Source organism: Panicum virgatum, chromosome 7N (genome assembly GCF_016808335.1).
Source record: "Panicum virgatum strain AP13 chromosome 7N, P.virgatum_v5, whole genome shotgun sequence".
NCBI classification, from domain to species: Eukaryota; Viridiplantae; Streptophyta; class Magnoliopsida; order Poales; family Poaceae; genus Panicum; species Panicum virgatum.
Window position 1 is genome coordinate 34,060,780 of NC_053151.1, and position 69,422 is coordinate 34,130,201.

General features: G+C 47.2%; 6 protein-coding genes and 1 long non-coding RNA gene across 10 annotated transcripts in view; 6 read left to right on the plus strand and 1 right to left on the minus strand.

Annotated features, from left to right (window-relative positions):
- The first annotated feature begins 7,461 nt into the window (after positions 1 to 7,461).
- Positions 7,462 to 11,612, plus strand: LOC120681582 (telomere-binding protein 1-like). 2 transcript variants are annotated; one of them, XM_039963113.1, is made up of 10 exons: positions 7,462 to 7,855; positions 8,098 to 8,251; positions 8,335 to 9,205; positions 9,372 to 9,497; positions 9,615 to 9,671; positions 9,746 to 9,825; positions 10,149 to 10,393; positions 10,483 to 10,791; positions 10,883 to 10,946; positions 11,172 to 11,612. In XM_039963113.1, the coding sequence occupies exons 2-10, from the start codon at positions 8,171 to 8,173 to the stop codon at positions 11,352 to 11,354; spliced, it is 2,016 nt and encodes a 671-aa protein (XP_039819047.1). In that variant the 5' UTR covers positions 7,462 to 7,855; positions 8,098 to 8,170; the 3' UTR covers positions 11,355 to 11,612. The 2 variants fall into 2 exon arrangements, with proteins under 2 accessions (XP_039819047.1, XP_039819049.1); XM_039963115.1 differs by having other exon boundaries at positions 7,462 to 7,851.
- Positions 11,613 to 20,502: 8,890 nt separating this feature from the next.
- Positions 20,503 to 23,432, plus strand: LOC120683382 (F-box protein At1g70590-like). The gene is made up of 4 exons (XM_039965461.1): positions 20,503 to 21,132; positions 21,509 to 21,642; positions 22,110 to 22,292; positions 22,799 to 23,432. The coding sequence occupies exons 1-4, from the start codon at positions 20,559 to 20,561 to the stop codon at positions 22,970 to 22,972; spliced, it is 1,065 nt and encodes a 354-aa protein (XP_039821395.1). The 5' UTR covers positions 20,503 to 20,558; the 3' UTR covers positions 22,973 to 23,432.
- Positions 23,433 to 25,455: 2,023 nt separating this feature from the next.
- Positions 25,456 to 27,240, plus strand: LOC120683669 (pentatricopeptide repeat-containing protein At5g11310, mitochondrial-like). Its single transcript, XM_039965760.1, has one exon. It carries the CDS (start codon positions 25,508 to 25,510, stop codon positions 27,167 to 27,169), a length of 1,662 nt encoding a protein of 553 aa, XP_039821694.1. The 5' UTR covers positions 25,456 to 25,507; the 3' UTR covers positions 27,170 to 27,240.
- Positions 27,241 to 36,937: 9,697 nt separating this feature from the next.
- On the plus strand, positions 36,938 to 38,467 carry LOC120683804 (glucan endo-1,3-beta-D-glucosidase-like). Of its 2 annotated transcripts, none has more exons than XM_039965890.1 (4): positions 36,938 to 37,292; positions 37,723 to 37,751; positions 37,876 to 38,113; positions 38,198 to 38,467. In XM_039965890.1, exons 1-4 carry the CDS (start codon positions 37,217 to 37,219, stop codon positions 38,221 to 38,223), a joined length of 369 nt encoding a protein of 122 aa, XP_039821824.1. In that variant the 5' UTR covers positions 36,938 to 37,216; the 3' UTR covers positions 38,224 to 38,467. The 2 variants fall into 2 exon arrangements, with proteins under 2 accessions (XP_039821824.1, XP_039821825.1); XM_039965891.1 differs by having other exon boundaries at positions 36,955 to 37,292; positions 37,879 to 38,113.
- Positions 38,468 to 39,189: 722 nt separating this feature from the next.
- On the minus strand, positions 39,190 to 52,072 carry LOC120683872 (copper methylamine oxidase-like). Of its 2 annotated transcripts, none has more exons than XM_039965972.1 (12): positions 51,514 to 52,072; positions 43,832 to 43,941; positions 43,445 to 43,750; positions 43,011 to 43,123; positions 42,558 to 42,888; positions 42,259 to 42,474; positions 41,941 to 42,177; positions 41,503 to 41,688; positions 40,791 to 40,931; positions 40,136 to 40,404; positions 39,943 to 40,024; positions 39,190 to 39,641 (listed from the first exon to the last, which is right to left on the minus strand). In XM_039965972.1, exons 1-12 carry the CDS (start codon positions 51,746 to 51,748, stop codon positions 39,519 to 39,521), a joined length of 2,349 nt encoding a protein of 782 aa, XP_039821906.1. In that variant the 5' UTR covers positions 51,749 to 52,072; the 3' UTR covers positions 39,190 to 39,518. The 2 variants fall into 2 exon arrangements, with proteins under 2 accessions (XP_039821906.1, XP_039821907.1); XM_039965973.1 differs by lacking the exon at positions 51,514 to 52,072 and adding an exon at positions 44,086 to 44,189.
- LOC120683873 lies at positions 47,574 to 48,971 on the plus strand. Its single transcript, XR_005678965.1, has 2 exons — positions 47,574 to 47,896; positions 47,945 to 48,971. It is a non-coding gene; the product is annotated as an uncharacterized LOC120683873 (long non-coding RNA).
- A 12,350-nt stretch (positions 52,073 to 64,422) lies between the features above and the next one.
- The window catches only part of LOC120682103 (ribonuclease H2 subunit B-like), an 11,085-nt gene continuing 6,085 nt past the window's right edge, over positions 64,423 to 69,422 (plus strand). Inside the window, exons 1-7 of the mRNA XM_039963852.1 lie at positions 64,423 to 64,703; positions 65,072 to 65,128; positions 65,312 to 65,413; positions 65,788 to 65,864; positions 65,959 to 66,082; positions 66,339 to 66,403; positions 66,954 to 67,023. Coding sequence (XP_039819786.1) covers positions 64,649 to 64,703; positions 65,072 to 65,128; positions 65,312 to 65,413; positions 65,788 to 65,864; positions 65,959 to 66,082; positions 66,339 to 66,403; positions 66,954 to 67,023 — 550 coding nt within the window. The 5' untranslated portion in view covers positions 64,423 to 64,648. The remainder of the gene's footprint in view (positions 64,704 to 65,071; positions 65,129 to 65,311; positions 65,414 to 65,787; positions 65,865 to 65,958; positions 66,083 to 66,338; positions 66,404 to 66,953; positions 67,024 to 69,422) is intronic.

The window sequence follows — 69,422 nt, forward strand, 5'->3', positions numbered from 1 at the left end:
AAAGTCCTTTGTTCCAGAGAGCATGTTTGATGGACTCCAACTTCTCTTCAGCACCGGTTGAACCGATGGTTCAGAAACAAAGCACCGGTGCATTGGATTTACTTTGTTCCAGAACGCTTGTTTGAGTTGATTAGCGAACCTCTTCAGCACCGGTTGAACCGATGCCCCTACGGAGCATGCACCGGTGCAATGACGCAAGCGTGGATACTGTGTCAGAACTCCAACGGCTACTTCTTTGACACAGAGAGACCGGTTGAACCGATGCCCATATTTTCTATACCGTCGGTTCTTCCGGTGGTCACGGTTTTTCTGCAGAAAACCTCCAACGGCTATGTGACCTCCTCCACTCTATATAAGGGTACCCCCTGGTTCATTTCAGTTGCCTTTGACACCTTGAAAACCTGAGGCCACCCTTGAGAAGAAGAAATAGAGCTTTGAGCAAAAGAGAGAAGATCTAGTGCTTAGTTTGTGCTTCAACCTTGAAGAACTCATCCATTGCAAGTGTAGCAAGTGTGCTTGAGCTAGGGCCAACTGAGTGTAGGTCAAGTGAAGGCTTAGGAACTTGTTACTCTTGGTGTTTGGCAGCACCTAGACGATCTTGGTGATCGAAGTGTTTCTCGCGGAGCTTGCCAAGGATTGTGGGAGCCCGGAGAAGAAGATTGTACGTGGCTTGAGCTCCACCACGCCGGGATGGTGAACGGAGACTCTTAGTGAGCGCCCAAGTCTCGGTGACATGGGAGGTGACAAGACTCTTAGTGAGTGTCACAACGTGGATTAGGGGTCTGTGCCAACACATCGACACCACGGGAAAAATCCGGTTGTCTCTTGCACTCTCTTTCATTTCAAGCACTTACTTTCATGCTTTCTTTCATATGCTTGACCCTAGAGATCATAGCTTAGCTCTACCTTGCTTAGTTTCATATCTTTGTTAGCTTGTGTAGTTTGCTTTGTTTAGCCGGTTGGTGAATTGAGCCTTACTAGCCTTGCATAGGTTAAGGTTGTTTTATTGCTTTAGAATTTTGAAAAAGGCCCAATTCACCCCCCCTCTTGGTCCATCGATCCTTACACATGGCCTTCAACACATGATGTTCCTCCCCGTGTACATGAACGTAAATCCAGAAAAAAGAGAAAGAGAAAGGCAAGAGGTTCGTCGAGCCATACTACACCACCTGCAGCACCACCATCTGTCAACTGGGATGACGACCTAGATGATTTTCATGTCATGATCTATAACATATGATGTTCATCGGTATGACTGAGTGAAATCGAGCCTTTTCAAATCTTTGCTCCTTTGTGCCCATCGATATGACTGAGTGAAATCGAGCCTTTTCAATTTTTTCTCCATGTACTCATTGACCCTTCTGCAAAAATGCACTCCTGGATCATTAAGTAAGGGAGCGGCTGATGCGTATCGCTCCCGAAAATACCTTATACATCCATACATGATAAACTCAACAATGCCAACAAGAGGAAATCCACGAACACGACGCATTACCATATTGTAACATTCAGCATGGTTGGTCGTCTCGATCCCATAACGTCTCCCATCTATGTCATACAGAAGTGACCACTTCTCTTTAGGCGCACCATCAATCCACTGTGAAAATGGCTTAGCATGTCCAACTAATGAATCTGTAGAACGTCTCCTGCTGGATGTTGAGGTCTGGCTCTTAAGCAATTCAGCGCTCATGTCATCAATTATACCCCACAAAGCATCAAACTTCCTCTGCTGATTCTGAGTGCACAATCGCTTGAACAAATTCATCAGATCCTTATTCTTGAACCGCTCATAAAAGTTAGCAGCCATATGTCTCACACACCACCTATTGACAACATCTGGCCATATAGGAGGTGAAGATTGACTACCTTCTTGGAGCTGCCTTATAGCTGCAAGTAGATATGCATGCCTATCACTGATAAGGCAAACATTAGGCCTTCCAGCAACAACGTGAATCTTCAGACGTTCAAGAAACCAGTACCAGCTTTCTGTGTTCTCATTCTCAACAAAGGCAAAGGCGATGGGAACTATCTGCTTGTTGCAATCAATTCCGATTGCCGTCAATATTGTTCCCTTATATTTCCCTGTCAGGAAAGTGCCGTCAATACACAGAACAGGAAGGCAGTAAATGAATGCCCTCACACATGCTCCAATGCAGAAGAAAGCTCGTAGCAGAATGCTTGGCCCCCCTGACAAGTTCGGTACACTGTATGTATCAAAAGTACTTCCAGGATTTCTGTGCACAATAGCTTCAAGCATACGAGGTAGGTTGTCATATGATGCTTCATAAGTGCCAAACATCATCTTAAATACTTTTTGTTTAGCCCGCCAAGCCTTTGCATAGCTGATCACATACTGTAAATTCTGTTCAATGTCCCTAATTATCAATGCAGGCTCATAATCCATTTTGTCAAGAATCACCACATACATCTTCTTAGCCACGAAAGTTGATGTGATATTACGATGATGTCCCACAACACCTGTCAATCTACAAGTATGTGGTGTAACAATTGAACATTCCTAGTGTGTCTTGAACTTTTCCTTGTATGCATGCACTCGCCATGTACAGTCTCTATCTGCACACCTCACCTCGTATTCTTTGCTGCTAGACTTTAGTACTCTGAATTCCATCCTCAGAGATACAGCCCAGAGCTTCACAGCATCCTTCACATCCTCAATGGTACGATACTTTGCCCCTTGTATGACCCCATTCACTTTGTATTCAAACTCCGGACATCTAATATCTTGTACCACTGGATTACCAAAACTCTCTTTACGCCATTCACCTAACACTGGGAAGCGCTCATCGTCCTCATCGTCCGATGAGTCCCCACATTGCTCTATTATTTGTGCATCCTGGTCTTCTTTCTCCATATCCTCCACAATTTCAGGTATCCGCTCGCCTTCATCTGCTAAACCTTGTGGTTCTGGTTCTGGTTCTGGAGCTTGCATGTTCTCTTCTTCTTTATCCTCTTCCATCTCTTCATTGCAGTCAGATGTTGTGTGTGTTGACCCTTCATCTAAATTAGCGGTCTTCTGGTGAATCTGAATTACCATTGCGAGAGGCCACCCACTTTCAAGAGCTGCGTGCATGTAATGTTGCCATTCTTCCGTACTACTTGTATGCGTCAACTCCCAGAAATCCTCATTAGCTTCCCAAGAAGTCAAGGTATGAACCGTAAGCAAATGGGTCTTTGGATTCACATTGAACATCTTGTGAAGATATTTCTGTATGGACTCAAAACTCCTCTCTAGGGGTTTATCTAGACTGCACTGTCTTCTTTCCAATGCTGATAGATTTACTCCATAGGAATCATGAGTAATTCTATAGAAGTCACCGTAATGAACTTGAAATGCCACTTTGCTCGACATATCTGGCCATGCAAAGACTTCATTTTAATTAATCTAATATCTACAAATATACTATGCCTTCAATTATAACCACTAATCCGAACCCTAAGTGCTTACAATAATGAAAAATACTAATCATAAAATTAAACATACAAAAAAATCTGAAATGACAAAGTTGAGAAATATTGGTTACCTGCGGTTCGGATCCAAAATCCTGTAGGGCTTCGCTGGTTTTTTTACCTCCCTCACCCCTCCTCTCTCCCTCTCCCCTCTCTAGATCTCGTGGGCAGAAAATGAGGGCGCAGAGGGAAGGGGCGGAGTTTTATATTTGAGGAGGGAGCCTGCCGCCCGGCAGGGGGGCGGCAGGCTCCCTCTAAGGACCTCTGCGCAAAATAAATTTATTTTTATTTACATATAGGTCCCTACCGCCTCCCTGCCGGGCGGTAGGCCCCCTGCCGCCCCTCTACCGGGCGGTAGGGGTATAGAACTGTAAAACCTGAAACCAAAAATATATTTTTGTAATTTTTTTTTTGAAAAATACAAAAATAAAAAAAAAACGCCTCAAGCGGGGCAGGGCTCTGAAGCTCAATCCAAAGTATCTCGGCCCAAGTAGTCGAAAGCTGTTGATTTGGGCCTTGCGGGATAGGCCGATTGAGCCATTGTGAGGCCGCGAACGGCACTACAAATACATGCCGTGCTATAATCGCAAAAAGTTCAGGTACGCACGAATTAAAAGGAAAGGGAGTGCTCGAGTAACATGCAAATACGACTAAAAGCGCTGAGATCTAAAAAAAAAGAGTTTGGACTTCCTCCATACGTGGAACAACTCGAGTAGTACACAAAGCAGAACACTAGAGAAGTAGAGAAACACGTCCAACTCCCTCTTTATATACATACACGTGCGCCGCCGTATTTAGCACGCTCGCTCGCACGTACTATCCTTGGTTTGCGAATACGTATCTCGCGACGTCCGACTGATCGATGAGCGGCGTCGCCGTCGCCGTCGGCATGCCCGCCGGCGGCGCTCCCTTCCCGCCGTGGGCCGACCTCGAGCCCGGCCTCATCTCCGGCGTCGCCGACTGCTGCGCGCTCGGGGACTACGCGACCTGCCGCGCCGTCTGCGCCGCGTGGCGCTCCGTGCTCCCGCCGCCGCTCTCGCGCCCCCTCGCCGTGCTGCCCGCGGACGACGCCGCGGGCCACCCGGTCTCGCTCGCGGCCTGCGCCCTCCACGCCGGGCGCTGGGCCAGGCTCCCGCACGCAGGCGGCCCGGGCCGCCGGATCCTCGGCGCCGCGGCGCGCTGCCGCTGCGTCGACGCCTCGCGCGACGGGTGGCTCGCCCTCGTCGCGGGCGACGCCGCGGCGCCGGCGGGGCCCCTGCTGCTCAACCCCTTCACCGGCGAGGAGATCCCGCTGCACGAGTCGCTGTACCAGCCTGCGCACGAGCTCGCGCCCAAGATCGTCTTCTCGCCCAACACCACGCGCGGCGACTTCACCGCCGTGAGCCTCGTCCGGCCCGACATGGTCGCCGTGCAGAGGGTGTCCGACGGCCGGCCGCGCTGCGAGGACACGGGCCCGCTCCTCGACGGGGCCGTCCTGGTCAACGTGGCGTACGGCGACCACGGCAAGGTCTACTGCCTGGTGAGGGACGGTGAGGTGCACGTGCTCCACCTCACCCGCCGCCGCCGCCGCGTCTGCCGCCGGGCGCCACCTATAGAGGTCGGGCCGCTGCTACCCATCGGCGCCGACGCCTTCCCTCCACCGTACGACGTTATCTCTCAGCACACCGACGCCAAGAACCTGGTGCTCTGCGACAGCGACATGTACCAGATATGGAGGCGGCCGAGCGGCGCGGGCTCCGTCACCGTCGACGTGCCGCCCGGAGGACCCGCGCAGTGGATCCACATATACAGGGCGACGTCTTCGTGCTGCGGTACAACCCGGGGAACTGGCAGGTCAGCTGCTGGACCGTGGCCGAGGCGAAGGATCTGAGAGGCAACGCGGTGTTCGTCGGCATGAACGACGCCAACCGCGGAGCCGGGGGGGGGGGGGGGGGGGGGGGGGCAGCAGGGGCCACGGCACCCCCCAATAGCGCAAAAAAAAAATCAAGACCCCCTCATCCAGCAGGCAATGGCGCAAGGCAAAGCCCACCTTGGAAGCGTCCAACAGGCCCAATAGTCAATACAAGCCCCGGCCCCTGGGATCGCGGAGCTGCGGAGCGCAGCCACGGATGGCGATTCCGTGCGCCGCCTCCGTCCACCGGCCAGGCCATGGCTATCGGCAGCTCGCCTTCCCTGCCGACGAGCGGAATCGCGAGCCTCGACGACGCCGGACAGGAGCGACGCGTGGAGGCGGAAGGAACCAGCAGGCAGCCCCCACGCCCAACTTTTTTTTTCCAATTCTATTCTATTCTTTGGTGAGGAACGAGAATTCAGTGCTAGGCTGCTCGCTAGGAAGGTGATTCATTCGAGAATAGATTGTCAATTGATAGGTTGATTCGTCTTGTTCTGACACTGTCAGTCTTTACTACGACGACAGAGCGTGCATTTTCAGCCATGAAACTTCTCAAGACAAGGCTTTGAAATAAAATGGAAGATGATTTTCTGAGAGACTGCATGATAGTCTATATCGAGAGGGAGATTGCTATGAAGTTCATGACAGATTCAATCAATAAACACCATAAAAATTTGATGTGAAATACACTATGGCAATATTATCTATTATATACATATTGATCTTGATCTTCCCCGGCCCCCAATGGAATTGTTGCTGGCTCCGCCGCGTTACGACGCGGCGGTGGTCCGCGGCGAGGGCGTGAGCGCCAACAGCGTGTACTACTGGGACGGCCCCGTGTGGTACTTCTTGCCGGCGGGTGACGCGAGCGCCCGCGTCGTGGAGGCAGAAACAACCGGCGGAAGCGACTTCTCTCGAACAGGACGAGGAGGAGCACAGCGCGCATTGTCTCAAGAAACCCATGAGTTTGCTTGGTAGGTTAGATTATTCTATCGTTTATGATGGTAGTTCGTGTGAAGATGGTGAGAACTGATTTGCTCTTTGTTAGCTTTCGTCTCATGTGAACTAATTTTACTTTATCGTTCATGGTAGGTTAGATCTATTGTGAAGAGATCTGGCTCAATTGCATCTATTTCTATTCTATGTTCGTCAAATTTGGGGTTGTGTTGGTACAAAACCCAGGTATACGAACACTTGAACACCGAAGTTCGAAATAAAGTAAAATAATGCAAACAGCTGGAGTATTTTCTTTCTGCGGCGGTGTTCTTCATCTATGAGCTAAACCTACGCAAATTAAAACGGCTCCACGTCGTTTACCTTCCGTAATCAAAGAGTAAAAATACAAGGTTACCATAAATCCAACACGCGTTTCAATCCTTAAACTTGCTAAAATATGTAGTATACGTTCAAAACTTTTGCGTCCTTCTTAAACACCTATATACTTCCTCCATCTCAAATTATTAGTCATTTCATCTAGAAAAACTAAAACGACTAATAATTTGTGATGAAGGGATCGGAGTATGTCCCTCTCTTCACGTCAAAGGATATCCGATCCAATTATTGAGTGTAGCATTGAACTAGCTCATGAAAAACACTACGCATAACTATATCTTTCACCTATATTATATTTGATACTCCCTCTGTTCCAAATTATAATCGTTTTGACAAATAATCTATTATGGCCTGTTCTCAACTCCAACTATTCTTTTTCGTACCACTTATTATGACCTGTTTGGATGGTCTAATATTAAGTGCTAAACTTTAGCATCTATTAATACTTATACTTTTGCTAAAATTTTTAGATCTTGACTAAAGTTTATCTCATCCCGTTTGGCACTCCGGTTTGGATATTATGATGCTAAATTTAGCATTTTGAGGTATTAGTATTTGGATCCAAACATCATCTTAGAATCACCATATAAGTGCTCATGACATTTTGACATTTTCCAAATTCTAAAGCTGAATATCTCCATCCAAACAGTGTGTGAGCGTTTCTCATCAAAAGTCGAACGTGATTTCTCTCTCTTGGTCCATCCTACCACAGTGCAAAAGCAAAACTGTCCAGATCACACACACCTGGAATCTACCCTCCGTTAAACCTCTCTGGCTCTCTCCCCTCTCGTTCTCTCAATCCCCATTCCTCCCCCAACCCCCTTCCCTCCTTCGCCCTCGAGGCTTTGGGCTCGTCCATCTCCGGCCAAATCTGGAAGCAGCGACGGCACCCCGAGGCCGTCGCACCCTAGCGCTCCTTGTCCCGGCACCCGACGCTTTCCTCCCGCAGCCCGATCCGGAGCGGAGCGGCTACCGCTGTCCAAATCGAGCCACCTGCGCCCGTCGGGGGAGAAGCAGGGTGCGCATCCAGCCTCTCCGCTGAGCCGTTCAAAAGGATCCATTTTCTCTCCCGTCGGCGGCGTGGGAGGGAGCCGGTGAGGGGATTGCGAAGCTAGAAGCCCAAAACGCCGACTGCCGAGCCACCGCGCACGCTACTGCAGGCAGGTTACCCCCTTTCTCTTCGTCCTCGCCACTCTGATTCCTGTACCCGCCGGAGAGGGGAAGCTCGCCAGATAAGTACGGTGCTGACGGGGCTAGGATAGGAAGGAATTCGGCGGTATTTTGCAATCGCCAAAAGATTCATGGTACCGCTGCAAAATAGTGGTGCTAGATTGGTTGCCAGGGCTTGGGCCATCAGCAATAGCATAATGGGTGGATGCTTACTTATTGTGTCAGTTTTTGTGCAGATAAAGACGATGGATGTGGTGTTTGTCTCCCTTTGCCGTATGTGAAGACCCGCTGTGTAGGTGACATCAAGATATGGTGATGCGGAAGAGGTCGGATTATGGATCCCGTGGCCGCCGAGTCGCAACCATGCCACGTGTTCCAAATTCAGCTCGGGTACATGTTCTTTTGATTGATTGTGTTTTCCTCTTACCACAATTTACCAATTGAATCCTTATTAACGATCAATGATAATGCAGGGGAAACGCACCACCAGGAAAAAGAAAGATGAGATGTGCGCATTTGATTTGCTTGCCACTGTTGCAGGAACATTATTGGCAGATCAGGACAATTCAGCCAATGCTCCTAATACTAGTGGTGCAGCAAAAGCTAAAAACGAGAAAGCAGCTAAAGAAGAACCACATGATGAAATTCCGCCCCTAAAAAACACGGTTATGGAGAAAGATTGCTGCAGTGGATGTGTAGTGGGTTCTGGTGGTATCTGTTCCTTTCCTAGGCAAGCTAACAACTGCTTGGCAGAAAACTCGTCGACAAGAAACGAAGCTGGATCAATATTAGAGTCACTAACAGTGAAATCAAATATGTTAGTTAGGGATTCGTTGGTTAGTTGTACAAGACCATGTGAAACTAGCCGTGGTCTTGGCATAATTCCTGAGTTTGGAGCTCATGGAATATGCCATCCAGGATCCTCAGGTTCAGCAGAAGCTGAACAAGTGCACCAGGCTGAATCTAATGTGGTCAGGAGACAAGCAGATGGGCATGCTCCGGCTCTTCATAGTTTGTTTAACTCCGTGGATCTGGATGGTAGACCTCCTGCTTTGGTTAGCTCTGACAGTAGCTCGTGTGTTCCTCTGTGCAGCCATGACAAGGAACATCAAACCTCTTCCTTGTGTCGGGGTGAAGTGCAGTATACTGCAGACAAAGACGATGATGAAAATTCTTCTGGGTGCACGGATCCAAGCACCATAGGGGATAAGGGTTACAAGCCACAATATCTAGGTAACCATAGGATAAGGAAATTGCTTGCCTCGAAGGTAAGGAAGGCAGCACGTAATAAGATATGTGGAGGTATTCGATCAAAAAAGATTTGTGGAGGGATGTCCAACAAAGGTATGTCATCGCCCATGGTGGTAATATTTGCATCATCTACACTCCTAAATGCTCAATAGCTGCCATAGAGAGAACAATGTTTCCTTCACTTCTCTCTGCCTTCATGGCAACTAGCCAACACATGAATTTTACTAATCAAGGGCCACTGATTGTTTTACTCATATAGGTAGCAAGTTAAATTTATGCAGCAAAAAAATACCTGCCACACGTCAAAAGGGGCAAAGGACGATATTCAAGAAGAAAAAACTAGCGCATCGTGCAACGTCATTTGCTAAACAAATGCCAACTGAAGGTATTACTGTTAAATACATCTACCTGGTAATTTTGAAGTCTTCAGTTCTTTAGGATTGATGAACTCGATCCTTGTCTCAATTCACTTGCTAAAAGAAAATTGTGCTTGCCATTTCAGCCAGCGCGACATCTATGGAAGGTCGAAATAAATCATGCGGATCTGACGATTACCATGGTATTCTTGGATAATGTGTAGTGTTGTTTTCGTTGCTGTGATTTCCTTGGCTTATTATTCTTTACCCTTTTCAGTTAAGCTAAGAATAAAGTCATTCAACATCCCAGAATTGTTCATCAATGTCCCTGAAAATGCAACCATTGGTTCATTGAAGGTACTATATGGGCATCTACAAGTTACTGATTATCAATCTTGCATCCATTTGTGCAGTCTGATATTCTCTTTGGTGCTGCTGTTGCTAATCTACCATTACAGTATTGTTGATGAAATGTGTGATACTGCGAGATCCCATTTAACTTTCTGTTTGAATAACCAAACGATTTGTCACAATGTGAAATAATGAGTCTTCACAATAGTTTTAATTGTTACCCGATACAGAGCATTTTTCTAGCTGGAACATTCAACTTCAGTTTTTTTTTATATAAATATTACCTTCTTGCGAGTGTTTCCCAGTAACCATTTCCGATTTGTCTATAGAGAACTGTTATGGATGTCGTCAATAGTATAATGCAAGGAGGTCTACGCGTTGGTGTTCTTCTTCAAGGAAAGGATATCCAAGATGACAACAAGACACTTCGTCAAGCTGGGATATGCCATGATAAAAAACTAAATAACATAGACTTTACACTGGAATGTGAAAGTGGGCAAGATTCTCCCTCTCGAGTCTTAATACCTGAACAGATGGATTTACTCAGTGCAGATGTTGTGGAGCCATTAGCTAGGTAGGTGAATGCACAGCCATACAGTTGTCTCTTAGGTAATAATTGGAAAATGTTGACTGGATGCAGCATAAGTATTCCATGATTTTCAGGATGAAGTGCGAAGAGCATTTTCCTGAGACTGGTGGCGATGACACCCAGCAGCGAATACCTCCTTACCGAAGCCGCTCTCTCTCTGATCTGTATTCTGTTGTTCATCCTGTTGAGATGGCTTCACAAGATACATCAGCAAGTTCCCAAGCCATTGTCCCTGTTGCACCTTCAGAAGATGGTGCTCTAGCTATTGTGCCTCTTTGTAAGCCCAGGCCGTCTGACATCGGTCTAAGGCGCACTAGGAGGCCCTTCACTGTTGGCGAGGTTGAGGCGCTGGTGGAAGCTGTCGAACTGATTGGGACTGGAAGGTCTGTGTCCAATAAATTTGTTTCTGTCGATGCAAATTCACCGTAGATCACATGTTGCCTTATGTGTGCCTCTTAATCTTGTTTTGTTCAGGTGGAGAGCTGTGAAAATGCATGCATTTGACCATGTGGACCACAGGACATATGTTGATCTTAAGGTGATTTTCTTAGACAAAATCTCTCCTCTTGTACAATTGAGTTTGTGCTGTCAATCAGAAGATCCACAAAATCAGTGATTAGTACAATTTCCTTGTGTCGGATATCAATGCTGTGGTGATCATTTAATGCTCTGAATTAGCTACCTCTCATTTCTTTCTGTTTAGTAGATTACATGAGATCTGCAGTTCTCTAACATGTGAGTGAAATACTGATTGATGAACCAGGACAAGTGGAAGACCTTAGTTCACACTGCAAGTATATCCCCACAACAACGAAGAGGCGAGCCAGTCCCACAAGAACTCCTGGACCGCGTGCTCGCAGCGCAGGCCTACTGGTCCCAGCAGCAGGCAAAGCTCCAGGACAAGCCTCATGGCAAGGCTGCGCTTCCTGAGATCTGCCCTGCCTAGGAATGGAAGCGGTCGTTGTTGTAAATACTGTTCCTAATAGAAACAAGGTAGAAGGGATGTCCAAAGAAATCAGACTAATTTGCGTGCTATTGCAAACTTACAACATTGCTTTGCTTTTTCGTGCTCTGTTGTTTGGTCTCTGTTCAAGCCAGGGGTTGTATCTCCTGCTCTATGGGTAAATAAGGGAGAGAGCCTTGTTTGGCACTTGTAAATGCTGTCACAGACTGTTGCTATGTTTCATAAAGAAAACCTTTGACATGTCGCTGCTGTTCTTCAGTATGCCCGAGGGCCCATGGGCCATGGTTGGATTGATATATGAGTACTGGATGAGCTGATGAGTCTTTGAGTAGGTAGTAACATAATCTCTGTTTAGTTCTCAAAATTTTTCACGCGTTAGCTACTTCAAATGTTTGATCATTAATTAGGAGTATTAAATGTGGATATCTGACAAAACTAATTTCGTAAATTTAATGAACCTAATTATGCAATGATTAGATAATGTCGTGCTACAATAAATAACTTCTAATTGTAAGCAATATGAATTGCAGGGAATGATTGGATTGATTGATAGTGTACAACAATGTGTGTACATATAGGCAGGGAACCCTAGATGGTTTAAAGAAATGCCACCATCAAGGGACCCTGCCGCCATCTATCAACCAGAGGAGGGGGCGGTGACCCTAGCCAGGAGGGCCTGCTAACCATAACCCTAATAGCCTTGCTAACACGCCCCCGCAGTCTGATCGTCGAAGCCGCGAACGTTCAGACTGGACCTGAACTCCTGAAACAAAGAAATAGGTAACCCCTTGGTGAAGTTGTCGGCGTACTAAGCAGACATCGGGACGTGCATGACGCGGACGACACCAATAGCAACGCGCTCCTGAACAAAGTGGAGATCGATTTCGATGTGCTTGGTGCGCTGATGCTGAATGGGGTGACGGGTCGAGATGGCGGACTAGAGGGGGATGAATAGTCTTTTCTAAAACTATTTGTGCTGGCTAACCGAAACTTATACGGAATTGAAACTATTCGCTTAGCCAAGACTTCACCCCTCTAACTATGACTCTAAGGCACCTCCAAAAAGATCCTATACAAAGCAAATGGAGTGCCGAGCTAGCAAGAGCTCTCCTAACAATTCTAATGCCAAGCCACACAGGGCTAAGCACTAGTACTTCACAAACCAGGGAAGCTCCTACACAATTCTTATGAGCAAAAGCACAAAACCAAACCTAAGCTCACTAGATGCTCAAGGACAAGGATACACAATCCAAATCCAAGAGCTCAACTTGCTTAGCTACACAATCTAAGTAAGAGCAACTAATTAAGCTACACAAGCTAACTAGTTACACTATGATCTCTACTTCTAGCTACACAAGCAAGAAGATGATTAGCAAGCTACACAAGCTAACTAATCACTAGAGAGCAACTACACAAGCACAAGATATATATGAATGTAAATACAAGGCTTGTGATTTGGAGAATGCAAACCACCGAGAAGAGTAGACAAAATTGACACGGTGATTTTTATCCCGAGGTTCACTTGGTTGCCACCAAACTACTCCCCGTTGAGACAAGCTCCAAGGTTGTCGCCGATCCTCTTGCTAGTGGTGACTCTCAAGTCACACTCTCCCACGTGGAGTGCTCACACCGAGCTCTAGCACATGATCCAGCCGAACTACTTGTTGCTCTTCACGTCTCGCTCAACTAGAGTTGCTCTTCGCAGCTCCCGCGGGGTGAGCACAATACCCCTCACAATCTCTTCTCCGGAGCACCGCATAATTTTCTTGCGGGCTTCAACGGAGCCTCTTGCCACCAAGCCGTCTAGGAGGTGGCAACCTCCAAGAGTAACAAGCACACCGGCTTGCAACATGATCACCTAGTGCCACTCGATGCAATCTCTCAAAGCAATTGCACTAGAATAGCTCTCTCACTCGATCGGATGATTACTATCAAATAAGAGTGAGTAGAGGGCTCTCAAGCACTTTCACACATGGACACCAAGTCCCCAAGGTGCTCAGCAACCTCAAATGGCCGGCTTGCAACAGAGTTTTCGCGGACTGCCCACTTCACAAAAACCGGACTGTCCGCCATTCAAACCCAACGGCTAGATCTGCAATGATTATGTGTCAGAGTCGACCGTTAGAGCCCTTCGCGAACTGTCCGCGCCCTATTGGCAGACCGTCCGCCGTTCAGACACTCCGAACACTCAGAGAGACAGCGTCTCTGGACAAACTTAAAGTTTGATGGGCGGACCGTCCGTAGCCCTTGGGCGGACCGTCCGCCCTTCACATCGTGCAACCTTTCAGAAGCGAAAACATCTCTGCTCATTTTCTCAACTGACCGGCGGACCGTCCTCACCCCAGGGGCGGACCGTCCGTGGCGGTCCGCCCTTCACTCTTAAATCCCACCAGAGACCCAACACGTCTCTGGTCAAATTGTTAAGTGACCTGCGGACCGTCCGCGCCCTTGGGCCGGACCATCCGCAGTCCAACCTTTCAGCCCAAGCCAGAGAAACAACCTCTCTAGACGATTTCTTTAAAACACCTGCGGACTGTCTGCACCCCAGGGGCAGACCGTCCGCAGTACGGCCTTCAAGCCCAAACAGAGCTACAACCTGTCTGGACAAAAATAAATTATACTGGCGGACCGTCCGCCCAACAGGGCCGGACCGTCCGCCCGTCATTTCATTTTCCCATAAGTTGATCAACATCAACTCCAACACCTTCTCCTTTGTAAATGTGCCAACACTACCACGTGAATAACACCATGTGCATGTCTGTTAGCATTTCACAATCATTTTCAAAGGATTTTCACTTGATCTCTCCACGCCACTCGATCCTAGCAACATCGCAATATTAGATCGCTCAAGTGGCACTAGATGACCGATATGCAAACAAGTTTGCCCCTCTTGATAGTACGGCCATCTATCCAAAGTCCGGTCATGCATTTCTCTACACAACCTTTGACTGGTGAAATGAAATGCCCTACAATTCATACATTTGCCTTGCACATTCCATTTCATCTTCCCAAAAATTTGATGTCACACAAGCACCAAACTCCATCAAGCCTTTTGATCATCATCATGAGTCAACACTTGGCTTGATCTTTCTTAAATGATATGATCCACTCCATATCATCACATGACCTCTTTGGTCCATCGATCTTGACCTTGCTCGCTCTTCACCGTTACCTCGGTCCATCGGTACCAAGTCTTGCTCAAGCTTCACCGCCACGCGGTCTCTCGCTTCAAAGCCTTGACTTGCCCTTCACCATTGCAACCAATCCATCAAGCCAAGCCTTGTCTTGATCTTCTCCACTTTGGTCTCATGACTTCATGTCATGTCTCATATGCAATGAGTTCCTCCACCACACTATATGAGCATAGCATCAACCCTTAGCCATTTCTCCTCCATGGCACATGTTGCTCATACTAGTGTCTTTGTGTGGACTAATCACCTGTGTACCTCAAGATAAACACTTATTAGTCCACCTAAGTTGTCACTCAATTACCAAAACCAAACAAGGGCCTTTCATGGGGTTGGAGGACATGTAGACGGCGCTGATATTATCACAATATACCAGCGAGGCTCGGCGTGAAGGCACATGAAGTTCTTGCAGGAGCTGGCGCAACCAGGTGGCCTTGGCCACGCCGTTAGCCACAGCACGGTACTCAGCTTCGGCAATGGAGCGGGAGGCTGTGTTCTGCCACTTGGATGACCTAGACCCCAAGTTGTCGCCGAGGAAGACCGCATAGCCAGAGGTGGAACGCCTGGTGTCGGGGCAGCCGGCCCAATCAGCATCGGAGTACACCGTCAAGTCAGAACTCCGAGATGGTTGAAGCAGAAGACCCATGTGCAACGTGCCACGCACATAGCGCAGGATGCGCTTGAGGGCAGCAAGGTGCGGCTCCCGAGGATCATGCATGAAGAGGCAGACCTGCTGAACGGCATATGAGATATCCGGGCGGGTGAAGGTCAGCCACTGAAGAGCTCCTGCAAGACTGTGATAATCCGAAGGATTCTGGACGGGCGGCCTATCTGCAGGTAACTTCGGATTGATATCAACAGGAGTGGTGCACGGCTTGCACTCAGCCATACCTGCGCGCTCTAGAAGCTCCACCATATACTGACACTGGGAAAGGAACAGACCAGAGCCACGCCACTGAACATGCATCCCCAGAAAGTGATGGAGCTCACCGAGATCCTTCATAGTGAACTCAGACTGCAGTGAAGTGATGGTACGCTGAAGGAGTCCGATAAAAGAGGCTGTGAGCACTATGTCATTGAGATAAAGTAGCAGGTAGATCATATCATCGCCACGCCGGAAGACGAACAGAGAGGTGTCCGACTTGGCCTCCGTAAATCCCAGGGACAAGAGGTATGCAGCAAATCGACTGTACCAGGCACGGGGCGCCTGCTTAAGTCCATAGAGAGACTTATTCAAGCGGAAGACGTGGTCAGGATGAGCTGTATCCTCGAAGCCAGCAGGCTGAGCACAGTAAACTGTCTCAGATAGAGTCCCGTGAAGGAAGGTGTTCTTCACGTCCAGTTGATGAACAGGCCAGCCGCGAGAGAGTGCCAAGGAGAGCACGGTGCTAACTGTAGCCGGCTTGACAACTGGAATGAAAGTCTCATCGAAGTCCACGCTAGGGTGCTGGGTGAAGCCGCTAAGGACCCAGCGTGCCTTGTACCGCTCTAGGGTACCATCAGCATGGAACTTATGCTTGAAGATCCACTTGCCGATTACGACGTTGGCGCGGGGCGGTCGAGGAACAAGATCCCAAGTCTTGTTCGCTAGCAGGGTGTCGTGCTCAACTTCCATAGCAGCCTGCCAATTTGGATCGGCAAGGGCGCTGCGGAAGGTCTTCGGAATCGGTGACAGGGGTGTGGCGTGGTAGAGCACCGGCTGGCGAAAACCAGCTTTCGCCCTGGTGGTCATGCCGCGCCGGTTCACCACGGGGGTAACGGGCACGGCTCCCTCGGGCAAGGGAGGAGGTGGACCAGCAAGGGTGTGCTGTTGTCGAACGTAGATGTGCTGGTAGGCGGAGAGAGGTCAGTGAAGAGCAGCCGGGCCAGTAGGCGGCCCGGGCGACAGTCCAGCCGGCTGGGGCCGACTGGACTGTGGAGTGGCTGGCTGTGGCCGGCCACGGGCCGTCGGTGAGCCAGTCATGGCGGACGGCGACGCAGGGGGCCGGCCGTGTTCGACGGCCGGTGCCGGAGTCCCCACCGGGCATCACATGGCATCACGAGTTAGGGTTTCACCCCGGCTCCTTCCGCTGGCCTAGGCGCACCACCCCAGGGCTGCGCCGCGTGCCATCCCTAGGTCGCGTGCCGCGCCCTTGCTGCGCCTCCGGTCATCATGAACGGCACCCCCCACCTTCCCCGAAGGTCGCCGCTGCTGCCGCCGAGCGTGAGGAACGCGTCCAGGCCCTCAAGGACAAGCGCGAGGCCGCGCTCGCTCGGGCAGAGGCCGCAGAGAAGGAGGCGGCCATCGCCGCGCATGAGCGCGACGCCACCGCCAGGGCGGCCCGCGAGCATGCCATCGCCCACGACGACGACGACGACGACGACTGCGCCTCCGTCCACAACAACGCCGATCTTCACCACGCTATCCTGGCTCATGAAGCCGCCGCCATCGTCAACCTGCGCGCTCAAGCCATCAGCGTACAGAACATCCAGAGCCTCATCCACGTCATCCTCGATCTGAACGCCAGCAACTACACCTGCTGGCACGATCAGATCGCCCTCATATCGGCAAGAACTCGCTAGAGTCCCACGTCCTTCCCAATCTCCCGGTGCCCGAGTTCCTGGACTGGATGCGCATGGATTGCATCGTCAAATCCTGGATCGCCGGCACGATCTCCCCCGACCTCGCCGAGACGGTGATCGACTGCGATGCCTCCGCTCGCACCGTCTAGTGTGCCCTCGAGGACCAGTTCCTCGGCAACCGGGAGACGCGCGCCCTCCACCTCGACATCCAGTTCTGCAATCTCGTCCAAGGTGATCTATCCATCTCGGATTTTTGCAGGCGCCTAAAGAGCATGGCGCAACAGCTTGCGGATCTTGGGGAACCCGCCACCGATCGCACGTTGACCCTCAACCTCATCCGAGGCCTCAACGAGCGCCTCCGTGACGCCGGCCGCCACATCCGTCACGGCAACCCCTTCCCCCAAGTTCAGGATGCCGTCAACGAGCTGATTCTAGAGGAGCTGGCCATGGCGCATCAGCCCTCTGCTACCTCTACAGCTCTCCTCGCCGCTGAAAAGGGTGTCCCATCTGGGGCGCCACCGCCGTCCTCGTCCGGTGCTCGCCCCCCAGCAGCCCTCCCGCAACGGGGGCTCCAACTCCGGGGGCGGGAATCCCGGCAGCAAGTCGAAGGATCGGCGCCGATGGGGCGGCAAGTGGGTAGTCCGGGGGTGCCAAGCCGACCTCCACGCCCAGCACAGGCGGTGCTGGTGGTGCCCCCTGGCCGTCCTTCCTCCACTCGTGGGCCGGGGCCATCCAGATGTGGCCTGGCCTGCGGCCCACAACGCCGCTCCCCGCGGCCCCGACGACACAGCAGCAGCAGCAAACACTGCTGGTCCAGTAGGCCCAGGCACAAGCCCTGCTGGCCCAGCAGGCGCAGGCCCACGCCATCCAGGCTGCTCAAGCCCAGGCGATGCAGCAGGCGCAGGCCGCTCAGGCGCAAGCTGCACAGGGACAGATGGCATATTTTCCCTGGGCGCCCGGCGTCCAGACTCCAGCCGTCTCCCCAGTCGGCTGGGATCAGCAGTCCCTGGCCTCCGCTTTCAGCACCGTCTCCCTAAATCAGCCCGCTACCAACGACTGGTTCTTCGACTCAGGTGCTACCTTCCACATGACCTCCGATTCCTCCACTCTTACTCATAATTTTCTCTCGCGGTATCCCTCATCCATTGTTGTCGGTAATGGTTCCTTACTTCCCGTCATGTTCCTTTTCTCTTAATAATGTTCTAGTTTTGCCTAGTCTTATTAAGAACTTGATTTCTGTGCGCCAATTTACTTCTAACAACAATTGTTCTGTCGAGTTTGATCCCACTGGTGTTCTGTGAAGGATCTGGAGTCTCGGAGAGTTCTTGTCAGGTGCAATAGTGCTGGTCCACTATACCTGCCCCCTGCCGCCGCCCTCATCACTAGCTCCTCTCCGCCATGGCACTGTCGCCTTGGTCACCCCGGTCATGAAGTCATGACCAAGTTAGTATCTGTCATACCTTCATGTAATAAAGAACTTAGCACATCTTTATGTCATGCGTGTCAGCTCGGTCGCCATGTTCGGTTACCGTTCACTACATCCACTTCGCGTGCGTCCAATAATTTTGACCTTATTCATTGTGACCTCTGGACATCACCAGTTGTTAGTGTCTCGGACTACAAGTATTATTTGGTCATTCTCGATGATTGTTCGCACCACTTGTGGACTTTTCCTTTGCGCCTAAAGTCTGACACGTTCTCTACTTTGGCTAACTTCTTTGTTCATGTGACCACTCAGTACGGCGCCACCATCAAGGCAGTTCAGTGCGACAATGGTCGCGTGTTTGATAACTCCAGCGCCCGCACGTTCTTCCTGACTCATGGCGCTCATCTCCGGATGTCGTGCCCCTACACCTCCTCCCAGAACGGTAAAGCTGAGCGCATCATTCGTTCCACTAATGATATTATCCGCTCACTTCTATTCCAGGCTAGCATGTCGCCATCTTACTGGGTTGAGGCTCTCGGCGTGGCCACCTACCTGCTCTGGTAGCATGTAAGCAATATGAATTGCAGGAAATGATTGGATTGATTGATAGGGTGCAATAATGCGTGTACATATAGACAGAGAACCCTAGATGGTTTATAGAAACACCATCATCAAGGGATCCTGCCGCCATCTATCAACCAGAGGAGGGGGCGGTGACCCTAGCCAGGAAGGCTGGGCGCCGGCCACCCAAGGCCCAGCAGGGCCTGCTAACCATAACCATAATAGCCTTGCTAACACTAATGACGAATTAATTAGACTTAACAGATTCGTCTCGCGATTTTCCGTCCATCCATGTAATTATTTTTATAATTAATTAATATTTAATACTTCTAATTAGTGTTGTAAAAGTCAAAAAAATTGTCCAAATTTTTTCAGCAACTAAACGGGCCCTGTGGACTGGTGTTGTGACGTCAGCCGATAGTAACATACTCTGAATGTTTTATACTGCCACAAACCCCAAGAAGGGTGCCTGGATGCTCTTGATGTGATGTGAGGATAATGGCGACTATTGTTTATATTTGTGTGCTGCTATACACTTGTAGCAGCCTGTTGTACGCCCACTGATTAACCAACGATACGTCGATAGCTGACCTCAGGAAGAGACCTAGCACATGAACATTTGGTTTTTATTATAGTCGTCGATATTATTAAACTCTCTAGTTTGTTTCAATGCGTGACGAAGGGGGAAAAAGGAAAAATACTTTGATGCGTCGAGAACAGCAAACGGTGACTCGGATGTCCTTGAAGAAAATGTCAAAGAAGCTTACAAGGACTGGGATCAGGAACTTACTCGAGATGCCATTTTCTAAACTTTCAAAATGTACTTTTAGATTCTTAACTTGCTAATCATATAACGCGAGGTACAAATCACAGTTGGTTAAACTAAATGTAAAGTTATATAATTTGTTCAAATAGAAAATTATATCACTTAAAATTGATTCATACCAATTTACTTGTACCAATATATTCACATACAAAAAGATCTGTCTAAAAAAATTGTAAAACAAGAAACTCATTTGATCAAATTGTAAAAGATAGAAAACAAAAAGGATAAATTTTGGAGAAAATATTGGAAAAAATATTTGGCAAAAATAAAAAATATAAGTTGAGCAGAAAATTATAAAAATAAATTTTTTATCTACATATAAACTCCACATAAGTTGAACACTTCAACTTTATAATTTCAAATAGTAATTTGGCCTTCGCATGATACGATTAGCAAGTTTGAAAATCTAAATATACACTTTTAGTCGAAATAGCCTAACGCACCCGGCTAGCATGACAAGTCACTGTCACTGGGCCCAACGATCTGTGGCCCCACCTGCCATAAACACAACGGGGCACCCCGCCCCGGCGCTCATATACACGCCCACGACCACCTCCCCTCTCCGCCCCCAGCCCCCCACTACGCGACGCGGCTCGGCGAGCGCCCGGTCCTCCGCTGCTCTCATGGACGCCGGGAGCCAGACCTGGCCGCCCCCGGCCCCCTCGCCGCCGCCCTTCTCCTCGCGTCTCCGCGCTTCTCCGTCCCCGCACCGTCGCCGCCGCCGCCACTCCAAGAAGCAGCACAAGCCCCTGCCTGCGCAGCCGCCCCCGACGCCGGCGCCGCAGGGCGCGGACTTCTCCGCGCTACCGCCGGAGCTCGTGCACCGGGCGCTCGCGGCCTTGTGCGCCTCCGACGTCGCGGCGGCCAGCCGCGCGTGCCGCGCGTGGCGGGACGCGCTGCGGCCGCTCCGCGAGGCCGCGGCGCTGCACGCGTACGGCCGGCGCGTCAAGCACGGGCCCGTGGCGGGTGCCGCCGCTCGCGGGGTCGGGGGCGGAGGGCGTATGGAGACGGAGAGGCAGCGCGCGCTGGGACTGTTCCGGCGGGCGGCGAGGCTGGGCTCCGCGGCGGCGATGGTGGACGCCGGGCTGATGTGCTGGGAGGAGGGGCGGCGGGAGGAGGCCGTGGAGTACTACCGGAGCGCCGCAGAGCTGGGGCACCCCGTCGGGATGTGCAACCTTGGGGTCTCCTACCTTGAAGGTACGGTGGATTTGGCTTACAGTGTAGTTAGTTTTCTATTGGAGGCTTGTTCTCGGTGGTTGTAGAAAGATTCGGAATTTAGGGCGGATTAGGCTTGTTTCCAATTGTCTTATATTCGGTGCGCATTATCAGCTTTGTTCGCAGAGCAGTTGGAATCATTCAATATTTTAGGGGAAACTTCGGCGTTGCTCCGTCGCCTTTGTCTCTTGTGATCCATTGTTTAGGTCCAACTCTAAAACTTTGCATAGCAATAAAGAATCAACCAATACTAGATCAGCTTAACCAAGCTTGTTATCCCGTTGGTTGCAACCAATCATCTTGTTTGTCACAACTCCCAAGGCATTACACCTGATATTGCTGCCAAACATTTCTGCAGCTGATCCACCCAAGGCTGAGCAAGCCATCCGATGGTTTTATCCATCTGCATCAGTAGGCAATGCTCGTGCTCAATACAACCTAGGCCTTTGCTTGCAGAATGGGAAAGGAAGCAAGCGTAATCAGAAGGAATCTGTAAGATACCTCTGCTATGTTGCACACCCGCAGTTTGAAATTTTTTCTCATACCATAAGAGAACATTCTAGTTCTCTAAATGCAATCAATTGTTGAATCACATAGGCAATCAATTTATACAGTACCTTATGCACATATCTCTCACTAACTAGGTTAGGACTTGGCAATTTATGCTATTAAGTTGCTGAGCAACTGTTTACCTTGGGTTCTGATGATGCTGAGATTACCAGACCCTGTTGAAGTTCCTTAACTCAAGTAAGAAATTAGCTGTTTATCTTGGTTGGATTCCCCCTACCAAGGTAATCAGAACTATCTCACCAGGATAAATCAGTTTATACTTTAACCAGGAGATACCAGATTAGCATCAGGCTCCTCTCATCTTCTTTGTAGAATTGTAGTACTCAAGGTGTATACTATCTACTTCTTTGGCTATGTTATGTAAAGTTGAGATAAACTTATTAATGCAGGCAAAGTGGTACTTGCGAGCTGCAGAGGGAGGGAATGTACGAGCCATGTATAACATTTCCCTGTGTTACAGCTATGGTGAAGGGCTTGCTCAGGATCCAGTGCGTGCTAAGAGGTGGCTGCAACTAGCTGCTGATTGTGGTCACAAGAAAGCTCTTTATGAGTGTGGCATTAAACTATGTGCGGTATGTCATTCCTTATCTCTTTCTAAAGGGAATTACAAGTATGAATTGTTTGCCTCCAAAAAGAATTAACATACTAGCATACCCTTTGTTTTAGAACTGTTCTCTTCTCTAGAACTGTCCTTTTCTCTAGAAATATTGCCCACACAATGCCAGTATGTACTGCTTGATTTCTTGGGGTTAGAAATCCTCCTAGGACCTGCTATGTCAATTGAAAAGCAGCACTTCAGGTGTACCTAATTCCTCTGTAGAGAAGGTTAGATTTTGGGTGGATGCAGGCAATGTGAAATGTCCTAAACACAGAGGTTTTAACTTTTAACTAATCAACTAGTAACTACAACCCAAACTAGTATTGAAAGATGATAATATGTTTTACTTTTGCCACTACATAGGAATTCATACCAGATGCCATTAATGTTTTTGCTTCCTCAGTGTCAAGAGAACATCCATGCCTTTACCTGTTGACTCAGTGGCACCCCTTTTTAAGATGATGTCTCTCTTATATGCAGGCAGGAGACAAGGTCAAGTCTCTCACGTATTTGGAGTTGGCAACACGGCGTGGAGAAACCGCAGCTGCCCATATGAGAGACGTAATACTGGAATCACTCTCTGCTGCGAACACACAGCTTGCCCTATCAGATGCTGATAAATGGAAACCTAGGGCACTCCATCCAAGAAGGTGAGGAGATGGACCACACCAAAACATCAACAACCATATCATCTAAATGGCCATTGCCTATGTCGTTTGTAACCAGAACTGAAGTATGGCACGAATGGGTGAGGCAAACATGTATGCTTTTGAATCATCTTGAGGAGTGTTACCTTGCTGTAGTCATACCTTCGCAATCTGTACAAAGCCGTCCATCACAGATAACAACGGGAGAAGTTGCAAAGAATTCCCGTGGCAATAGTTCTGAAGGAGATGCAGTGTTGCAAACAAAACTGTACAGTTCAAGTTGCTGGTTTCATCAGGTTATAGCTGACGCCTGGAGGCTGGACACTTGTATCTTTGTTGTAACAGAAATTTTGTCCATTGAAAAAAAAAAGACAAATCTTTGGGCATAGACCAAATGTGTGAATGCTGTGTCACTGTTGCAAGTAAAAGAAGTGATGAACTCCTATAGAGTCTTGGTTGAGGGTTTTATCTTTAGCTGACTGGTTTCCCCAACAGATGATATCATATGGGTCACTTAGGGAGCTAACCCCTTGAACTGATGTGCAGCCAGCGATATTATTGACTCGGAGATTTAAGTGCTTTCTTTTCATATGGGGATGGAGGGTTGAAGAGCACAAAACATAAGATTGCTGAAGTATGTTAACATAGAATTGGACAAAGAATTAGCTGATTCATTATATTTGGGGGAAAAAGGGTGGTTGTACTGCTGTTGCAACTCGCAGCATGCATCTCTTTACCATTCATTCATTCGGAAATACCTGCTGACATTTGATGCTTGCAATATTTCTGTAATTTCATTGATGTTGTAGTCACACTTGTAACTGTAGGAGTTGTTCTTATGAAAATTTGCAGAGGATGCTTATTGCAGCGCCCTGAAGGATAGTAAGAAGTCAGTTGTTTATGATAATCTTTGTAAGTTGGTCCTTGCTTTCTATCAACTTACACTTTTTCTTCATCATCTATGCTTAAAGAGCAATTAAAGGAGTTATGACTGGATTTAAGTAAGATGGAAGTAATATGCAAAACATACAAACAGTACACAGGAAACCCACCAGATTGGTGAAACACAAATTCCTTGATGTGCTAAATTAAAAAATGGATAATCTGATAGAAGAAAATCGCTAAGGAATGAGTAGTACTCTATGGTGAAAATTAATCATACTTGGCTTCTTAACTGACAACTGTACTCTGTAGCGCTGTTCATTGGAGATTTGCAGACTGATTTTTTATAATGCTCCAATAGTATGAAGCAAATAATTCAATTATACAAAGCCAAAGCGCTTTGTTTAATCCCTAGAATCCATGAATTTGATTGCTTAACTCGGCATCATGCTCCAACCTCGTACACATGTTGGCAACAATTCTTTTCTGACATCCAATACGCTTGCCTAATATGGCTTCGTTTGGTTTGCAGCGTGCTAGTGAATAGTGACACTTTGATCGCTAATTACGGTGTCAAACAAAGTCATTTTACAAAAATAACTTCAGAACCCCGCGCTAGTGACCCTGAAGAATCTAATGAGGCCTTCGACCGCGATTTGAGGATGATTACTGTAGCATCACAGTAGCAAATCATCGATTAATTACCGTTATTAGATTCGTCGCGAAAAATTACACACATCCCTAAAACAATTTTGCAAATAGACTTCATCTAGTCTTCCATGCGGAGACTAGAAGAGGCGCGTTAGAATTTTAGAATTTTAGCGCACCAACCAAACGAGGTCTATGTCTGCAGGCTTCAGTTCGTGGTTTAAGTGTTAAACAAAGCAGCCTACGGCACTTGGTAGGACTAGGCCGTCTGCCTTATCCGATATGGGGTGTGTTTAGTTCATTTTGTAAAAATGTGTAAAGATGTAAATAGGGTATTTGAAGTACTAAATGAAGTCTATTTGCAAAACTTTTTGCATAGACGGGTTGTAAATCGCGAGACGAATCTAATGATGCTAATTAATCCATGTTTAATCAATAATTAGCGGATGGTTACTGTAGCATCACTGTTGCAAATCATGAATTAAGTAGGCTCATTAGATTCGTCTCGCGATTTACAGTCCAACCATGCAAAAAGTTTTGTAAATAGATTTTATTTAGTACTTTAAATTAACAAAATTTCTTTTCACTTTAATTTGTTTACGGCTTTTTTGCGTTTACATGTAAAGAACTAAACAGCGCCATGGCTCTTGAAATGGAGACAGCATTGTCGATCGTTGTTGTTCCTGCACAGTTTTAATACTCCAATTATGTTCCTACCAGAATCTTGATAATGCTGACAAGACATTCAGCTTGATGTTACATATAGGCCGTGTTTATATCATTTCGCCAAAAAAATTTTGAGAAAAAATCTTGTTAATTTAAAGTATTGAATAAAATCTATTTACAAAACTTTTTGCGATGAATCATAAACCGCGAGACGAATTTAATAAATCTAATTAATCCATAGTATCACAGATGTCGTCTTCAAAACCATCCGGGGTTCGCTCTGCATTCAAGGACCTACTGTACATGCCTGTCACAGTCACTGTCAGCATCCAAGGCAAGGGGGCAAATGCCTTCCCGGCCGATGCGAGTCCTCGCTCCCGCCCTCCCCAGCGACTCAACCGCCGCCGCCGCCGCCTCTGCCGCCACCGTGCTCACGATCCTCCGCGGGGCTGACCCTGACCGCCTTCTCCCTGCGGCCGGCATCGCCCCAACGCCCACCGTACTCCAGCACCTCCGCCCCGCGCTCCCCACCCTCCCCGACCTCGCGATCCCCGCCCTTGCCCGCTGGGCCGGCGCCGCCACCGCCGTCTCCCTCCTCGCCTCCCGCGGCCTCTTCGCCGCCGCCTGGCGCTTCCTCTTGCTTCAGTCCCCGTCCTCCCCGCCGCCTCCCCTCTCCGCGTTCGCCTCGCTCCTCCGCCGCTACGCGCGCCTTGGGCGCACCGCCGCCGCAGTCCGCGCGTTCCGCTTCCTGCGCTGCAACCCCGACCGGTACACTGTCAGCAGCGATGGCAATGACGACGACGCCTCATCGTCTGCCGGAGAGGTCTCCCCGTTGATCGTGGCCGTCGACGCGCTCTGCAAGGAGGGCCACCCGCGTGCCGCGGCGCAGCTCCTCGAGCAGCTCCGGCGCGAGGACCCTGGGTGGGCGCCCGACGTGCGGATCTACAACGTCCTACTCAACGGATGGTCCCGCGCGCGACGGCTGGACAAGGTGGAGAAGCTTTGGGTGGCGATGCGCCACGCCGGTGTGCGGCCGACGGTGGTCACATATGGGACCCTCATCGACGCGCACTGCGTCATGCGGCGGCCTGACCAGGCCATGGGGCTCCTCGACCAGATGCGGGAGGAGGGGATCGAGGCTAATCTGCTCACCTGCAACCCCATCGTATATGCCCTTGCGCAGGCAGGCCGTTTCGGGGACGCACACAAGGTGCTCGAGAAATTCCCCCTCTACGGTGTTGCGCCGAATATCTCGACATTTAACTCCCTCGTCTTGGGCTACTGCAAGCATGGTGACCTTGCTGGGGCTAGTAGAGTGCTCAAGGCGATGCTGGGGCGTGGCATTTCGCCAACCGCAAGGACATACAACTACTTTTTCATGGTCTTTGCAAGGAATTGCAGTATTGAGTTGGGGATGAATCTCTACAGTAAGATGGTCAGCAATGGCTATGTGCCAGACCGTCTCACTTACCACCTCCTCATCAAGATGTTGTGCGAAGCGAACCGCCTTGAATTAACACTGCAGATGCTCCAGGAGATGAGAAATAGTGGTTTTGAGCCGGATCTTGCAATCAGCACCATGCTGATACATTTGCTCTGCCGGCGTCATCAGTTTGAGGAGGCTTTTGCGGAGTTTGAGCATATGTTTGAGAGAGGGATTGTGCCCCAGTATATCACTTACCGGATGCTTATGAAAGAGCTCAAGCGGCTTGGTTTAGTCAAATTGGTACAGAAGTTGACAGATCTAATGCGTTCAGTACCACATTTCACAAAGTTACCTGGCAGTTACAGGGACAAGGAAGGAGATGATGCTATAGAGAAGAAGAAATCAATATTACAGAACGCCCAGGCCGTTTCAGATGTTTTGAAGGAGCGTAAAGACTCAAAGAAACAGCACAAGCTCAAAAATCCTGAAGAAACTGATGTCCAGGTTGCAGATAGGATTGTAGCCAACATTAGGAGAAGAGTATACGGAGACGTCTCTAGGTTAGAGCCATCAGTTTCATGAACATTTTGTTCCATGGTGTATACTTATCAATATTAATTGCATGATGATGGTTTTAGCAGTCAGTTGCATTATCCTTCTGAAATTATAATCATCTAAGCAATTCTTACATGCTCCATATATCTTGAAAAAAAGGTAATACTAGTAAGATTGTGACGCAGGCACGCAGATCAACTGTTTAGTGATTGATCTGTCGGTACCCCAGGACTGGGGTACCGCTCTTGCTGTGTCTAGGCAAGAAGAGCTTTGTAGTTATCCTTAACTACGTCCAGCAGCCGAACCCCTGCGGTCCGGAAGCCCTGTTCACCCGACAACAGTCCCGGACCCGTCCTCTGGTTGGGAAAGGTCCGGGAGCACCACGTGTTCCGGAAGAAGCAGGCGCTCAGTCCGAACAGCCGGAGGCTCCGGACCTCCCGTGGAGGTCCGGATCCCCGCGGAATCCCGGACCCCCCCTTGGGGTCTCGGACCCCTGGTATAGTAACCGGACCCCTCGCCAAGGGAAGGAATCGACACTCCGCCTCGGGGTGGTCCGGAGCCGCCACGTGTCTGCAAGCACAGACACGTATATAAAGCTGCTTGGTCTCCATATTAAGGTTCACCTACCGCTGTATTCATTGCGGTAGGAGGACGTCCGCATTGATGTAGCAGAAGCCGAGGCGATTCTTTGACCATGGGGCACTACTGATCGCGTATTACCAAGACGCATAGTGGGGCTGCTGGCGCCGCCCACGCCGCGCCTGTCAGTCTGCCATAACAGATGGATACGACGGCTCGGCTTCACCCATTATGACGCCTACATAATAGCCTCAACAGGTCACGCCGCAAGCTACGTTCCCCCAACGGGAACCTTGCTGACGGGAAAAGAGAAGACCACCCTTCGTCAGAGGGTCAGCAGGGCATGGAAGCATATCGGAGGAAAGATTCGTAACCACTGTAGCCATTTAAATACTCTGCGCAGTATGCTGCACAGTCACGTTGGGCCCACTTGTCGGGGCCCCAACGTCCTATGTATCCGCACCCCTTAGTCTATAAAAGGGGGCGCCCGCTAGAAGAAAAACTCAGGCTGGGAAAAAGCCAAGGCCCGGCAGAGGATAGATTCATACACAGCCAAGATCAATACCTCTCCCAGTGGATGTAGGGTATTACGCTCCGGCGGCCCGAACCACTCTAGATCGTGTGTTCTTGTGTGCTTGTCTCAAAGCTAGATCAGCCCAATCGCCTAGTACCTTCCCGAGTACTCCCTTTCTGAGAATAGGCGGGTGCGCTCCGCCACCCGGCAGTGGGTCCCCTAGAAACCCCACGACATTTGGCGCCGTCCGTGGGGAGGGTCAGGCGCTGGCTGGATCTTCAGGCTCCTGGGGCTGTGTTCATCCTCTGCAACGGCGAATGAGAAGATGAAGGAAGGCAGGGCGTCACCAACGCCACATGCTGTGGCACTAGGGCGCCAACGCCCACGGTGCGGCGGCGCACGGCAGCGGCGTTTGTTGTGCGTCGCCCCTGCGACACCTCAGAGCCGGCGCAGCAACGCACAGCGGAGGTGCCGCTGGGCGCTGCCGCCCCTACGTCGGCTCAAGGTTTTCTCTCAAGCAACGGCCATGCTTCCTCTGCGGCGGCATGGCGTCGGCTCAAGACTTTCTCTCAACATGGAGCCTGGAGCCGACGGCCATCCCGGAGGAAGTTGGCCGTGTCGTCGTATCGTCTTCGGCACCACCCGGGGTGCTTGGTGCTGCTGCAGACAGGACCCCGCCAGGCGCGGGGCCCCTGGTGCGAGCACCAAGGACAAGCCGGCGAACGACCGCCCTTCTCCACACTCCGTGCTCGTCCATACGAGCACACATTCTCCCGCTGCGCCAGGCCTGAAAGCCAGTTCCTGCCGCAGCGAGTGGCGGGCGGGATGGCTCCCGGTGGCGGACGGCGGCGGTAGGGGGCCTCTTCCATTCAAAGCCAAAGAATTTGTCTCATGCTACCTAAGCATATGACAGCTCTTAGGCAAGGAGTAGCCCCCCGAGCTCCCGAGGTGATGCTGGATGATGCAGTTCAGGCACATCCAGGGCGCCTTCACCTCCGACGACCATGAAGAACCCAGGAGTAGTGGTACAACTTCCAATCAGAGAAGGACATGCTGTATAGAATGCAGCCGAAGGTTACTCCTAAAATAGGACTGAGAAAATTCCTCCTTTGTAATAACGTGGCACCTACGTGTGAGTCCAGAGCGGTCAAGGCCCGACCTTGTAAACCCGACCTCTGGCCCTATCGCACAAACAGGCAAGCAACGGTCCGGAGCGGTAGAGGTCCGACCTCGTAATCCCGACCTCTGATGTATACCGTGACAACCACAATAATAAAGGAGATTTTTCTTTCTCAGTTTTATCTAGGCTCCACCTTGATTACATTTATTCGCCTTGGTTTAACTATTCTTTCCTCTTAAGCGGAATCTTCCTTTTATTGCTAACAATCCAAGTTAAGTTGCTGGCTTGTGGCCCGGTGGGTGTGGCAGAACCACCTGAATTATCCCGGCTCAAGTGCGCAGGGCATCACCATAAAGGCAACACTAGCTCAAACGCACTTCAAACGGAACAATTCTTGGTCTGTCGGGTAACGTCCCGATACAACCACCGGTTCTCGGATCGAACAAGCATACCCCGCACGAAGGCGAGTCCAGAGATTTACAACCACAAGTTTTGCAACACAAGCATAAAATGATTACAAACCAGTTCTAAAATATTATTACAAGTACAAACTTAAAAAAAAACAGTTATACAAACCATAACTTTAACTTCAGAGTTTGAAAGCAGCGGAAAGAGACAACGATGGCTACAACACGTCGCAAAAGTATACCAAGCTAGCCCAAGCAAGGTATCACTCGTCATGGTCATTGCCGGCCGAAGACGAATAAGAAATAATATTGTTACGGACCAGCCAGGAGGCAAAGAGCAGGGATAGGTCAAACTAGCGACCTGGTCCTCAAGACTCATACCTGAAAAAGGGTTTCAACAGCAAGGCTGAGTATTCTAATACTCAGCAAGACTTAACCGTCAACGGGTATAAGTAGCCCACTATAGCTAGACTATGCAAGGTTTGTGAGGCTCTGGTTTTCCTTTTTGCTGAAAAGCCATAAAGTGTAGATCCTTACTTTCAAGTTTTAGCTTTCAAGATTCTAGTAGATTAATCATTCTATGTAAGCAACTACTATCCAAACATGGTAGAAAACTAAGCAAACATCAAGATTAATAAATAATATTGTTGCTCTTATTACTCTGTGTGGCAAAGGGATCAAGCAGTCTCATTTCATCGTGAGAGGCGGACGATTCTGAATCGAAATTCAACCTTGCAAGGATAACCTAGCACACGCTTGAAGCACCGTCGAGTCACTTCAAAGCAACCGTTGACCTTTCTTTCCGGCTTGTGGATAGGGTCACTCTCCCCGACTACAGGGCTCCAAGGTCCACCCGTGCCCGGTCCACCCTTGTCCCTTGAAGTCGTAGTGTTGATCAACAATAACATTTAAAAACCTATCTCTAAAGAGAGAGTGAAAGGTATATCCACTCCCCGGTCCAATCGGCTACTAGGCTTGCCGCGTACCATATTTACGGCATGTGGCTAGTACTTTCAAAAACTTAACCACCGCTACCACACCCCGCGACCTTAGCAAGTTCATCAACACAGACGGGGTCTCACATAAAGTCATGATATCGATCACAACCCCGTCCGTCGTCCTTATATTGATAACAGAAGTAAACAAACAATTCCTATAAAGCTCGCGAGTGACAGGAAATCACTCGACTTTTACCGGTCCTATAAGCTTAGCAAGTAGTCGATCTCGAGTCTAGTGTTTAGTACATAGGTTCCTAGGATCATGCATCTAGGGTTTCAATTTAAATCCTAAGAACTGTAAATGCACAAGTAAATAATAACAGTAAATGATAATAATTTGAAATATAGGTTATGTCCGGGACTTGCCTTCTCGGTAGTCGCTAACTATTTCAGCTCTAGGCTCTTCCGAACTTTGGTTCGGGGCTTCAGTTAGTTCAGCTGCGTTCACTTGAGCTTCGAGATCACCTCCGTCAGATTCCGGAATTAGCTCGTACGTCCCGTCCGATAAGGCAGTTGTGTCTATATGTAATGCAAGAACAACATTATAAACATACATGGGCAATCGTTTATAGAGTAGTTAAATACCAAATTTAACTACACAAGGCATCATGATCAACAGCACAAAAGAAGTTGACTAACTTTATAAACAAGTGGGGGTGGTTTTCTATAACAAACAAAACATAGCTTGCTAACAAATCAACTACTCTTAGTACAAACTGTAACACATGCTGCTAAAATTACCCTAAACAGAACATGAACAAATCAATCAACCCTGTAAAAATCATGCCAAGACATGTAGCCATTTAATCACAATAAAACATTCATGCAGGCAACACCTAGAGAAAGCTTGAATTACACAGGTCAAACTAGAGAAAAGTAGAAGCTAAAAATTTAACAACAGACCTACACAGGGATGATATAGCTACTGTGAATTTTTCGTGATTTTATCTACAAAGAATTAATTCTGAGAAAATAAACAAAACAGACAACAGTTTAGCAAGATTAAATTTTAGCTCCTTTTCTAGTCATGAACTGAGGCTCAAACTTCCTGGACAAGCTAAGCTACTCAAAAATAACATGCAGAAATAAATTCATGATTTTTTATGAACAGAAACTATTTACCATAATTAAAGCCTACTAAACAAGGATTAAATCAAATAAATAGCTACACCAAAGAAATGATCATGAAATTTTTATATCAAAACAAGTGTTACATGAGTAAACTACCATAAAAGTTTCACTGCAAGACAAGCTTTTAATCATCAGATAAGAAAAAGATTAAATAACTAGTCTTTATGTACCTAGTGACACAAAACAACTTGTACAGCAAAAACTTGCAACAAACATACACTATATTTTGATTCTACTGCAAAGAGCTACTCTCAACGATTCCAAAACATCCAAGTTTACATTTTTCTGAATTTCCTACAATTTTCTATGGAATTTCAAAATTCACTGCAAAAATTACAACGGAGTCCCTGCTGGCACTATTCATCTGAGTCACTGACTATTCAAATAACCCCCTGGCACTTTTGTTCCTTCTAACACGGGGTCCTTGGCCGATGAGGAAGAACAGAGCAACGGGCGCCGGCCATTACCGGTGGCGCAGGTCGCCGGCGGCGAGGGTATCGGGGTGGGAAAGCAAGAGGGGAACCAGGCGCACCTCTAGGTGGCTTCGGGACGGCTCGGGATGGCCTATGGCGGCGGGTCCACGGGCTCCGGCGGCCGGTGGGGGTCGGAGATGGCGGAGGCGGCGCTCCGGTAGGGTAGAAGTGGCGTGGAGTGGCCAGGAAGCTTCACCTCGACATGAGGGAGCTAGTGGGGTGCTTGATTTGGGCAGAGGAAGGAAGGAGGAGCGGCTCCACGGCGAGCATGGCGGCGGTGGCGGATGTTCAACGGCGACGAGGTGTTCCAGTGAAAATTGGGCGAGGGGGATGGGTCGGTGAGCTGTGCGGGCCCACGGTAGAGCTTTCTAGGGGGTCAGCGCAGGCAGATGGGGTCTGCAGTGGCGGTCCTGCGGCGGCGGCGAGCTCGCCGGGGTTGTGGGTGAACGGCGGCGCTAGTTTGGGGAGTCTGGGCAGGGAGCGTGCGAGAGAGCGAGAGGAACGCGTTGTGGAACTTCCAGGGGTGCTGACGCGCGCGATAGATGAGGGTCCGGGGTGCTGCGCTGCTCGGGCCACGGCGGCGGCGAGGTGGCAGCCGCGAGGAGCTTCTGGGCGGCGTGGCAAAGGGAGGGGAGGTCCAGCGCGAAAGAAGAGGGCGTCGAGGAGCTTCTATGCGACGCGTGGAAGCTAGCAGGAGGGAGGTGGCGCGGGAGGGCGGCCCAGAGTGGCGGGCGGGCGGCGCACAGCACCGGCGGCGAGAGAGAGCAGAGAGAGACAGACAGGGGAAGGGGAAAAGGGACCCAAATGCTATTTCCAAAAATTCCAGGGACCAGTCTGTAAACTAGCGATAACTTTTAAAATAGGGCTCAAATGAAAAAGTTCCCAATATGAAAGTTGTTCAATTTTTCAAGATCTACAACTTTGATGTTGTGCAAAAATTTATTTGATCAAAGTATAAAGAGCTAATTTTGAAAACATGGAAAGGATTTTGAATTCTAGGAATTTTGTCTTTTTCAAGGTAATTTCACTTTAAATTTAGACTTTAAAGCAAAATTTGCTGCCATGCATTAAATGCACTGAATTTTGCAAAAACACCCTCCACAAAAGTTAAAATTACGCAACCTATTCAACATAACTATAGAAAGGACCTTGCATAAAATCATAATTACACATAGAACATTTTTATATTTATAAAAAGATCCTTTTCAAGCCATTCAAGCACATGATGTATAATTTGGTTCTAAATACCCTAAGTTGGCTATATAAAAACCTGGGCCGTTACAGTGGGGACACCCCTTCAAGCTGGAAGGCAGTTCGGACCCCTAAGGACCTGCTCCGGAGAAGTAGTACTCGTATCCTGGGGTAGAGAAGCTCCGTGTAGCTTAGCCTGGTAATGTACCCTAAGTTTACGTACTTCACTACCCTGTTACAAGTACTCTAGTATCCGAGACTGCTGTCTTTAGAGGTCCCGAGCTCCCTTCTAGTATAAGGCTTGGTTCCTCGCACCTCACTCTCAGATCCGGTGATATATTTCATCGGATCGTCAGCAACGACTCAAGTCCACTCCGGTGGCCCGCTCCGGCGGAGACCGCTCGCCACGGTCGACTCAAGTCCACTCCGGTGGCCCGTTCCGGCGGAGACCGCTCCCCACGGTCGACTCAAGTCCACTCCGGTGGCCCGCTCCGGCGGAGACCGCTCGCCACGGTCGACTCAAGTCCACTCCGGTGGCCCGCTCCGGCGGAGACCGCTCCCCACGGTCGACTCAAGTCCACTCCGGTGGCCCGCTCCGGCGGAGACCGCTCGCCACGGTCGCCAAGAGCCGGTTCCAGGAAGTGGTGCTTGCTCCCTGAGCGATCCGAGGTCCGTGTAGCCGCTTAGCTTGGTTCCGCACCCTAAGCCTACACCTTCGTCACCCTGCGGAGAACGCTCTAGAACCTGAACCAGGCAACTGGTGTACCGGCCTCAGGGGTCCGGGGCACCCGCTCTTTGCATGAGCACACCGACGCAATCAAGTTTGCGTGGAAACACATCACGATAGTAGGCCCCACCCGCGGGTTCGTACCTCTCCCGAGGTGGGCCCGGGGCCACTGTCGGTACCCTAGGACTGGGGTACCCCCTCTTGCTGTGTCTAGGCAAGAAGAGCTTTGTAGTTATCCTTAACTACGTCCAGCAGCCGAACCCCTGCGGTCCGGAAGCCCTGTTCACCCGACAATGGTCCCGAACCCGTCCTCTGGTTGGAAAAGGTCCGGGAGCACCACGTGTTCCGGAAGAAGCAAGCGCTCAGCCCGAACAGCCGGAGGCTCCGGACCTCCCGTGGAGGTCCGGATCCCCGCGGAATCCCGGATCCCCCTTGGGGTCTCGGACCCCCGGTATAGTAACCGGACCCCTCGCCAAGGGAAGGAATCGACACTCCGCCTCGGGGTGGTCCGGAGCCGCCACGTGTCTGCAAGCACAGACACGTATATAAAGTCGCTTGGTCTCCATATTAAGGTTCACCTACCGCTGTATTCATTGCGGTAGGAGGACGTCCGCATTGATGTAGCAGAAGCCGAGGCGATTCTTTGACCAGGGGGCACTACTGATCGCGTATTACCAAGACGCATAGTGGGGCTGCTGGCGCCGCCCACGCCGCGCCTGTCAGTCTGCCATAACAGATGGATACGACGTCTCGGCTTCACCCATTATGACGCCTACATAATAGCCTCAACAGGTCACGCCACAAGCTATGTTCCCCCAACGGACACCTTGCTGACGGGACAAGAGAAGACCACCCTTCGTCAGAGGGTCAGCAGGGCATGGAAGCATATCGGAGGAAAGATTCGTAACCACTGTAGCCATTTAAATACTCTGCGCAGTATGCTGCACAGTCACGTTGGACCCACTTGTCGGGCCCCAACGTCCTATGTATCCGCACCCCTTGGTCTACAAAAGGGGGCGCCCGCTAGAAGAAAAACTCAGGCTGGGAAAAAGCCAAGGCCCGGCAGAGGATAGATTCATACACAGCCAAGATCAATACCTCTCCCAATGGATGTAGAGTATTACGCTCCGGCGGCCCGAACCACTCTCGATCGTGTGTTCTTGTGTGCTTGTCTCAAAGCTAGATCAGCTCAATCGCCTAGTACCTTCCCGAGTACTCCCTCTCTGGGAATAAGCGGGTGCGCTCCGCCACCCGGCAGTGGGTCCCCTAGAAACCCCACGACAGTTTCCTTCATCTGATTGCTGTAGAGAATCACCGTGACAAGATGGCAAATTTCTGACTATGCTATCCCTTTTTGTTTATGTTCGTTGTTTTATTTACTCAGGCCTGTTTGGTTTGAAGCCTCCACCAACCTAGTTTTATTTCTGTGTCTATGCTATCCCCATATGTCAGTAAAAGCTATGTTCTGAGTACAATCATTTTTTACGTCTTGGCCATGTTTGTTTAGAGTTTCAGGGCTATGCATTGCCCCTGCCTTACTTAAAAGACAGATAACAGGTTCAGTTTACAGCATCATCTGTTGGGGACACCAACATGGTTGCCGACTTGCGGCTATCTAAAATCTGTCTGGGAAAGCAGGGGAGCAAAAGGAGCAAAGCAAAGGTATGTTTAAGTGCCTGATGTTGGCATCTTTTACTAGCACGAGGTAGCACTGATTTCCTGATCTATCACGGTTGTGGAACCCACGTGGATCTCGGAGCAGTGCATCATTGGTCAATCATGCCCACCATCCGTATGTCGTCGAATAATACATGGACTGTTTAGATCCTAAAACGCAAAATGCAAATTTTTTTAAATCGCTTGCATGGTGTATTAAATATAGTCGAAAAATAAATCGCATTATATAAATAGACTGTAAATCGCGAGAAGAATCTAATGAGCCTAATTAGGACGTGATTAGACACTAAATTGCTATAGTAATGCTATAGTAAACATGCTCTACTGATGAATTAATTAAGCTCATTAGATTCGTCTCGTAGTTTACAGACGAGATCTGTAATTAATTTTGTGATTAGTCTATATTTAATACTTCAAATGTTGAAGATTTTCTTCTAAAAATCTAAAAATGCAAAATGCAAAGTGATCTAAGCAAGGCCACAATATGATAATCGCTCTATTCTGCTAGCTTGTCAGCCAGCTAGCAGTATTTTTCTCTCACACCAAATCAACATCAAGTATCAACCACCAGTCAGTCGGCAGTATTTTTCTCTTACAGTAAATCAGCACCAGCTACCACCCATAGTCAGCTGAACAAAACATGTTTGCGTGCCTAGAGCCAAACCGTGGATAGAAACTCTGGGTACTATGAGGAAAACAAATGTGAACTCTCTTTGGAAAGCAGTACAATTGTAAACTCAAATCTGAAACCAAGTTAAACAGTAGCAGGCTTTTGTTCTCAATGGTCCTGTTTTGACCAGCATACATCACAAAGACTGGGGACAGGAAACCGCTGAAGGACCACGAGCTGGTCAACGTGGGCCTAAATTTCCTGTGCGGAACTGCGGATCCACCAAGCTTTTTATGGGACGCCAGGTTCACTGCAGACTCGGACTTGAGAGGGGAGAGAGAACTCCAGTCAGGACAAGATTTGTTATCCTGCTGGAGGCACATGGTAGGTTGCCCTTTGGGTTAGACCTGTGTCTGTTCAAATTCACACTGTCACATGGATGTAGCATGCCATCCCATCCCTTCCAAGCAAGCAAGCAAGAAGAGTGTCACCTACTCTACTCAACAAGGCAATCAAACGGCTCGCTCCTTTTCCTTATAAACTTAGCTTGCTACCCCTGTGCAGAAGCACTAGTGTGATCTGACTCTTGGCCTTGGCAAGCTCCCAGCTCCAGCTTGGTGCCGGTGCCTGCTCTGAAGCATAGCAAGATGGGCAGGGGAGCTCAGCCATCTGCGCCGCTCCTGCTCTTCTCTCTGGGGCTGGTGCTTCTCTACTTCACCGCAGGTAACCTCAAGTTCATTTCTACTAGTACTTCACTAGGGCTTAGTTCGAGACTTCGAGCTGATGGTTTTACGAGGATGAGCAACTGAGCCCTCTGTTTCGCCCCCCTTGGTTCTTAGATCTCTGAATCCCACTTTCTGCCAAACCTTTTCCTGCTGTTTTTCACAAAGTCGTAATGCTGTGGGCACTAGCTCATGTAGATTTAGCCTGAAAAGGGTAGGCAGTTCTTACTTTCTGTAGCGTGTCGGTGCCATTCTGGCCGGCCCCTGGCCAGCGAGGGAAGATGATGCCGTCGGGTCTGATTGAACTTTGATTAAATGGCAGCCAAGACCTACTACCTATGAACTCTTGATCTGCAAAAGATTTTGCTGTCCGCCCCTGATTAGTGGATTGTGCTTTCGTCTAAACTGGCCGTTTCTCTGCTGATTTGCAGGCAGCACCGTCCGTCTTGCGGAGGCACAGGTACAGTACAGACCTTGATCCGCTCTCCTCCTCCTCCTGTAATCCTGTTTGTTTCCCTTGTTCCTGACGATCTGCCATGGGGTGGGGGCGGGGTTGCATCGCATGGCATCGCATCGCATCGTAGCAGAAGACGTGGTGCATCGCGAAGCCGTCGGCGTCGAACGAGATCCTGGCGCAGAACCTGGACTACGCGTGCTCCCAGGTGAGCTGCGCCGTGATCCAGAAGGGCGGGCCGTGCTACTACCCGGACAGCCTGGTGTCCCGCGCCGCCGTCGCCATGAACCTCTACTACGCCTACAGCGGCCGCCACGCCTGGAACTGCTACTTCAACAACTCCGCGCTCGTCGTCCAGTCCGACCCCAGTACGCTGCTGATCTGATCATGCTTGTGCTCTTTAACAATGGTGATCCGTGCGCTATCTGACTGATGAATGGCACCGTTTGCAGGTTACGGATCCTGCACGTACTACTGATGGTGAGTGGCGCCGGTTGTGGAGTGGAGGGACGCCGTGCGAGCTCAACTGCAAACTGCTGATGCAGCTGAGACAACTCAGATTGTCGGGGAACGGCAGAGGCTACTCTCTGATTGTTGTGTGGTGGATTGTGATGTGTCTAGTGAACTGTGATGCAGTTGACCTTTGGAGATTTTCGAACAGCTCATTGATATCTTAACTCGAGGTTGTCGCTTCGAACATAGATCTGTTCGGTTTGTCGACTTATTTATTCTCGTAGAACACTATTGAATAGCCGAAATCAAACGCGTTTTTACCAGCCAAAATCAGTCGATCGATTTGCGCGTGATTCGTTCACTTTCATCTGCCGTACAAACAATCAAACCATTCGTTCCAGTCCAATCTCCTCTCATCACCGTGAGGCCGTGACCGACCAAACCGCTGGCGGCGGGGAACCCCCGGCGACGGCACGATGCGGCCGGCGGCAGCCCTTCTCTCGGCATGACGGCTTCTTCACCTCCCTCCAGCGAGTGGAAGATCGGCTGGCCACGGAGCAGCATCAGGAGCAGAGGCGCAACCCAGAGCAGCCGCCGCCGGCGACGGCAGCTGCAGCGGCAACGACACGCCAACCCGAGCCGGCGCCGTTCTCGGATACCATGGCGACCGCGTCCACGCTCGTCCTCCTCCTCGACCTGGATCCGCTATTATTACCACCACGAGAAAGACGGCGGGTGAAGGGTCGGAAACGGGAAGCCCGCAGGTGCGGGTCGAGAAGCCTGCGAGGCTAGCGCACCTGCTAGTCGCCAGGGCCTCCAGCGACACCATGACGCCAGCGCGAGCGGATCACCGGGGGAGAAGAGGGCTCAATTTTTAAATTTTAGAGGGGCACTTTTTCAATATAACCCTTTTTTACACCCTACTTGAATACTTGATCGGTTCGAGACTGTTTTCATCGCAATTCCAGATCCAGAAACGGTCCACTGCTGCTTGTTTCAAGCAACACAAAGTAGTACTTATTATTAAATCAAGTTTCAACGAAGAGCATAGCAAAAACACACGAAGATGTTCTGCTTCTGCATCATGATTTCGTTGGTGCAGGGCTGCAGACAACCACATATACTATGCGAGCAATGCAGCTGTTCAACAGTTTGCCGATCAACATTCAAGAACCATATCAAACGAAACGATACTACAGGGCATCAAAAAACCACAGGACAGTGGAAAACAGTTTTCCTTTTATTAGAGCAACACAATAAAATAGTAGGAGCAGCAGCACCCTGGTTGTCACTTAATTCGAGGAGCAACGAAGCTGTGGCTCACAGCTTCGAGATGAGACTGCCATTCTGGATGGCCTTGGGCGACTCGGCTTCCTTGACGTCGGGATCGGAGGAGCTGGGAGGCACGTCGACCGCAGGCGAGCGGTTGAAGAATCCGTGTGGCTGCAGGGCACAAACATCATAATTAACTATGCAAAGCCAGGCTACCATATTTATGTGAAGAAGCAACAAAGGTTTCCATCGCTTCACTGCCTATGACAGATCATCATAATTAACTATGCAAAGCCAGGCTATCATATTTATGTGAAGAAGCAACAAAGGTTTCCATCGCTTCCCTGCCTATGACAGATCATCATAATTAACTATGCAAAGCCAGGCTATCATATTTATGTGAAGAAGCCACAAAGGTTTCCATCGCTTCACTGCCTATGACAGAAATGCTGAAAGTCTAAAAAGAAGATACCATGAGCATGAAGCCGATGCGCTCTACCGGCATGACCGGCCAGTCTTCCAGCCTTGGGATATGGGTAAGCCCGAACATGTACCTGCAGATTCAGAACACAGTTTATAAGATTTTTGCAAGATGTAAGCTGAACAAACAGTTCCAATTTCAGAGTGCCGTCGTTCAAGAAAATGGTCCATGATGAAGAAAGTACCAGAGAACAATGTTGGTTTCCTCCAGGGGCCTATCCTTCTGGACCCATGTAGCCAAACCCTCGTGGATTCGAGGATTCTGGTTGGGAAACTCCCCTCCAGGGAATATCTCGTCGCTCTTGTATTGGGTGACCCAGAGATTGTGCTTCAAGAACCCAGCTCTCCTCAGAAATTTCGCCTCGGGCAGAGCCAATGGCAGGCAGTTTGAACCAGGCACCAGCCTGTAACCAGTTGGCTGCCCAGTGCGGTTTACAGTTCGCGTGTTCCTTACCTGATCAGAATGCAACCATGTATCAAATAAAATGAGGCACGATAGCACAAGTTTAATGCACTTGCATATGTGCTCTAGACTGCATTTGTGAATTGTGGTGTCATCTTCAGTCACTGAAGTAATTCCATACAGACATTTACTTGATTGAAGATCAAAGATAGTGCAGTTACTAAAGATAGGTTATACTGGCATTAGCTTGATGGAGGATTAATAATGGTACAAATACTAAGGAAAAGTGCATGGTGAAGCAAATTGCATCTATTATCAACAGAGACCAACCATATCTTCAATCTGTTATTGAATAGCATAAAATGACTGGATACTGGACGCACAATTTACTGGTAAAAATAACATAGGTTAAGACAAGAAGCAAACAGAGTTCTCACAATCCAATGGCGTGCAGATGAAGGGTCACAATCCCGCATTGCTTGCAGCTCAGACTTCAGCAACTTCTCTTCAGCATAGAAAGCATTGTTATGCACATTATGCGTGCCTGCACTTTCCACTTTAACATTAACCTCGACCACCTGTGGAAAGAGAGATTATCAATCGCAATGGCTTATAGTGGACATACAGAAATACTGCAAACACACAGGATGATAATCATGCGACGCAAGGTGGTTTTGCCCATAAAGGACTAAGTAGCATAAACTGAACCAATTGACCTTGCTAGATGCACTTCAGAGGGATGACTTGGGTGTCAGCGGGCTATCGTGGTTTGTCACGCATTTATTTATTTATTTTTGCAACGTGTAATTTTCTTTTTATATTAGGGGTGTGATTGCTTGTTTTCTTATTTAAACCGCCATAAGAACTATGGGTGAACATTGTACTTAATTCGCTCCTCTCTTAATGAATGCGTGCAAATATGCAATGCACTCTCTAGGGGAAAATCAAGGTTGAACAGACACTATTTTGCAGACTGAAGCAACTTTCATTTGATTATTTCGAAAAATTATCAAAGGTCATTCCAATTTCTTCTATCTAATCTCAAGATATAATCTGACTTGGTGTGGGCCATTCAGATTTGCAGATTAGTTTTTGTGGGCGATTTGATTTGGTGGGGGGGGGGGTGCTAAGGCATGGATGCCAACCCACCTGATTATAAGCCTCATTAGGTTTGCAATCGATAGCCATGTCCATACGGGCAACAAAGAAATGCTGATGAACTGGTGCATACAGACCAGGGGCGATAGTTGTGCCATATTTCCTTGATTCCCCGGGCATCAGGGCTCCTAAGCTGAGAATCCCAGTAAGCTTTACTTCTGCTTCTATTTTGCCATCCTGCAACCAAATGGATCAACATTAAATTACAAGGTAAAAGGTATGTCAACAGACCTTTGCAGCTTCACAATACTTTGAAGGAAATTCATAACTGGATTAACTAAACCTGTAGACATCATGACATTGGCAACCCAAAATTTATCTCTTACATGCATAACTAAGCAAACTTATATAAGTAATATACTATTGGATCTTATTGCTTAAATGCTACTTATTCTAACATTATAAGAGAAAATTCAATGATACAGTTACCTGATAGAAGTGCCAGTAAAACCCATATTCGTAGTTTGCAACGGTACAGATAAATGAGACAGTGAGCCTCCTTGATCGCCTTACTTCTGCTAAACCAGTTCTCCAGTCTTGGTGTTTCCAGAGGATTCCATGGTCCTCCTCATGCAAACAAACACAGTTCTCAATTGTCTCAACACCACCAGTGAAGTTTGTGAAATGTGCATCAAAATATTTTATGTATCCCAAGCAATCACATCCCTGCACAGAAAGGTTAAAGGATAGAGTCAAAACAATATTAAAATATCATATAGCATACTCATCAAGAACTGAGTAAATGACCTTCTTAAGAGAATGAGCATTTTTGCCAAGTCCATCTTCTCCAGCATCAAATGCATTCTTGCGATAATGCGGTTCATTTGGATCTCCATAAGGAACAACCATCTCAACAAAGCTCAGCCTATGAGCTATAGGTCGACGTCCACGGCTACCATCAACGTATGCAACCGAATAGATAACCAAACCCTCTTTGGGGGTGAAGCCAATACGGAAGTTCCACTGGGCAGAACCATCAAGTGTTGTAATTTCATAGGGCATTGTATTAACACAAGAATTTTAGACTATAGATTGCAAATATTTACCTTCTGCCATTCCACAAAATAGCCATTGATACGGAAACTTGGACCCTCGGGCTGATTGATAATAAGTGGTTTTACATCACTTCGATCAACACCACCTCTTGTTTCCCCGGGAGTATAATTCCTCAAATGATCTGGTGGGGGGAGAGGAACCAACTTCCTATCTTCAAATTCTATCACAGTATTATTCTGCATATCAACAACAACATGAATTCCTTCCACAGGACGAGCATAACCATTTTCCATGGGGCTATCACTCTCAGTCCTGCAAAATATTAGAGGTTTGCCAAGTCTACGACTGGGAGCATCAGCTTCACCGTAGTAGCCGGCACACCTGACAATTTAAAAGATACAAAAAAAGTTAATTTTCCAATTTTCAATATGATAATGTAAGCTGAAAACTTAGCACTATATGAAAAAAAATGTAGCACAACGAATTTCTTGCAGATATCTTACCAGGCATCTACCATAACAAGATCCATGTCGTCCACACCTCTTCTCTTCATAGCTTCAATAAATGGTGGGTAACTTTTGACAGTAGCCTCACATTCAGCATACTCCATAGCATCCTGTGAAATATAAAATTTCAAACTAAATGCTGCAAAAGGTAAAGGTGCAAAAGGAACTTCAAAAGAGAAAAAAAACTCTTCATACAGCTGGGTTAACATGAATGTTTGAAAAATAAAAAAAGAGATAACATAGTGAGAGAATAACTTTTCATGACAAGAACAAATCTTCAGCCAGCTAACATGAATGTTTGAAAAATAACAAACAAATACCATAGTGAAATAATAACTGGTCATGAAATGCTTTTACATGGACCAAGTGATTGGCAGATTGAGACAAAAGCATAAGGCATGCAGAATTCTAAACGAACTTAGTAGACATACCATTGCAGGTTGAACATCTGGAACAACTCCAGATGATATCACCTTTCCTCTGTGATGTCCACCCCTAGTAGCTGCATGCACTTCAGATAGTTCTACTATCCAAATGCTAGTCTCATTTGATTGTTTGTTGTAGACAACAAGTCTGGCCCTCCTAGGAGGCAACCTGCTTGGAATAACAGCAGAACCTTTGCTTCTCGGGAGCAGTGATGGTTGGAAAGGTGGGAAGAAGTAGGCATCAGCTAATGCCACCACATTCTTTTCTGGCTCCAACAGTACAACTTCAACAAAACGCATGCTATCTCTTTCCTACAATAATAAAATTTTGCTTGTCAACTTTTTTTATCAGGATTGCGTGGAAAAGTATATATAAAAAATTTGTTGGCATACCTCAGGAGATCTTCCAGCAGCTCTTACAGTTGCTACAGCAACTGCAATTTCAGCAGCAGATAATGGGTCTAAAGGGTGGCACCTCTGGGCTCTTGTCATTATTGGTATCCCTGCATATTTTTGGTCCAGCAAAACATTAGTTCAGTCAAGACAAGACTTGGTACGCATTTCAAATAGTGTGTACCGCGTATCTATCAAAGTTATAGGCTGTGAATAAATGGTAAATTCAGAGAACACATGCAGAAGTGTCATACTGTTGTGATGAGCAATAGAAAGAATATGGGGGCAGTAGGTGCATATTGAACTGCTACCACAAATATCAACAATCACAGAAAACACAGGAATAAAAAAGGTTAATTCTTAGAGTAGGTCAAGCTGAGAGATGCTCCTTTCAAGAAAAGTAGGTCAAGTTTTCGAATTAGGCAATTTGGCAGGTCAGGAGCACTATGCTCTATTGTTCTTATCAGGAGGTCAGAGGATTTAACAATAAAATAGATAAATGAATGAATGCTGACCTAGTATAAACGCAAGTCTTAAATTATTGTGTAATCAACCGGCGCCCCATATCCTGGATTAAGACATCTTACTGTTGGATTGATCTGCCAGGCTAATGCCAAAGGCAGCAAAGAAGCAAAAGGCAAATTGCTTATTGCCTTGATTGGGGGCAAAAATATCCAACTGACAGGTGGGTCCCCCCATGGTGCTGTGACTTTATCAGGTAGGTCTATATTTCATTATTTAAGTAATTCCTTTACATAATTATGTTGTGAAAGATTATATTATGAAAGATATTAAAATTTAAGACACTTATGCATATGTGGGGATTTTGTATTTAGTATCTTGATTTTGTTACTTAGTTTCCATTATGTTTTAGAAGGAATATAGTTACTAATATTGTTTAAAGTATTTGACTGAATCAAAAAATTTAGTCAATGACATTAAGGGTTATTAAGAATAAGTGTTTGTTTTAAGACAAAAGTGACTAAAGTATAATTAGATTTATCTTTTAATGCTAATGGCCTAATAAGTCTCACATAATTGCCTCCTAACTAAGATATAAGTTTTAAGAATCCTTTATATCTCATGGAATGGAAGTTTGTAATTTTCTAATACTTATGTTAAGTTTCTTTTAATAGAGACAATGCCTAAATATGACTATGAAATGAAATAATGAAATATACAATTTTATGTTCATTAGATAATGTTCATGTAAAATAAGGAATTGATTATTATGATAAAATATATTAAAGAAAAGAAGTGCTTATTATTGCACATTGCTTTGAGGGTATAAACATTTAGAATGATGAAATAAAGTTCAATAAGAAATTTAGATTAGTCAACGTCTTGTTGGCAATAAGCAATAGGGATATTGTATATTACAAGGAATGAGTTTTATCCTCAGGGAATTAAGTTTTATTCTTGGTGATGTTTCTTACGTTATTTGAGTATTAAGATTCACCAAGATTGGTCCAGAAAATGGGAGTATTAGGTATTATCCCCAAAACTATGTTTACTCCCATTAAGGGCAATAAGTTCTCTTATGCTATCGCAGACATAAGTGATGTATATACCTAAGTTATGATATGCCCTCAAATTTTAAAGTCCGGGATATCTGGCAAACATAAGTCTAGGATTGGACCCCTGGAAAATTGTTCAGAATACACTGCCTGTTGGCATAAGTGCTAAAGAAATTTTGTGCTATAAGTATAGCACTAAGGGATTACATGCTCACTTTTAAGAAAGTCTGATAACCACCGTGTTATGAGATGTTCAGACAATAATGTTTCTTAGCAAAGGTGCATTGACGTCCACAAAAGTTGCACCCTTGCGGGGGAGCCATATTTGTGGAATGGCTTCACCCAACTCAAGGCATCATTTAAGATACAGATTAAGTTGTGACATGTTTTAATCCTAATATTTTCTTAGATATGGGTTTATGTCCCTAATCCATATTATTTTAAGAGAGTAAGAAATTTCTTGAGTAATTTATCCTGGAACTCATTATGTAAAGAGTGCAGTTCTATTCGAGTAAATGTCAAAGGGTATTGCCAGACCCAGGACATTGTGAAAGATTGATTTCAAAATATTCCAGAATCAAACATTATATGTTTCAAGGCTTTAATGATGTATTAAGATTTTAAGTTTTACTGCTCAACAAATAAGTATTGAAGATATAAGTGTTGAGCATTTTATAAGACTAATGTTGATGCTCAGTATATGTAAGAGTTAAGTACTAAGATATAAGTGCTGAGTATCATAATTTAAGAGGCTTGCCTTACAAAGATTGCCGGCATAAAGATTAAATGGCAGCCTAGTATTCAGGGACAAATCATGATTCTGGAAACATATTTGATTTTCAATTTTGGAAGTGCACACATAAAGTTCATAAGAATATGTGTATGTATATGAAAACAAACAGCACTCTGGGACTATTGTAGCACCATCTCCCCATAAGTCTAAGAGGAATCATTTTGATTTTGAACGGGAACCATGGTCACTTAGTCCTGTGGTACTTAATTGACTGCAGTGATTGATTGGTCTGGTGTACCGTCTTTTGAGAAATGAATCCATAAGTTTTGTATAATGATAAAGAGTAAGTTTTGGAGCTCCTAAGTTAAAGAAGTTCATTTGATATGAGATGGCATGCTATAGTTACTGGGTTCAATGGTATGTATAATTGACTATTGTAATCCTTTTATCTTGGTATGTCATTTTGTTGAAAAGTGGACTTATAAGATTAGCCTTACGATCAAGGGGGAGAATGTTGGATTGATCTGCCAGGCTAATGCCAAAGGCAGCAAAGAAGCAAAAGGCAAATTGCTTACTGCCTTGATTGGGGGCAAAAATATCCAACTGACAGGTGGGTCCCCCATGGTGCTGTGACTATATATATATATATATATATATATATATATATATAGTATGTCTATTTTGTACTCTGGATACAAAATAAGCTATTCAGTACCTGAGCTCAATCTGTGGACCCGACCAGACTCCTGCAACCGAGCGCAACACCCCCACCGCCCCGCCCCCGTCCAGTTCGCCTCGTCTGCACGGTTTTTTTCTCCCCAGCTCGTAATAGTCTAATAGATCGTGGGAGAATTCGGTTCCCCGGCGACGCTCTGTTGAGGCGAGGCTCCTAACCTCTCGCGCGAGGCCCTGCGCCGCCGGCTCCAGCGTCGCCCCGGTGGGCTGCATCTCGCGACTCACCTCCCGCCGGCGACTCTCTGGTGACTGGTGAGGCGGGTCTCCTGGTCTCCCCCTCGCGCCGTCCCGGCGAGGTCCTGCGCCGCCGGCTCTCTCGCCGCCCCCGACCCCCTTGCGCCATCCCGGCGAGGTCCTACGCTGCCGGATCCCGCGCCGCCCCGGCAAGCTGCAGCCTGAACACGTCCGCACCGGCTGCCGTTTTCAGAGGTATCCCTGCCCGTTCCCCTGGCGAGACACTGCGCTGTCGTGGACCCTCCTGTCGTCCCGTCGATTTTTCATCCCATGCCGCCCCGGCGAGTCCCTAAGCCGCTGGCTCCCGTGCCGCTCCAGCATGCTGCTGCCTGCAGACGTCCGCACCGGGCGCCGTTTCAGAGGCTGCATGCTTCCTTGCCGAGACCCTGCGCCGCCGGCGACCCTCCTGTTGACGCGTCGCTGTTCCGTCCTGTGCTGCCCCGGCGAGACGCAGACGGTCACGCTGGGCGTCGACCCCCCCCCCCCTCCTGCCATCCCGGTGAGAGTCTCCCGTCGCCGCGCCGTGTCCTCGAGGTACCCGCCTCCGGCCGTCTCAAAATTCTTCCGATGCAATGGATCTTGCTTGTGATTTTTGTGCAGTATTTTAACCCTATTTCCAATTCTAATTTATATGCTCCTGCGTGCAGATCTAATCATTGTTTGCCAACCAAATCTTTCGTTTAGCACTAGTTTTTTTTCTGTATGTTCCTGAGCTTCCCAATAGATTGATTTGTTGATTGGATGGCGCTGCTGTGATGCCTGGAGAGGCATGCAGCCAGCGCGATTGTGCGAAGCCGCCAATGAGACAGATACATGCAGAACTGCTACTCTGCTAGTGTGGATGAGGTACAATGCCTGATGAGATAGAACTGCTACTCTGCTAGCGTGGATGAGGTACAATGCCTGATGAGATAGATATGTGCATATGTTTCTTTACGCATTCTCATGCTATTTCTGTAATTCCATTAGTACATCTCATTCAGAGAAGCAGACCTAAGCTCTTAGCTCTATTCAACTGATGCATGCTGCTTCTTTCTAGTATACTGATATATTCACGATTCCTCCTGTAGCCATGCAATTAATTATTTTAGGATTACATAAATCAAAGCATGCCCTTCATCTCCTGACTAGCTTTAGAAACATTGAAGATTATTCCTTTTTTGACAAGGTTGTATGCAGTTTTGAGCTCTTCTATAAACTATTAACATTGGAGATTATTTCCTGAACTTTTCATTGCTCCTTTTTTTTCTGGCAATGGCAGAAGCAGAGCAGAGGTGATTGTATCTATTACATATAATTAGAACTGTCCAGTTCTTACCTTCTCTTTGTATTCTACCATTATTAGCTAGACTCTTTGTGGTCATATATATACTTTGTTTCATTAAGCTTGCATTGTGCTGCCAGTTAATTAACATTGGAGATTATTTCCTGAACTTTTCATTGCTCCTTTTTTTTCTGGCAATGGCAGAAGCAGAGCAGAGGTGATTGTATCTATTACATATAATTAGAACTGTCCAGTTCTTACCTTCTCTTTGTATTCTACCATTATTAGCTAGACTCTTTGTGGTCATAAATATACTTTGTTTCATTAAGCTTGCATTGTGCTGCCAGTTAATTAACCCGTTATGCCATCTTCTTTCCGTGTTCCTGTGGTGCTCCTCGGCGAACTCAGCCTCAGGCATCAGAGATGAGCTCCTTCCCGAGCTGTGGTGTATGTGGTTTTCTATTTTTATCGAGAGTTTTGACTGCTTGTCCAGGAGAAGTAATTGTTTCAATTCATTTGCAAAACCTGATGATTTTTAGGTGCTCCTTGTTGGATCATATTAGTTCTTGTTCCAAACCTTGATTTTGTAAGCAAAATATCTTATTTTTATTTCATCTTGAAACTGACAGGACAGAAACTTGGACCTGGTTTAGTTATGCCATCTTGAATGTGACAGGAGGCTGAGAAACTCGCGGTCATTGCATCCAGGTGGAGCATAGAGTTAGATAGCTGCCATCATGGTAGCGTCTCAGCAGGACTTCTTCATTGACAGGAAATCGTCATGCAAATTCTTATTGTCCATTCAGTTTTATGAAACCAAGCCTAATCTGCTAGTGATGTTGCCTTTTTTTAACTCTTGTAATAATACTGTACAAGTGATGTACACACGGCACTTGTGCCATTATTGGTGACCAAAATGCTAATTTGATGCTTGGTTGCAAGTAATTTCATTGTGTCCACACTATCATTTGTTTACATGCGTTGCAAATAAAATTGGATCAAGTGGTCCATCAAAAAAAAACTTTGAGCCAATCAATAATGTTCAAACAAGTATTGATTAGATCATGCGCCTAAGTATACAACTGATAGCATTAATCTGTAAAAAATATGCCACACCAAGTGACTGCGGAACTTAGTACTAGAAAGCGTGAAGGCTACGCGCGGGAGAAAAAAAAAGGGCACATGCTACCTGAATAAAAAAACCCACCGCGTGGATGTTAGCGGCAGCAGATGTGTGCGCGTGCGCAAAACCAGACGTGGGGAGGGGGGGTGCGTGTGATGCGCGCAGGCTAGAAAAACCGGAGGCTTGTTTGAAAACCACCCATGCGAAGGCAGGAGAAGAAAAACCGGCCTCCCTCGCGTCAGATCCGCTGGGCGCTGGCGCGCGCGGGTGGGGCTGGCTCGGGTAGGGAATAGTTATTCCATACCCAGGGTAGAGATTAGCCCTGGCCTATATATATGTGTGTGTGTGTGTGAGGGAGAGGTCTCCAAAAGAAGAGAGAAGTTTGAAGTAACCTCTCTATCTCTCTTGAGGCTGCCCAATTACAGCCAACACACAGAAACCATGGGAAGGACTCCCCTCTACCGATCCACACGTCCTAGAAGCAAGAACAAAAGGAGAAACAGAGATGGGAGCTCAAGTTGTGCAGGTATGAGTTCATCTACATGAATATGAATGGTTCTTTCTTGGTCTAGTTGATCTAAAGGACCTAACACTTACTGGTTAGAACAATTCTAAGTAAATAGAGGACAATCTAAGAATATTGTCCCAAGACATGTTGGATGTTCTTCGTTTGTTCTATCTGTAATGATACAATCACCAACGGTTACGATCTCATCAGATTAAGTGTGTCGGGTTTCAACTGTCCGTGCTTCATCACCTCTGCATAATACAGAAGTCGATGGTGAACAGGAATAAGTCAGTTTTCTAAAAAACGCAGGAAATCTGACTGAGTTAAATGCCAAATAATTTTCTTCAGAGGAAATCCATGCCAACATATATAATTAAAAAAGTACTGTTTCAGTATCACACTGTCCTACCAAAAGCCGTTAAGTGATAAGCTATCAAGAAGGATATGTCTCAAATCTTGAATGATATTTTTGGTTGACACGGGAGGTAAGGTTGATACGATGTCGTTTTCCCATTATAGATAAAAAAGCAGCGTCGAAGTCTACATCACTTTGAGCATCCTGTGAACCTTAAAAGGTAGCATGGGCATGCTAGACAACGATTATGTGCTAACCTTGCGTGCATCTCACCAATTCAGAATCCCCAGAAACACTACTACTAGAACGCATGCCCACTGCCCACCATGTGGACTGGATGGAGCAGCATTCATCAGCAGCTTATGCCTAGTGGCGCGTCCAGAAACGTGAATGGCAAAAACTCTGTTGACCCCTCTGACTGAAAAAGAGTGCATCGTGGGGGGTGGGTGTGTGGGTGCCTGGGTGGGGGGTGGGACTTGCCAAGCTGACATCATTATCCAGTTCGGGACATTTTTCTTTCCTACCGGAAAGGCAGAAACTTTGTCATCAAACAAAGAGTGTAGAAGTAAAAAACAAGTTGATCACTGCAACTAGTGATCAGATCCCTATGATCAAAGAAAAAATTGGAGCACCATCGAGCACAAAAAAAAAAGGTCTGAACAGTAAACTACCACATAACCGGACTATTTTGAGATTTGTGACAGCTAAGTCCCACTAGTATGGCAGCGCCATACATCAACCCCCAGTGCTCTAATCATCAATAGCCAGATAAGGCAGAGCAAACCACGATTTGCCTCTAAGATCTAATTTGCACGCCAGCTACTACGGCCTACTCGTCAATCTCTACACAATCCAATCGCATGCAAACGATAATTGTGTGGTTGGTGTAAATATCATCTACGTATCTGATCCCACAAGAAAACCGTCCGATCCTACGAACTAATCTGCATCCTCTGCTTGCATGCGCGGATGCGCCCGAAATGATGCATTCTGTGCAACTACCACCAGTAGATTGCGTTTCCCGCACTCAAATTCGAGCTCACGATAAATCGTGATGGACAGAAACACCACCATCGCATGGCCCCCAACTAATTTAAGATCCATGCACGGCAGGGCGCTCCCGTAAAATTTCCCATGCCGCAATCAAACTATATGACCCAACTCGATCGAGACAGAGGGACAGAGTTGGACGGAGGTGGCGAACCCGATATACCTTTGGAGGAGGCCTTCGCCGTTGTGGGCTGGACCGCGGCCATCTCCTCGATCACGGCGCCGCCCGCGCCGGCAGCGGACGCGGCCACGCGCTCACCGGACCCCGAGGCGATGGCGACGACCTTCCCGGGCGGGGGCGCGGCGATCGCCCGCACGGGGACGGCGGCGGCGCCTCCAGCGACGCGCGCGGGCGCGGCGCGGCAGCATGCCGACGCCTTTTCCTGAGTTGCGGCCATTGGAGCGGGTTCGCGAGCTGACCGTGTCCGTAGTCTCCGCCTCCGCCTCCGCCTCGCCGGCTCCCACGATCTGACATACAGCACAGGCCTGCGCCTCCCGCGCCTTCCGCCCCCTCCCCTCTCCGCCGCCTCCTCCTCGTGTCGCCGGGGCCCTCGCGCGTACGGGTCGGGGCTAGGGTTACGGGAACCCTAGGTAAGTGAGTGGGGTTCTCTCCGTCAGCGAGCCGCCGCCGGGGAGGGGAAGTCGAGTTGGCAGTGGTGGTGGTGGTGGCGGGGGCCGAGAGGACTCGGGAGGGAGGGTTACCGGACTGCCGGATGATTTGGAGTGCGGTGCTTCGGGGGCTCACGTGGATTTATAGAAAGGCAAGGGGAAAGGTGACCTGGGCGTGCGCTGTGGCCTGTTGGGTGGGCTCGGTTCTTCCGGATTTTACGTTTTTTTAATGGTTATCTTCTCTTTTCTCTTTATTATTTTTGTTAGCACAAAATGGGTAACTATTGTCCAAGATATATGTAGAGCCCCTTAATATACAGCTGAGTTGTATGACTAGTTCAAAGTATAGATTAGATTCATATTGGATTTAAAGAATCACGTTGGTCTTAGAATTTACATGAAACTTGTTACTTGTATTAGGGCCAAATAATTTCAATTTTCCGTACTATTTGAACAAGCTGTCAGGGGTAACAAACTAACAATAAGAGCCTCTTCACTTTATTGAATCCAATTTTTTTAAAAGAAATTGAAACCAATCCTCAGCAATTAAACCAACTTCACCCTTCACGAAGGTACCATTTGTCATGCCGAGAGGTTTGATAGGAGATGTAGAGATCTATGATTTTGACGTTTCTAAATTGCTTTGCCAAAATCTTAATACTTTTGTTAGAGCATCTCCAGCAGTTTGGCAAATCGAGTTGCCATCTTTGATTTTTGGCAAAAACGTTAAAAATACTCCTCCAATAGTTTGGCAAAAGACTTGGTAATTTTTGGCAACTTGAGAAAAACCAGCCTCCGGCGCGTAAATATACGTGCACGACGCGCGGTTGGCATCGTGGTTTCTAGTCAGGTGGGAGGGTGAAAAAAGAAATAAATAACAGAGAAGGGTTCCTGATTTAAGTTTTCAAGAGGTGGAAGGGCATAAATATAATTTTGTTTCTCTCTCAGGGTTCCTGATGTAAGTTAGATCTGGATTTGGCAAGTGAATTATGCCAAACTGCTGGAGATAAGTTCTTTTTTTACTTGGCATATCTTTTTAGAAGTTGGCAAAACACAAGATATGCCAAGTAAAATATGGCAAACTCTTGGAGATGCTCTTACTTGTCTCCCCCGCTTACCCTCCCTATCGGCCGGTCCTCTCTTTCCACTGATGGTCACAATACCTTTCCATAACATCCAACACCGAATATGGCTTCACATAATTGTTGGCATATTTTATATTTTGAATGCAAGTTTGGTGATCAAAGATTGCCAAAAAAAATGCTCTCACGCTCTCCTCATCTAATTGGTGATCAAATTTTTTCAAAAAAAATATTGGCCATAAGTCTGCACCGAAATACGTGTATGACAGTATGAGTACATGAAGATGCTGTAAGAGCCTTCAAGGAATCAAAATTGAAGAAACTTCATAAGAGAACATGGATTAGTTTAGATGTAGAATGGAATAGATTGCTACAATATTAATGAATATTTAGTTGTTTAGTAGTCGGTGGATGTAATCCAACTTTTTAAATAATTATTCTTTAATTCTATTTGTTATAAATGTGTGGCTGATTGCTTTGTTATATCTTATTGTAGTAGTAAGATAGTTAAATTCTCAGTATCATGCAAAAATAATAATGCGTCTAATCCCACAAAAATCTATGACTACACCAGGGAACATTATTAGCAAACAAAATAAGAAATCTTATTCAAAATTAGCATAAAGGTAGTGCGTCAACTTGTGGTCCAAACGGGTCCTAGAACTAACAGGTTGGATTAGGTTATGAGGAGTACTCACGTTGATTAACACTTTTTGATATGATTGAGGCATGCCAAAAGAACTTACAATGTGATATAGTTGACCCACAAAGCATTGTGTAACAAGGTAGCAGCAACACCTTACCTTCCTTGACATACTTTGTATAAGAATAGAGTGCAGATAAAGATATGGTGATACAATATCAACACGGTTCGCGGGTGTTCCAAATAGTTGTCACACTGGTGGCCGATATGACCAACAATACGATGTTACATATATGCAATGGAGGGTTCCTCGTTTTGTGCTTTGGATGCTCGTCAAGAGTGCCACACGTTGCCATAGATAAAAATAAATCATCACGGATGGTTGGGTTCGCGAGCAAATTGGAGTGATGAGTCAGGGGTCGTTAGACGTGTGTTGATCACGTCCACTCTACCGGGTAGGGTTTGGGTCCTCTCATGGACAACTGAATGAAGGATTGGCATGGAAGGAGAACCAAAGAAAAGTATCGAGTGTGGGAGAAAAAGAAATGAAATAAATTAAACTCTCGTGTGACATGAGAATAAGTTTAGAAAAAAAAATATGACGCATGCAAGGAAGGACATAATGACAACTCAAACTATCATAATTGAAAGACAAAGTTCGAGAGTAAGCACCCTAATCCGCATGTGTACCATATATAAACCTGCCATGCATATAACAATTGCATTTAATATTGATTGATTGATGATTGAATCAGTTTATTACTAATGTAAGATACCACGCGTGTTGATAGGAATGGCAATGGGTATTCGAAACCGGATGAGTTTTTGCCCCCATTAGGGTACGGGTTTGGGTCAACTTTTAAACCCATGGGTTTATTAATAGGCAAAAAGTCCTACCCGTTAGGTTTATGGGTATAGGTTTGTTCCTATAATACTCGAATCCGTAAGCCTATTGTTTTTTTTTAAACCAGATCCAATCTAGTGCAGTTATCATTTTAATTTTTGAATTTATAATAAACTTAACATCCCTGGTCCTTCATTTCTTATTTTGATGAACCCTAAACGTTTTGGTGGCGAGCTGGGCACTGTTGCATTGAAGTTGTAGTGTTTATATATGCAAATGATGGATTTCTAATTTTTATGATATTATGATCATTTGAATATAGAACTTGGTATTTATATTTTTATCTTCTCTAGTAATTTTTAGTGAATAATGAACTTCTTGGTCATCATGTATTTTTATATGCAATAAATTCGATGCTTACTATATTTAACTTGTTGATTATGAAAAAAAAACTAGTATATTAAAGTATGGATCCACGGGTAGTCCGACTGGTATGGGTTTGGGTAAACTTTTAAACCTGTCACGTGTATTAGATTTTTAATAGATTTGGATATTTTTTATGGGTTTGGGTTTGGGACGGCAAAATACAATAAGTTTGAACCCATTGCCATCCCTTAGTATTGATCATTTCGTCTCTAATGGATATGATATCGATACACACATGGAAAACCAGAGGAAAGATAAGTATGGAAGGAGAAGCAAAGGAAAGCCTCAAGTGACGAGCGTGGGAGAAAAAAAAAGAAATAAAGTAAACTCTCGTGTTGCATGAGAATAAGATTAGAAGGAAATGTGTTGCGTGCAAGGAAAGAAATAATAGTAACACTCAAGCAAGCTTAATTTAAAGTCATATATAAATTTAACATGCATATAGCAATGTATTTAATATTGATTAATTGATTGATGATTGAATCTAATATAACATATGATGGTTGGAAGGTGAGCTCTCGCCTCAGTAACATATGAAGCGCCATCAACTTTATTGTAATCACCCAATCAAGTCAGGAAGGTTCGCCTCACTGCCCGGAACGACTCATCGACTTTTGGCACGCCATCATACATGGCATTTTGATCTCTATGTCTTACGACCTAACTCATCATATGGATTCGTTCTTATACAGTTTAATTATTAAGCTATAGTTCAATAGGTTGTTGATCCTGCATTACATATATAATTGTGGTTTTCACTCATCGTTGGCGGAAAGAAATAAAATAAATATTTATTATTTATGAAACCTATAAAATCTATTTCACCGCTTGTGACACGCACGTAGATCCCACATATATATAGAATTACATGGTGCAACACAACTTTGTTATTTATTTACAATACTTTTAATAGTCGTGTGATGTAATTTAACTATTTTTAAATAATTTAACTGTGGCACATGTATCTTCGCTAGTTTTATTAACAAAGTAACAATAAGGACATTCTTCACCCTTTTTTATTAAGCATCTCGTCTTTGACATTTCAGTTAGAGTGTGGAGGATTTTGTAAAGAAACTTCTGTTCATTCTTTTTCTTTTCTCGTCATGACGCTACACAAATCATGCGCGCGACAAGGATCGGACAAGCCGCAAACGTGTTTGACATTGGAGTACGACATAGCCACTGTGCACTTATCGCAAAAGCGGCTCGATCGCGTTCCGCGCGGAGTCTATTGATGTGACGAAACGCAATCCGCTGTGAACATCGGGGAAACACCGATGGCTCCTCGCAACAGACATGTCCCAAGCACCCGGTTGCAGGACGGCTCTCGTTCTCGGTTCCTTTTTGTTCACCGTGTATCGTCGAACACTCTGGGTCTCCGGCTAATCTTGATTTCTCCTCTTCATCAATCAAAAGTTTCTTTTTGAAAAAAAAAGGGCCACTAGCTAATACTGGTCGTGCTCATGCACCAGCAGGCACTTTGTCCGGCCTGCTTGTCACGCTATGCGAGGGGAATATTGCGGCATGGCAACGCAGGGCATCGTGTCTGTCCTGAACCGCCGAGTGATTTTTTTAACGCACAATTGCTGCAGCCAGAAAGACACTGGCGTGGCGGCGCATGCGAGCTCGCGATCTGTGGGCGCCCTCACTCACACGTCAAGCTCTGACATGCTAGCTCCGTGGCACGGACGGACCACGACAATAGATGACAGGAGTTCTTATCGTCTCAGAAAGCTGGCATCATCTCTGTTGCTTGACATGTGCGTGAACGGTAACAATAACACCTTCAAATTGGTAAATATTACTAGCCGATATGCAATGGTAACTTCAGAGAAAGATGAGATGAGAGAACTTCAAGTAGTTACATGTACTAGTGAAGAAGTATTAAACAAACAACCACAACCTGGTCTCAGAGTAATTTTAACACACTTGCTCTCGAGTGATTGTCCCAATAATTGGCTCAAGTGATCCGTGCACTATCTCGTAAGAGATGCATAATACGCATAGATTTTGACTTTTACAAGACATCTGGTGTTTAGAAAAATGAGGGGAAAGTTTCATTTTTCAAGTCATAGAGTGCAAACAAAGTTTTTGGAGAGCATGATTTTGTTCCACACTCGTGATAAAAAAAAGAAATCAGAGATGATTTATTTCAACCCTCAATTCTAGATGAAACAAGTATGAAACATTATTGATCAAATGAAACTTAGAAGAAGAACGAGATATATATTGTATTGTACAAGCGGCAATCACACATTGTATAATGACATAGGGCATGGGAAACAAAATTGAAAGATCGTAATCGATGGGGGAAAACAACCAGGTCACATCGGCGAGTTGCCCTTGAACCTGATGGAGGCTGCCCTGGCGCCGTAATATGATTAGGGATCACCCGGGGTGACACGAGAATTTTCTTTTGATGGTGTGACACGAGAATTGACGGTGTGGGTAACGATAAGGGGTGCGAACGATCGGAGTTGGCCGGGTATGATAGGAGCACCCGCTGGTCACCCCACCAACCCACTCAGTCAGTCCGCAGCTCAGTGCGGCTGCTAGTGCGCAGTGCAGCGCAGTCCACAAAGGCACGCAAATTTTTTTTTTTTGAAATAAAGCAAAGGCACGCAAATTTAAAAGTCTGAAGAAAAGGAAAGCTAGCCTACTGGAGTACTACTCCGTGGGCCCGTGAGATTCCCGGCTGGACGGCACCACGTCGTCGCGGGCCCAGCTGCCTTTCTCCGCTCACAGGCCACGCCTTTTATTTTTTCCCCCCCGCTCGGAGGCCACATCACCGGGCTCCACGTCTGCACAGAGCTCGGACTGGGCCAGCACTTGTAGGCAGCGGCAGTAGGATCCAAATCCAAACTCGTCGTGTACCAAATTTTGGCAGGCAGGCAGAATTGCGTGACGAGCTGCGAGGTTCGTTTCTCTCACTCCTGCGAGCGAGACTCGTGAGCCAGCAAAGTGGACGTGCTGTTGGCTAGTTTCGCGCCTTGGATTCCAAGCTGGCACACGTACCAACCATGGTGCCGTCGAGGCATATAGTTGGTCTCGTCTTGTTCCTGCCATGAAGAATTCCACGCCGCATTTTATTTTTGCACAAAAAGAAAGAAGGAAATTAAAAGAGTTGCACACAGTAAACCCATATAAAGTGTCTTGAAATTTTCATCTTTTCTTCTTAATACAATGATGCGCACCTCTTCTGCGCATTAGAGAAAAAAAATGTCTCGAAATGAATGAAGTGTACACTATGGATGACTATTTGATGGTGAGAGCCAGGGGTGAATTTAAGGGGGCTATGCCTAAAAGCTCCGTTAAAATCAAAACAGAAAGTTGGAAAGAAAAGAGGAAAAATATGAGGAAAAAGAGAAGAAATAAGTGGACATAAGGAGGAAAAATCAAAGCCCCCCCAGAGCTCTGCGTCCGCGCCACTGAGAGGCACCAGCAGCGGCTGCTGCCTGCCGTGGTGGGATCCTGGTTTTATTGGACTAGAAGTAAAGTGCATCTATGTGTGGCCACGTCTGCAGTTGCCATTTTGGTAACGTTGACGCCCACCGCACCCGCACTCCCCAGATACCCGGCCGGCCGGCCGGGCCGCAGGTGCACCGTGCACGACTGCACGCCCGTCCCTGTCGATCTCGGAACGCATCGGCGCTCTCGCTCCACCTTTTGCTTCTGCACAAATATTTATCAAGGACTCTTTATAGCTAAACAAATGACGAAGAGACAAGTACGATGGAGTACGCAATGGGTAAGATCGAATCTATGGAGACGTACGCCCCGGCCATCATCTCCGGTGCTCATCATTATTGGCACATATTAATTCTTGGCGATGGTCTGTTTCGCTTTTATTATTATTCCCTCCTCGAAAAGAAAATGCATTTCACAGTAGATGCGACGACCGTAGTAGTGGTCGCTGGTGCATGCCAGGATTGCCAGCTGATGCGACCGACTTCAAATCGCATTCCATTCCCGGAAAGACCAGAGCGACGCCCTCCAAAAGAAAAAAAAAGAAAAAAAAAGAGAAAGCCCCCAATCAGTCAATGCTGGCTTAATGCATGCCGGTTACCTTTTGATAGTTGTATCTTTGGAGATAAATAAATAGACAATATGATCTGGAGCAATATATAAGTGCATGATCAACTCGCCCCAGCGGAGCAGCTTATGGGAGGATGAGGATTGAGGACGACACGAACGGTCCACTTGACTGCATGATTGCTCTTGGTCACAGTCGCATCGCACGCACGCATGTCGTGTGATCATGTCATGTAGGAATCCGATGCGTCCGGCCCCGCCGTTAACTCTAACTTAATCCGCTCGCCATTCCTGTCTCGTAAGCGAGCTTACCCTTTGGCCCCTTTCCCACATCATTTTCATTAATCCGACGATACGATGGATTCGGATTGGGGCCTTGTTTGTTTGTTTCACGCTGAGCTATTTCATTCTATAAGAGAATCTTTTATGCATGAAGTAGTAAATGAAGTCAATTTGTAAAACTTTTTCAGGAGTGGGTGTAATTTTTCGCGACCAATCTAATGACGGTAATTAATCGATGATTTACTACAGTGATGCTACAATAACTATCCTCTAATCACGCGGTCAAATGTCTCATTAGATTTTTTAGGGTCACTAGCGCGGGGTTCTGAAGTTGGTTTTGTAAACTGGTTTTGTTTAACACCATAATTAGCGGTCAAAATATCACTATTCACTAACACGCTACAAACCAAACGGACCCTCGATCCGTGCGTGCATACAGCCATCCTCCCTCCCATGCATACGTATCTCGTATACTACTGTATTTATTGTGGCTATATGCTGCCACGGTGGTGCGGCTGCAGCTTTTGGCTGGCACTTCCCTCAGCTGCTCCACTTGTAGCTAGTGCGCCTCATCATGATAATATGGCCCCACCCCGCAAACGCAAAACGCAAAATTTTGCAAATTAATTTTGCTAATTTGAAGTACTAAATGAAGTATATTTATAAAACTTTTTGCATAGATGGTCTGTAAAATCGCGAGACGAATCTAATGAGCCTACTTAATCCATGATTTGCAACAGTGATGCTACAGTAACCATCCGCTAAATATTGATTAATTATAGATTAATTAGCATCATTAGATTCGTCTCGCGATTTACAACACATCTGTATAAAAAGTTTTGTAAATAAACTTCATTTAGTACTTCAAATTAGCAAGATTCCATCGCAAATTTTTTTTTGCGTTTACACGCCAAGGAACTAAACACGGCCTATATACTAGAATAGTAGAATGCTGCCATGTATGACGCGTAGCTTTATTTATTTAAATAAATATTTTGTTTTTTGGGAAGTCAGTAGCAGAGTAGCAGTGGCGAGCATTATTTCCAATTTCCAGCAAATCACGGCAAGATGGCTACCTGCGGATCGATCGAGTTCTTGTACGCAAGACGGCGAGGATCAAGCAAGCGAACGCGCATGCAAATGCAACCCGGAATCGATCGCCGTGTGCAGGCGATCGATGTGCTGTGCGCCTCTGCCCACCAACGATCCGGCCGTACCCGAGGCGCAGGCGCCGTCGATCCAGATGCTCCTGATCACGCGCCAATCCGGAGGCTCCTGGGTGGAGTAGAGGCGCCGTGCGCTCGTGCGGCACAGCTGGATGCGTCAACTCACGGTGGTGTGGCACTGGCCCGCAAGAGGCAAAAATTAACGAGCCAACAATATCCCGATGGTTCGTTCAGCAATCCAGTCCCGCGAACACGGACGTCGTCGGGTGCTGTGGTGCTCGCTGATGACGTCGTTGGCGCACCTTGTTTGCATTGCACGGCGGGCAGGCGGCGACAGCTCCGGCGGCCGCACTCGCCGGCACCCCCCGCTAGCTTCCGGCCATTCCTGCCGCCGCTGTAGCCGCGCGCGCCGCACGTGCTCGAGCGTGCTCAAGGCTGCTAGCCATATCGATCGGCGCTACGACCTGCAGCAGCCAGCTACCTGCCGCATGCCCGCCGCCGTCACGACGGTGCGTCCCAGCTAGCCGTCCTTTGCGCCGTCGCGTACCGACACGGGCGCACGACCGCGCCGCCGTCGGCACGCGCCAACGCGCCCCGCCCGCCCCGTGCGCGCGACACGGCCTTCTCCCAGGGGCGGGGTCGCCCGCCGCGAGGCGCGCGCCGTGGCAACAAAGCTGCCAGCGAAGCAGCGGAGAGGATCGACTAGCTGCTGTGCTGCAGCCCCAGCAGCCGAAGCACTGGCTAGTGGCTAGTTATGGCTCGGCATTATTTAGTTCCAAAAAATTTTGCACAGTATTCATTACATCAAATCTTCGTACACATATATGGAGAATTAAATATAGGGGCGGAGTCGCCTGCCGCGAGGCGCGCCGTGGCAACAAAGAGCATGTTCGGCTGGTCGGCTCTCGGCTTGTTTGGACTTATTTCCTCCCACATAATACTATTTATTCTACCAGCCGAATACTATTTATCAGATCAGTCGAACTGCCTCAAAGCTGCCAGCAAAGCAGCGGAGAGGATCGACTAGGCCCTTGTTTAGTTGCAAAATTCAAAATTCTAAATCTATCACATCGAAAGAGAATTTTACATGCATGAAGTATTAAATCTAGATGAAATAAAAAACGAATTACATAGTTTGCTTGTAAATTGCGAGACGAATCTAATTACTCTAATTAGACTATGATCAGACACTAAATTAATACAGTAATTGCTACAGTACGCATGCTCTAATGATAGATTAATTAGACTCATTAGATTTGTCTCGTAGTTTACAAACAAGTTCTGTAATTAGTTTATGTTTAATATTTCAAATGTGCAAAGATTCTATTTCAAAAAGTTTACGGACACAATTAAACAAGGCCTAGCTGCTGTGCTGCAGCCCCAGCAGCCGAATATTTAGTTTGCAAAAAAATTTGCGCATTACTCGTCACATTAAATTTTCATACACATATATGGAGCATTAAATATAGTTGAAAAAATAACTAATTACACAGTCTAAATAATTAGCACGAGCTGAATCTTTTAAGTCTAATTAGTTCATAATTAGACATTATTTGTCAAATAACAACGAAATATATTACAGTACCAAAACCCAAACTTTATCACCAACTAAACACACAAGCACAAAGTTCGGCGATATATATATCTAACAACAAGCACATGAGCAACGGTCATGCTCGTGCGTCACCATTTCGGTGCTTGCACGTGCGAGTCTGCGAGGACACAAAAAATTACTAGACCTCGTTGCAGTCCAGCTTCCTAACTACTCCGTCCGTCTCAAAATAATTGCATTTATAAAATTCAAAATTTGTCTCAGGTAATTTTGACCTATCTACCATAAAAAACAAGACAATTTTCGAAACATTTTCATAAAAAATAACTAACACCTCGTCCACTCATCACAAAAAATAAAAGGTATTTTATAATTTTACACATAATATTTGTTTGCGTGCTCAGTCCTAAAATTATGGACTTGTTTTGGAGCACTCCACTTCCAAAACAACCACTCCACTCCACCAACTCCACTCCTCCAACTCCGCTCCACTCCACCATATGTGATGGACACCGCTAATTTACGGTCAACCGTACGGAAGAGTTCCGTACGGTCGATTTTCCGACCGTTCATTTTTTTTCTATTTTAGTAAGTTTTTTTGTCGTTTTCTAATTTCAAGAAAAAAATTTGAGAAAATTTTCTGCTCTATTTTTTCCATGAAAAAAGTTCCTGCTGTCCAAATTTAATTTGCTAACAGAAAAAATTTTACATAAAAAAATAAAAAACTCAGGTAAAAAATAAAAAAAATAAAAAAATGAAAAAAAGGAGATGCCGGTGGTGGGGAGGCCGCGCTGCCCAGTCGTGCCTCCCCGCCGCCGGGGGAGCGCGGCGGTGGCCGCACCAGGGGGGACGGATCCGCGCGGCGGCGGCGCCGGGGAAGCACCCGCCGGAGGTGGAGGAGCGCGCGGCGACCCAGGAGGTGGATCCGGCGGCGGCGATGCGCGGAGGAGCACGCGGCAGCAGATCCGGCGGCGCGCGGCGGCGGGGGAGAGCGAATCCGGCGCGCGGCGGCGGGGGGAGAGTGGATCCGGAGCCGAGATCCAGGAGAAAAAGGAAGAGTGAGAGAGAAGAGAGAGAGCCGGGGATGGGGTCTGCGAGGATCTAGAAGGGGGAGGGGGAAGAAAAAGTGAAGAGGAGAGGGGGGATCCGGACTCATGGTGTGGGTGGCGCGGACGGAGTCACGTGGGTGGGCCCTCCACAAAAAATCGACGTTGGCTTTCCTTGCGTGCGGTCAACCGGAAACTCAGCATTCCGATATGTGATCTATTCTGTTTGGGAGAGCTCCACTCCACAAATTTTAGAGGCCTAGTCCCTTCTACCCCACCGGCCCAAGAAGCAAATAGCAGCCCAGCTTAACCCATTTCAACTTCTCTCACTTCCACGCGGGCCCCGCTTGCAAGTTGTCTTCTACCTCTCCACCCCCCTTCCCGTTCCCCATCCCCTTCATCGAACCCTACACGAGACAGCAAGACGGTGAGAGGAATCTCAGAGTTCGGCTCCATCTTGCGCGGAGACCACCACCGCCCGCACGTCGAGGGAGAGGCGGCGAGCTCCAGGCCGGACCTCCAGGGCGCGGCCGGACTCCGGGGCGGCAGCGAGCACCGGCCGCGGCGCGAGGACGACGAGGTGGGAGCCTGCGGACCGCGCCGTGAGATCTGCTTGGTTGGGGACGGGTCCGGCGAGCTCCACCTGGAGGGGGACAGAACCGCGAGCATCGGCGGGCGGCGGTGTGGCTGGGCGGGCGGAGGCGGCGGCGTGCCCCGGTGAGCGGAGGCAGTGGCAAGCGGCGCGGTCTGGCGAGCGGAGGCGGCGGCATGAGGTGAGAGGCGGCGGCGCGCCCCGGCGAGCGCGCCCCGACGAGCGTAGGCGGCGGCGAGCGGTGGTGCACTCGGTGCCAGGAAGCTAGCGGAGTTTGACTTTTCTTTTTTTCCCATGCGAAGGGGTACGGGAACCCCATAACTAGTGGCATGGTGGTAAAATTACCAACTCCACCAGCTCCATATTTTATTTTGGTGGAGCACCTCTCTTGAGAAGCTCCAATTTTTTTTAGAGTGGAACTGATATTTGGTGGAGTGGAGTGGAGTTAGATGATGTATTTGGATTAAATAAAAGTGGAGCAGAGCCAGATTTAATGGAGCATAACTCTCCCAAACACTCCCTATATTTATTTTGAGACGGAGGAAGTAGAGCACGAGCAGGCAGCTGCTGCAGCTGCAAGGCCAAACCCCTCTTTGCTCTTCATGGCTCGCAGGAGATTCGCGAACTGAATTCCTAAACGGTCACGCCCATGGCCCATTGACGGGGGTGCTTACTGCACATAGATAATGGGCTGGAAGTAATGTACGCTGCCCTGCAAGTGGTCTAAACCGGGCCCCTTGTCCGCGAACCCATCTGCACAGTGAAGTGGAGAAAATAAGTCACGAAAAAAAGCGAAGGGGAGAAAATCAGCGACATCCCGCGGCTGCCCGGCCGGCGGGGCGCCAAAACCCAACCCTACAACTACGGCCACTGACTTCCCCGCGCGCGCCCACCCTTCCCCGTCCCCATCCCCATCCCCATCTCCTCCCCTCCCCCCACGGCGGCCCCAGCCGAAGCAGACCCAACGTCCAGAGGCGGCGGCGGCACCACCGGCGAAGTCGGAGGAGGCAAATCGGCCGGCCCGATGGCGTCGCGGCACGACGGCTTGGCGGCGCCGCCGCGCGTCCTCATTTCGCCCCGTGAGCGCACACCCGACCTCCTAACCCTGCCCGTTAATGCTCTACTGTCCAGTCCGAGCTAGGGATTTCGGCTCCGGGGTTAGTACTGGGCAGAGCATAGGTCCATCTACTGATACTACTGATCTGGATTCGAGGCATTTAGGTTTTTCACTTTTTGGTGGCACTATGCTGTTCCGACTTTTGAGCTCTGTTGGCTTGACGTCGGATTAAACCCCAGGTGGCTGTAAATCTGTTCACCCAGCGAAAAAGTCTAACTCCTAAGTCCTAACTCAAATTAACTTTGGGCTTGAGGCTTGATTTTGATTTTTTATGTCAAATTTGCTCCAATCAGACCCAAAATTGGTATCCTTTTTTTTTTTACCTTGCAGGTCCTTCGGATGCCAGTGCTCAAGGGAATGTTTTGTCACTTCGCCATCCAAGATCAGGTACACCTCTGCCTGCCTGGCTAGTGCTCTCCAGAATGAGTTTCTAATAACTGGAAATTTAGACAGATACGAGATGATTCTTGTGGAATGTGATAGCCTTGTTGGCGCTTAGGAATAGTCCTCATCCTTGCAAGTTGCAGTTGGTCAACATCTCCCATTGACCTTTGTCTTGTCATGAATCAGGAGATGAAACAGGGTATCTGTTTATTGACGGTCAACTTCGAGAAATCAATTGGTTTAAGGAACGTTACGGTGCTTGGTTCTTGGGTGACTATGTTTGCGAAGGTATATACAATTGTAACTAGCTACACATTTTGCCATTACAGCTCAAATGCATGGATTTCTTCCTCCCTTTGTGTTAATCGTGCCTCCTATTATCATTGTGTAGCCAACGAATAGTCATTGCTTCCATGCCACTTCAAACCAGCTCGTCAATTTGAATAGTGACTTCAGATGCAACTCGCTAGCTTAGCTCTCTCTCCTGAAAAAGGAACATGCTAAAATAGTGAGATGATGTTTTTCTACCATCTACTACGCATCAACAATTCAACATAACGAGTGCTGAGTAATATAATCTGCTTGAAACAAATTGTTTCTGAACACATATCAGACTGCATTCAGTGCCTAACTTTGGTATTCAATCCTGCTTCTCCTTATAGATGGTGGCCTTTATTATTGCACCCCTGTTGATCCCATCTTCATTTTCCTTCCGATTTTTGAAGCTGCACGTATGTCGGTATGCTCAGTTGACAAAAACAAAATTCTGGTACATGTTTTTCCCCAAACCTAAACCCTGTTCCTTTACATCCACTCACTTTTCTATGCTGCAGAATGGGAACGATCCAGGAAAATTCAGACAGCTGGATGAAATATTGTATATTGAGGGATATCCTGGATATCAGCAGCTAATGAGTGTAGCTGGACACCATATGGAATTGGTTTGTGAAGTAAAAGGTAGATCTTTAAATGTTTCACTGTACTATGCTAAGCTGCTGCCACATCATAAGCACTAGAGTACTAGACTTCCTTACAATCTGGTAGCTGTTTGATTTCTGGATTGTGTTAATTGATGATTTCAGTTGCATTTTGACTGTGAATCCATCCTGGACAGAGTCATATGTTCCTTGTTTGTTTTTTTGCATGACTTCTATCTGTAGTGGCAAATTATTTTACAGCATTAACTAATCACAGGGTATTACCTTTATTGCAGAAGTAGCTAATATGAAGTTCTTTAGGCTGGACGACTCCAAGGTCTTATCTTGGTTGTGCTGTAAGGTAGTCTTTTATTGTTCTTACTTACTCTTGTTTACACAATTTGAAGGCGAAGTATTATCTGTTTTTATCATTATATGAAACTAGGCTTTACTTTGTTTTACTTCTATTTACTACTGTATGTAAACAATGATATAACCTTTAGACTGCAGCTAGATGATGAGATGTATGCTGTACTGATTTACAAGAAACTGAAATATTTTGTTCTGATAATTAGAATGCCTTGCCTTTTTGTTTTTTCACATCATTTTGCCTCAAAGGGATACAAATGCCATGCTCTAACATACAATTAAGCATGTTACTGACATTTTTAGTTGGCTGAATCACATTGATTCTCTGGACTCTTTACAATTTTCTTTGGTTATATGGAATGTGGATTGTGAATGAAACAATGGTATTTTCACTTTATGCTGAACTCTTCAAAGGAGTGAATTCTGAAAGAGGCCCTAGGTAGTTTAGTACATCTTTGTTGTGCACAGCATTCATATGTGAATCCTAATCATTTTTATTTCCTCTGTTCTGAACTACAGATATACCTTTGAACCTCTTGCAGGTACACAACCTAAAGGAGGTCTTCCCCAAGTTGGGTAAGAATTACGCTGCTCAAGCAGAAAAGGAACAATGTATGTCTCTGTTAGTCCTCATTTTATTCAGTATATTAATACTCGGGTAGTGTAATTTGAAAAGAAATATGTAGCTTCTGGCCATTTACTGTTCATTTGCTTCTGAGGGTTTGTTGTCATCACACATGCGCATCTAACTGAACTGTTGAATAGTGCTGTAACTCAATTGTATAGCCTAACTATTTGGGTAGTACCACTGATGCTTTATGTCCTAGTGTATCACTCACAATATAAAACACTTTAAACTTTTTTTCTCGAATGCGCAGGAGAACTGCGTATCATTATATTAGGAAGAAAAAAGGGGTACCCCCAAGGGTTACAGAAAGAGAGACTGTAACACTCCCTAGAAATACATCTTGTCACTCACTCTCCCAAAGTAAACAACAAGACCAAGGCTAGACCAGACCCAAAATTAGGTGGTCATAGGGGCCAGGGCGAGGAGGAAGGAGAGTAGGAGACTCCTTTAGCCCCAGCAATAGACCACTGCTGCAGATCCTCCTTGGTGGTCGAGATGATGCTGCTCAAATCAAGGTCAGCCCCATCGAAGACACACCGGTTTTGTTGATTCCATAGATTCCATGCTCCCAAAATGACTATAGAATTGACTCCTTTTTGGACCTGACCAGATACCCTGTTACTTGTTGAGCAACATATCTATATTAGGCCCATGGCCATGGCCCATATTCTTCTCTAGGCCCATATGGCCACTGCTGTACATATACACATCAAGGACTCTTGCATCACCAATCTTGGTCATCTTCCCCAAAGGTAACATGGAATCAGAGCATGTAGGGTTAGGGTAAGGAGCGTCACCTCCACATCCACCCTAGATCCATTTTTTTTTCGGCCGTCGCCCGTCCGCCGTGCTTGCCCCGTGCGCGCCGACATCCTCTCCGCCGCCGTCGTCTTCTGGGCCACCTGTCGCGCAGCCGCAGGCCTCCATCCGCGCGGCCGTTTGCTCGTCGCGGACATTGCCGGGGGCCCCGCCGGTCACACGGAGCCCATTATCCGTCGCGGCCGCCCGTCGCGCGGCTGCCGTCTGCTCCGTCCGCGCGCCCGTCGCGTGGCCGTCGTCCCTCCGTCCGCGCGCCTCCGTCGCAGACGCCCGTCGCGACCCCTCCGCTGCTGGTTGTTGCTATTTGTTTCCTCTTCTTGGTGCCCCATCTGTCTGTTGCGGCAGGGGGGGTGTGCGGCTCCTTTTTTTTCGGTAGCCGTCCGCCTCTATTTGCTGCTGCTCTGTTCTGGGGTGTGCGGCTCCTTTGTTTCGGTAGCCGTCCGCCTCTATTTGCTGCTGCTCTGTTCTGGCCGTCCGTCTCTGGTGCAGCTGATCAAGTGCTTGTAATTGTGGCTCTTCTATTTGCTGTTGTCCGTTCAATTCAGCTCTTACAATTTTCAGCATGGCTCAGCTCAGTCCCATTGTTATTAATATCAGTCTTGATGGTTCCAATTATCCGGAATGGTCCTTTTGTGTTGAAACTGCTTTGAGGGGTCATGGTCTTTATTCTCACTTAACTGATGACCCACCTGAGCTTCAATTGGATGGCAAGAATGCTAGTGCTGTCAACACATGGCTAATTAATGATGGGAGGGTGATGGCTGCCATAGTTAATAGTGTTAAACAATCTATGATTATGAGTCTCAGAAAGTTTAAAACAGCTAAGGCAATATGGTCTGCCTTAAAGCAACGCTATGTTCAGGACAGTGGTGCTCTTCTCCATAATCTCATGCAGCAAATTCATGTCATTGAGCAAGGTGATATGTCTGTTGATGATTATTATTCTGCTTATAATCGTGTGATGAGTTCCTTGACCTCCATGGTTGATGTGTGCACTACGGCTGACTGCCCAGCACACAAATTCATTGAAAGATTTCTGACATATCGTTTTGTCATGGGAGTGAAGCCAGAATTTGATTCCATTCGTACTCGGCTGCTTCATAATTCATCTACTTTAACCATGGACCAAGCCTTGGCTGAATTACTTGCTGAAGAGACACGCCTACAGTCTATGTCTTCTTTCTCCTCTGTGCCAGTGCCTCATAATGTGTTGGCAGCCTCTCAGCGGGTTAATGTACCTAGAGGTACCTCTTCAGAGCCATGTAGACATTGTGGCAAGACTACTCATGTATCTGCAAATTGTTTTTCTGCACATCCAGAGAAATTAGCTGAGTATCGTGCTCGCCGGGCCTCTCGTGCTTCTCGTGGCCGTGGTACTTCTTCCACTACTCGAGATGGGTCTGTTTCTATTGCTGCTGCTTCACCTGTGACTGTGAATGCCTCTCGGCCAGCTTGGGTTCTTGATTCTGGTGCCTCTTTTCATGTGACATCTGATCAGTCTCAGTTGGTTACCTGCAAGCCAATCACTGATGGTGTTTCTATTCAGACAGCTGATGGTACACAC

Excerpts from the sequence above, each read along its gene's own strand:
- LOC120683382 (XM_039965461.1), top strand. The coding sequence starts at position 20,559 with ATGGACGCCGGGAGCCAGACCTGGCCGCCCCCGGCCCCCTCGCCGCCG. Across the intron at positions 21,133-21,508 it reads TGGGGTCTCCTACCTTGAAG|CTGATCCACCCAAGGCTGAG; the intron begins GTACGGTGGATT and ends ACATTTCTGCAG. Across the intron at positions 22,293-22,798 it reads GTGGCATTAAACTATGTGCG|GCAGGAGACAAGGTCAAGTC; the intron begins GTATGTCATTCC and ends TCTTATATGCAG.
- LOC120683669 (XM_039965760.1), top strand. The coding sequence starts at position 25,508 with ATGCCTTCCCGGCCGATGCGAGTCCTCGCTCCCGCCCTCCCCAGCGAC.
- LOC120681582 (XM_039963113.1), top strand. The coding sequence starts at position 8,171 with ATGGTGATGCGGAAGAGGTCGGATTATGGATCCCGTGGCCGCCGAGTC. Across the intron at positions 9,498-9,614 it reads TAAACAAATGCCAACTGAAG|CCAGCGCGACATCTATGGAA; the intron begins GTATTACTGTTA and ends TTGCCATTTCAG. Across the intron at positions 9,826-10,148 it reads CAACCATTGGTTCATTGAAG|AGAACTGTTATGGATGTCGT; the intron begins GTACTATATGGG and ends ATTTGTCTATAG.
- LOC120683804 (XM_039965890.1), top strand. The coding sequence starts at position 37,217 with ATGGGCAGGGGAGCTCAGCCATCTGCGCCGCTCCTGCTCTTCTCTCTG. Across the intron at positions 37,752-37,875 it reads TCCGTCTTGCGGAGGCACAG|CAGAAGACGTGGTGCATCGC; the intron begins GTACAGTACAGA and ends ATCGCATCGTAG. Across the intron at positions 38,114-38,197 it reads CGTCGTCCAGTCCGACCCCA|GTTACGGATCCTGCACGTAC; the intron begins GTACGCTGCTGA and ends CACCGTTTGCAG.
- LOC120683872 (XM_039965972.1), bottom strand. The coding sequence starts at position 51,748 with ATGGCCGCAACTCAGGAAAAGGCGTCGGCATGCTGCCGCGCCGCGCCC. Across the intron at positions 42,889-43,010 it reads CTTGTTATGGTAGATGCCTG|GTGTGCCGGCTACTACGGTG; the intron begins GTAAGATATCTG and ends TTAAATTGTCAG. Across the intron at positions 40,932-41,502 it reads CTAATGAGGCTTATAATCAG|GTGGTCGAGGTTAATGTTAA; the intron begins GTGGGTTGGCAT and ends CTCTTTCCACAG.